Genomic DNA, 72089 nt, shown 5'->3' with positions numbered 1-72089 from the left:
GAAATTTTGTTAGTTTTTGTTTTGTTTTTTTGTTTGTTTTTTTTTTTTTTTTTTTTAAATTATTATTATTATTATTATAACAATTCAAAATAAAATACCAAAGCTATAGAAAATGGTAAATGGTCACATCAAGGAACCACTCACCCATTCACACACATTCATACACCAATGTACACAGATACTGAGAGTGAGATGGGTTAAGTGTCTTGCCCAAGGACACAACAGCAGCATTCTGTGGGCATCATCTGTGGGCTTGTATCGTCCGCTCGACTAATGATGTTCATTTCAAGAGCGGGATTCGACCAGCTGAACCCCTGCCCCCCGCCTTATGACTTTATAATAAATATTCCTGCAGATATTGTACTGATTCTCACGGTTCCATTGGCTGCAGTTCAACAAACGAATGGTCATAACTTTCACTTTTAGATAAAGATTAAAAGCTAACGATAGACACTGGTGTAGAATATAAAGCTGGTTCAGGTAAAGCGACTGTAGCTAGCAACTAATATGTCATTGAGCGAATATAGGACTTGGAAGAGTGCTATCGCTAGTGCTATCTTCTGCTTATCTGTGTCTATAAAGCGTAGGTCTTGCTCTTGGCAGATCTGCGCGGGTCTGTAAAACACGGATTTATTGATGTTTTCGATAAGTCATAAGCCAATATACATCTACTACCCCCATATAAACTGAAGTGCTACTTATATTACAGCTACGGAAAAATGGTGTAACACAAAAATGAGGAAAAATAACTATTAATATACTTTTTATTAACTCCATGGACATGTCATGCAAATATTCTACAGTATGGCATTAAACTGTATTAATTATGTGTTTTTATTGAGAGAAAAAAAACAAAAACTTGAAAAAAATATGTATTCGTGTGGTGACCTGGCATAACTTGCTTCTTTCCATGGGTATAGATGTTTAATGGCATACTGTGGAACATTCCAGGAAAAGCCATAACACCCCCACAGAGACAACCAGGTGGTGCATTCTCCACTAGAAATGTTACACAATATAGCTTTAACATAGGTCTATTATTTACAGCGTTGGGTAGTTCTCAGTTACATTTAATTGAGTAACAAGTACCTCTTGCTTGAGTAAAAGTTGTGGTTACTCTTCCCTCTGTGAGTAAGTCTACAAGTTCGATATGATTTTGTTTTTCAAACTTAAAAAATTCAGATGTGGTGCATTATTATTATTATTATTATTTTTTTATTTTATTTTTTTTATTTTATTTTATTTTTTTTGTCCTTCAAATTAAATTAACTTTATATTATAAATCAAATATTACGTCAGTTACAGTTACTCTTTAAGTTACTCTTACTTGTGTAGTAGTGTTCCCAAATAATTTCTTGGACCACTACTTTGAGTAATATTAATTTGAAGTAACTTTACTCTTACTTGAGTACAATTTTTGGCCTCTCTACCCACCTCACCACACCGGAACACATCAGATCATATTAACTGTAAACCTATTATTTGTTAGTTAGTGGTTAGTAGTATACTCACCAACCCAATTTAACTAATATCTACTTCTACTTGAATAATATTACTATGACTGAACAATACTTACTCCTACTAGGGCTGAACGATTCGGGAAAAATGTCTAATAGCAATTTTTGGAGACAAACATAGTTGGATTGTGTTCAAAGTTCACATTTTAAACACACACAGAAGAATTGACAAAAAACTGACATATGAACTAATACTATTAAAAAAAAAAAAATCACATTTCAGAACATGTTTGTGCAGAGCTAAACTACAGGGTTAACAGTTTTCATACAGAAAAACAGGATATTTTGTTGTTTGTGAAGGAAATTATGTCACTTAAAAAATGGCCCAAAAACTTGCCCATTCAAATGCGATTCGACTTGGAGCCCTGGACACTACTACTGTTTGTGAGTACTCTACTGTCCTCTGGCTGCTGCTTTCATTTGAGACTCTTTAGTCCAGTTCTCAGTCCAAGGTCGTTCTCCTCTTCGGTGAATCCTCTGAGCCCTTCTCATTGATGCCTGTGGGTCTACAGCTCTTGGCCGCTAAGCACAAATCAATATCCCTGTGCGTCCGCTGTTTGTGTTCTAATATCCCCCAAACACCACCTGCCAAAATATTTATACTACATTTCCAGCCAAAGAGAGATGATTGAATGAGAGGAGTGGTTTATCTGAGTGATTTCGACCAGTTTCAGATTCATTTAATGCCAGTTGGCTCAGGAAAATGCTTGAAATTGCACAAACCTTCTTGCAACATTACTATATATAAGCATAAATAATTGAAATCTGTAGAAAATATCGAAACCTGTCATTGTGTCTTTGGGCAAAACACCTTCTTATTATGCATGAATGTGGTGAGTGAGTGGTGTAGTTTCGAGAAAGTTTAGCTGCAGCCAATTTATGGAGGTTGGGAGCCACTGGCTGTTCATCACATTCGCTGCCAAAAACATGTTTTTATAAAAGTATTTATATTTTACAAGAATTACAAGGTTAATTTGGTTGAGGGAGACATATTGTGCTGTAATATGGTTATAATCTATGACACTCTTGGGTCATTATGTTATAATTTGGACATTTATATTTATCTAAAAGGACTTAATAAAAGAAACAAGTCCGCTAACTTACACGTTGGAAAACTGCACTGCCCAATGGGAGCTGACTTCAACATAAACGTCGTCACATCAGAGAGGCTTGCAGCAGTTGGTACCTCTGGATATCTGCAGATCACATTAGGGAGTACCAGATTTTTAAAAATTTGGATCAAAATAAATACAGGACGCTGACGAATTTTATGTGTATCATCGAATAAGAAAGTAAAATTGTCTCAAACATGCCAGGAATCTCTTCAAAAACAACTTCGAGAGAGTAACTGAGAAGAGGAAACAACCACAACATGGTTAAAAGTTCTGAAAAGTCCATTTTGCGTAAGTGATCTGCTCTAAGGTTAGGGTTTGGGGAAGAGGTTGATAATTGAGTATTAAACCTAACTGAATGTGAAGGTCCACTCATCATGGCGCTGCCCGTTGGTGCAGACAGACAGCACAGTTTGGTATCCTTGAAGTAGCTTATAATCACTCAATATGGTTACAACATTATAACGCACTGAACCTCTAAAAAAGTGCTTTATGCTTTACGTTACTTTTTTCTAAGAAGTAGAGGTAACAATTTGATTTAACTAACTTGGACACAGAGAGATAATCACGCCATCTCTTAGTTGGTCTAACCCATTTTTTCCCATGTATTTAAACTGTTTATATCTGTTTTCTTTTGATATCTTGTAAAATCAGATCAAAATAAGATCACTACGTGCTATAAAACGATTTTACTGGTCATGAACCGTGTAGTAATGCTGGTATGTTAGCATGCTAGTTGTTGTGAAATGCACTTATAAAAAAATCACTAGAATAGCAATGCATTTATAAAGTTTGGAGCATTGTAAATCATTTAAAATAAATTAGTTTTCATCTTTTTAGACAGCAAAAATCATGTTGAGCGCCTTTAAGTGACACATTTAATCACTAACAAGACTTAAGTATTCATCCTATAGCATCTTCCAGCTGTATTCACACATCAACACCTCCTCTGCATTTGTATTTCTCTTATATTGATGCGTTGAGCTGCCTCGATGAACTGACTACATCATCTCTGGAGACAAACAAAGGCCAGAGTAAAGAATGGATGAAAACTGTGTTTTTTATGTTATTGTAATAGTGGGAAGCAGGGGCCAGCATGTGGGTGGGGGGCAGGTCATCATGTCCCCTGGTTAACATGCTAATGACCAGTTTAGTGGCTGTGGGGAGGGCACCTGGGTCAAACGCGGTGATAAGTCAGTGTCATAGTAATGAGAAGGTGTGGGTGGTGGTGGTAGTGGTCAGGCTGTGCAGCTGGGCTATTTCCTTGTTGTTAAGAAAAATCGCTGCAAAACACAAGTTGTTAATTACTTTAAAAGACCTAACATACATAACATGTTCTGATTTTTTGGGGGGTTTTTTGTCACAAATTTTCATTCTATGCCCTAGTATCGGTTGATGTTGGGAACTGACAGATACTTAATGCTTATTAATTGGTATTGAAAAGCTGGAAATGTGCATCCCTGAGCCATAGTTACCATAGTTAACATTCTTCTTTGAAATAAACCTGAAATAAACCATTTTAAATTTGTAAATCTCCAATTTTACATCTTTGCAGATCAGTCCCTTCCAAACATATCATTGTCACTGTATTTATACTTCTAAAACAGGGGTGTCCACACTATGGCCCAGGGACCAAATGCGGCCCTCAGACAAATTTTTATTGGCCCTCAATCCTTCAGTTGAACTGGTCCAATTGACTAAAAACAGTACTTTTTATGGCAAATTTGAGTAATCCTGGCAATATAACCTAAATAACATCACGTTGCATTGTCATACAGACCAAATATTAATATTTCAAGCCTTATTTAAAATATTAAGTCTAAACTATGTTAAATGCACCCGTCTGAATTATCCACTGTATTGACCACTGGTCCTCCATGTCGAGTATGTTTCAAGATATGGCCCTCGGTGAAAAGGGTTTTGGCACCCCTGTTCTAAGTGTTTCTAATGCCAAGGCTGTGTTGTCATAAATAACCACCAGAGGGCACTGAAAGTCACTTAGAGGATTAACCAAAAAAGTAAGAAAAAAACACAACTATAAATCAAACAAACTGCAAATAGTAGGTCATTAAAGGTACAGTATGAAACTTTCTGGGAGTGGCACATCACCTGCATGGAAATAGAAAGTTAAAAACTAAGGAACATTCTCCATGGAGGTAGATAAGTTTAATGCCATTCTGTGGAAGATTATGGCCAAAGGAACAGGCCAAATGACAGTTATGCTTTGTGGAGATGCAAGTCAGCTCACTGTTAGAACGCATGTTATCTGCTCTTCTGTGCAGTAAAAACATACAGAGGTAAAAAGTTATTCAAGTAAAAGTAGAAGTATCATATGAAAAAAATCTACGTGAGTAAAAGTATTTAGGTGCCAGTTTAAAAATGTACTTTAAGAGTAAGAAGTAAAAGTATTTCACACAGATTTTCTTCATTTGTTAAAGTGTAAATGTAGCGATATTGATTTTTTTAAATGATACATTTTTGGCCAATGGTACCAATATGAATCGATTTCTTAATTTTTCTTGTGAATTTTGTGTATTTATTTTTGTTTGCTCAAAGCCAAATTTGAACAAACGAACAAAGTAAAAATAACCCATCAAATCATATGAAAAGTACTTTTTACTTCTCAGTCCAGTTCAGAAATATAGTGGAGTAGAAAGTACAAATACTGCTCTGAAATGTAGTGAAGTAAAAGTAAAAAGCATCCACTGTAAAATGTACTTAAGTAAAGTACAGTACTTAAAAATACTTTACTTTACTTTCCCACTTTACTTTTTATATATTGTATAAGCAGCTCTTGAGGTCACAATGTCGGCTATGAGCGATCTGTATCTAATTAGAAACCATCTTATTGTCTGATAATAAAGAAGTGTGTGTTGGCATGCTAGTCGTTATTAGCTTTACTCTCAAAGCAAAACTGCACTCTGGTCTCGGAGAGTTGCGAAAAACACACAAATTAGGATCCTCTGAATGCATAAGGTACATGAGGAATAACTTTGGACCACTGCAAACAAAGGAGGGATGGCACCTTTAATATAACAACTCACAAAATCAGCCCCGCGATTTGTTCCGGTGTCTGCGTTCTCATATGACCTAACATCTGTTGCAGGGCTTGTTCAGGACACCATCAATTTTGTATGGTATCTTTCTTATTCTATCAATATGCTACCCGTCGAGCTAAATGCCATGACAGCCCGGGCCATAGACGGCTGTTTGGTGCACGATTGATTGGTCTGGCATTTGATCCTCGGGCTCTCCGGCTCACTGAAAAATGGAACACACGCCCCTTTAACTCCCCCCAACTGCCTGTCCCTTTAACATTAATCTGCCCACACCGCTGCTGCTGCTGATCCCTCACTGTCTATTGAAATTGCTATGTGTTTTGAGAAACATGGACTAAACGGTGTAGCGCTATCAGCTGACCATTTAAAGGCACTGTACCAAAAACAAAACTGGTTCATTTTAACCCTGGAGAACCTACGGGGTCAAATTTGGTTATTTCCTGCTACCAAAATAAATTTAAAAAAATTCAAGTCAAATTTAACTTCAAAAGCCCAGAGTGCCACTTCTGGCCCATGTATAGAGACACCTAGTGGATGAATATTGAACTAAAATGAGCCAGAGTGACAGTGACAAGATGGGTGACCACATGCTGGTTTATTGAGCTGGAAAACTACCCAAACAAAACTGTCTTCTCAGCAAATCAGCGGTTGGTAAAATTGTGGGGGGGTTTTTTGTTAATGTTTTTTTTGTTAATTGTTAATTTTTAGCAATAGCTTGCAGAATGTCTAGAAGTACGTTTTATATTCTTTTTGGATAAATTACTGACAAATTTGGCCCTGATCCTAATTGAAGTAATTAGGTAATTGAAGTAATTTAATTGTTAATAATTTTCCAAAGAAGAAAAGAGTCTCCAATTTACACCAAATAAATTGATTTTTTATAACTTTCTTTATCAAAAATGATTTCTCTGTATGTTACTGGAGTTTTGGGGCAGTGTACTTCATGGTTGCTAGGTAAAATTTAAAGAGCTCCCTAGTGTGATGTCATGATCTCCAATCAGGAAGTACAACTATAAACCAAATAAATGTCCAAACTGCGGGTTAAAAATCTTAAAATCTTAACTATAATGATCTTGTGTTTTAGTAGAATGAGCTGTCCAACCTGTCATATGTGGTTAAACGTTCTTTCACGTTTTTCTGTCCAGCTGAAGCTCTGCACCACTGTACGACCAACATTAGAGGCGAATCAATAACATCTCCTTGGAGACCAGCCCATGTTAGACCCTCTACAAGAAAAGTTACATAGTGCACCTTTAAACTGTGCACTTTTATCAGATCATAAAATAAAAAGAGCAGAGCAGAGGAGTTGCAGACAGCAGACACGTGCATGTAGAAGTATTGGGAAGATATTAAGTGGTCTCCTTTGACATCTAGTGGAAACACAGGGTAAGACGCCAACACAAAGATTTGAGTGAGATGTGGGCCAAATTTAGACTCTACGAACAACATAAGACTTTTAAATTCAACTTACGAAACCTAAGTTGAAAGAGATGATGAAAATAAATCAATAGCTTACTTAGATTAATACAGTAACTTGGCACGCTCCATAGATCCCTGTGAGAAGTAAGTCTAAGTGTAATGGAAAAAAGTAAAAGTAAAAGTACTACAGGCGCATACATATATAAAACAGCTTTACTGATTTGGGCATGGGACAAAAGACACATGGATAATTGACTTTTTCTTTTATATTATGAAGACAAGTGACTTCACCAGGACAAGTTACAGGTCAGATCTGTGAAAAAGTGACCACACTCACAGTAAGAATACTTATGTTTCAAGGTGTGTTTATAGCAATAAAACATAAATGTAAAATGTATTTATTTTTATTTAACCAAGATAGTCCAATTGAAAGAGAAAATAGATAGTATGTTTAAAGCTGCAGTATGTAACTTTATGGAAACAAGCAAAAAAAGAGTCAGTTTTTTTTGTTTTTTTTTCAGTGTGATAATAAACAATTAAAAAAAACATGCTTATTTTAGTATATTTTTTAGCAAGAAAAGTTACATATCTTAGCTTTAATGGCATATTGTGAAACATTCCAGGCAAAGCTATAACATCTCTATAGATACGAGCAGGTGCCCCCTTCCCTCACAAACACACACAAACCTGAAAAATTCCATAGTTCATCTTTACTTCAACTCCATATGATGTCAAAGGATCGAATCTCTACTGAACTTTGCCATTACTATTTCTATTATTGTCATGACAACAAGAAGAGCTTTTCTGCATCCATAAGCTCCAAAAACACAGACTATTGATAATTTCTACTTTAAAACAGCCTCTTCTTCTTTTCTCCCTCATCATCATCACCTCCTTTCCCCAAATTTATGAAGACATTTCTTTGGCTCGCTCCTTGTGAACTTCACTGTCATAATCTTTAATAATCTGGTGAGGTGTCCGAGGATGGATGGTGCATTTCCAACCTTACCTTTCCATGCACTTGTTGACATTTTCCCATCATGCACTGCAAATAGGCCTGCGAGAATGTTTATGTATGCTTAACCGGGCCCATGCATCACACCGAGGAATGCAGATGGATCTAAAACAGAATTCTCGACAGTAAATTTAGCTGTAATGGGCTCGGAGACAGGCCAGGAGGGATGGATCTGACCTTGTTCTACCCTGTACCTTTGAAGTTATATGAAAACACATGTTAAGAGTATGGATCAAGAACATGATTTGAAGTTGTGAAAGAGTTAATGACATAATGCAGGAAAAAAGCTGCACTATGTAACTTTTTCTCCATGGAGATGTTATTACTTTGCCCATAATGTTCTACACAGCGGTGGATAAAGTATTCAGTTTTGTTACTTAGGTAAAAGTACAGATACAGAGGTAAAAAATTACTCAGGTAAAAGTAAAAGTATCACGTGAAAATCTACTTAAGTAAAAATATTTAAGTACCTGTTTAAACATTTTCTTCAAGAGTAAAAAGTACAAGTATTTAATGAAGGTGTAAATGTAGTAATATTGATACATATTTTGGTCAACAGTAAAAATATGAGTCAATCTCTTATTTTTTCTTATAAATTTTGTGTATTTATTCTTGTTTGCTCAAAGTGGAAGTTGAACTCGAAAACTTTAATCAGGATGTTTCCACAAACATGGTAAAAATAACCCCTTAAATCATATGAAAAGTACTTTCTACTTTTCAATCCAGTTTAAAAATGTAGTGGAGTAGAAAGTGCAGATACCTGCTCTCAAATGTAGTGAAGTAAAAGTAAAAAGTATGTACTGTAAAATGTACTTAAGTAAAGTACAGATACCTAAAAATTCTACTTAAAAGTGTTCAGTAACAGTCTATTTTATGGAACTAATGAATAACTTACTTTCCTCCCCTGCCATTAAATACAGTTTCTATTAAAAGTCACTCAAGTGGGCCATATGTATCTGAGCACTACTGTGTGAATAATGTATTGAAATGTGCTTTTCTCTGGTCTCACTCCTCCTCAGTCTTGTTCATTACGTCCACAGTGAGTTAAGGCTGAGCGGGCTCTTGGCTATTTTAAACTGCTGTTCACGGCGCTCTGTAACGGCTCTCTTTCATTTTTTATGCATCACTTAATTTAACACCACTCACCAATAGTCTACACTTGCCCCATTACACATATACTGTTGATCTTTGAATCTTCCCTCATTAAAACATACCTGGAGTTGCATTTTGTATCACGCTGGTTTCAGTAATCCTCTGTAAAAATCCTTTGCCTCTGAGCTTCATCAAACACTCTGTTTGATATTTCCCAGGATTGTGACGTCACACATAGGGATCCTTTGCAGTTTTTAAGTTCATAAATCAGGGGTGTCCAAACTTTTCTCATTAAGGGCCGCATATAAAAAGGGGGCCATAGACTGGTCGCGAATAGAGTGAATACTTGAAATCTGCGTTATTATTACAAGTTAGACTGAACCACTAGACCTTTATTCATACTTACATCCTCAATGGGACACATCAAATATTTGATACGGGCTTGTTAAAGTAGATTTTCAGAAATGTACAGTAAAAAGTACTGTTTAAGGTAATATGGGCCAATTCACCTGGAAGCTTGAGGGCCAAGAAAAATTGGCCTGAGGGCGGCATTTGGCCCCCGGGCCACAGTTTGGCCCCCGGGCCACAGTTTGCCTGCCATAAATCATCACCACACTTGTTTTGAGCATTTCTTCTGTCAAATTACATTCATTACTACTATGTCTGTTTTGTGTTGTTTTTTTTAATTAGCCAGTGTGTGACACTTCTTATGTATTAATTGTGTCTATATTACACAATTTTCTATGTTATTACGTTGTTTCTTCATCAAAAGCATATCTGGAGTTGTGCTTAGTTTCATTCACACGTTTAACACACAAACCCTGTATATTTAGGCTGAGTTCTTCACTCAAACAGAAAACACTCTGTTCCACCTTGTGATGTCATGTGGTAATACGGGAAGTGCTCCATTGTGTTTTTAAACTCCATACATCTTCACTAGAATCATCTGGATAATTTCAGCCCTGCCAATCTCTATTGAACAAAAGGTAAAAGGTTGCTGTTAACTTAAAAATTATCTTATGGAGTGGCTGTTTAGTTTATCCAATATAACACTCACTGCAGTCTTGTATATCCACAAATAGAGAGAGAGCTTTCTGCATGTGTTGTTCCTCCTTCACTTTTCCCTCTGTGCTTGTAGGAACCACTTGAGCCCTGTGCTGTACTGTTCAAGTAACTTTGAGTTTTGCTGCAGTGGATGGTGTGAATCAAACTGCAGGTATTGTTCAGTGTGGGTGTGTGTGGGTGTGTGTGGGTGTGTGTGTGTGTGTGTGGGTGGGTGGGTGGTTGTGTGTGTGCTCCTGAAGACTAATATCTGCAGTAAAGAGTTCCAGATCTTGAATTTTGATTTTTGTCCAGTTGTCATCCACACAGGCCAGTGCATTCTGCTTCATATATAAGTTAGCAAAAATAGGAGAGACCGGTGAGCCCATGGCACAGCTGCAGATTTGCCTGAAGAAGTTTCCTCTGAACTGAAAGTATGTGGTATTTATACAAATTTCCAGCAGTTTGCAGATTTGGTCAGGTGACAGTTTGGTTTTCTCTTTTAGCTTAGTATCCTTCAGTCGTCTCCTCCTTGCTGGCACCTCAGTAGCAGTTTTGAAGCCAAACACTACCATCTGCTGCTCACAATGATGCATTGCAAATATGATGGAACGTCAGGATGCTGGCTTTAATTTAGAGTAGAGGAAAGATTTCAAATGAAGCCCCTTTGTCACTACCAAAGGATATATTTTAGACTTTATAATGGTCAATTTTCCATCGCCTACACCACCATAAATTCACTGACACCTCCAGCTCAGGTCTACTTAAAGGCACTGTACCTGATGTTTACTATCTTGAAATGTCAGAGACAAAACTAGTTCATTTAAAACAGTTTTGCAGTGGTCCAATATTATTCCTCTTATTTTATGCATTGTGAGCATCATCTTATGTGTTCTAATCATATATGCATATATGTGTGTGTGTGTGTGTGTGTGTGTGTGTGTGTGTGTGTGTGTGTGTAGAGAGAGAGAGGGAGAGAGAGAGAGAAGATATATATATATATATATATATATATATATATATATATATATATATATATATATATATATATATATATATATTTTTTTTTTTTTTTTTTTTTTTTTTTTTTTTAAATAATAATAAGGATAAATGTAATTTCTTTCTTGCAAAATATAGATCTTTAAGACCAACAGAAAATCCTTGTTCTGCACAAGAGAAACATTGGACTTTTTTTAACAATTATTTTTCATAGGGTTTTAAAGTAAAATATAAAATTGCAACCAAATAAAATAAAATAAAGGTAAGCTATATAAATTCAGGATAGACACAGACACAAAAGAGCCCTAAAAGACCGCGGCGATTGTTAAGCGGAACTGTATATGTCCTTGTTATATGGTCGGACATATTTGAGCGCTGCACCAAGCATTGCACCAAGCATGGAGGACAGCTGTAAACTTTAGAATCATATCCTCAAGTAAACCCCCCCTTTCAAGCGAAACTAAGAGACATGTTTTGCTTATTTTCACCTGAAATAAATGCTCTTTAGGTGAGCCATAAATAGAATGATTATTATGCATCGTTTGCCCGAAATAATACTTTTATTGTCGCTAATGCTAATATTTTGCTAGCATTTTAGCAATTACCCTGACGTGACTGGTGGTATGATGCTATACTGAGCAGGTTTTGTTACAAATATTCTTAGATAATCGTGGAAGTGGTGGTCTATAAATACTTAATCTCAGAATTAGTCACATGAATGTAAAATATTGTCTTAAAGTAGAAAGAGCAAACGAATGAGTAGTATTAAAGTAACTATTATAATACAGTTAAATTGCCAATGGTCATGGGCAGATAATACCACTTGATACATGTTAGCATTATTTTATTATTATAAACAGTACAGATTAGATGTAATTGTCCTAAAGACCTATACTTTTGCTTGAAAATTGTATTATGTTATTTTTCCCTGTTATGTTTTTAATGTTTAAATCAATTATAGCGGGCCTGATAGTTAATAAGAAGAGCACTATTCAAACTGTCTATTTTTTGTTGTTGAAGTTAATGTAAAAACCTGTTACTATGTGCCAAGGAAACTTAAGCATAATTCGTACCCTCGGCAACTACTGTTATCACAATACTAAAATTTCAATACCAAAGAATACAAAGAAATAAAGAATACACTATACCAATTTTCATACACATGAGCATTTTAAAACTAAAATGTCTTTATTAGATAATATTGTAAATTTCAGCACAAAATAATAGTATTTGTTTATTATACCTTGTGCCCTTATACTAGTTCCAATAAAACTCAAGATGAAAGGTCACATTTTATCCAGTTATTTGATTTTTTTTTTTTTTTATTTTTTTTTTACAATTTTTTAGATACTAGTTTTAGTATCGATTAGTATCTATTTTTGATGCTTTTGACCACCCTATACATAACTGCAATTAATTTAACATAATAGTTACTCTGTACAGTTAATATAATGCCTCGCTGTCTTTTGTTTTCTAGGCTTTTCAAGTGGAGTGAGATTTGAATGGATTGCAAGTTGTAGAAATTAAACATGTTTAGTCATCATTTACGCCTAAGGGCTCTCCCTGAAGTTTGGACTTTTGCCTGTATGAATGTCCACAAACTCGCTTCGCTCCAAAATGTGACATCACTACCTCAAAAGAAGGCTCAGAGCTTCTTATACCCCTTCAGCAACATGGAACCTTACCTTGACCGGTGAGTAATGGCTCACTGGTTGACTGCAAAAGAAAATAATTAAATAAAATCTGATTGCATTTTTTCTGTCAAATGTTGAGATTGCAATTGGATTTGTGATAAATGTTTAAAAAGTAACACCACCAGAAGCATTTGAGAGAATACTGATATATGAACTGCTGAACTATTACAAAAATCCCATGCTTTTCAGAACTTGTTTGTAGAGGTCTAAACTGTAGGTACTATCTGATAATTGTGTCCATTAAAATTTCTAGTTGCTGTTAGTCTGGCAGACATAAAAATGACAGGATATTTTGTTCTTTGCAGAGAACATTCTAATATTTAAATTTATTTATTTGGTTTATTTGAATAGGGACCGATAGAAAAGCAGTTACAGACACAAAAACGTGTAGGAATAGGGCTGGGGAATTATGCCTAAAAATTTAATTGTCAATTTTTCTCAAATTCAATTTTCAAATTTTTCCCCCTGTCCACTAAAAATGTTGTACAAGCTACAGAAAATTGTCAAAACTAAAAGGTTTGTATATGATATCTGTCAGATTCAGATATTTAACTCATTGACTATTGGGGGAAATCTTTTATGAATGAGATGAAACATTAAACATGCAGCCATTTGATGTCACTGATTTTAAAGCAGTCAATGCTACTTAGACCTGTGTTAAACTTTGCCCTGTGACTGAAACACAGTGACTGTGACTGTGACACAATGAAAATGCAAGAAGGGCTGCTCATTGGAGCAGCCCTTCTTGCATTTTCATTGTGATTTCCAGTGCAATAAAGAAATTGATTTTCTTCTAAATAAATTGATTTGAAATTCTAGTTTAATTCATTCATTTAAGTCCAGCCCTAGTTAGCAACAGTGTTAGGATATAAATTCAGTCTTTGCAATTTAATAATTGTGCTGATGCAGATTGTGATTTAGAATTGATTGTGATATATTGTGCAATACTAGCATTAGTATAATTGTAAATTTGTTATGAAAACATCTAGATGAGCCATTTTATTGTTTTGTTTTGCAGGTCAGTGGACAGGTCAGATTTTTGTCTTTTTCACCCTAGTGTGGAGGACATGCTCCGAGCAGAGAAGCTCTTCTGTTCTACTCCGTCTCATCGCATCGATTACTACACTTCTGCTGAGAGGATGGACCACGCTCCCGACATCAAACAGCCTGAGGTCTGTTTATCCTTCATATCCAAATGTGACCTGGATCTGATTTTTTCATGTTAGTGTGAACAAATTTGATTTTTTTTTAATCCGTTCTACTGTCTGAACATGCAAGTCACATTTATGTGACTTTTACAGCCCTGAAATGCTACAGGTGCCACATATTTCACTTAAAGTGCAGAAATGAAATGCAAATAACCATCTGCCAGACAACAACAGCAGCAAAGCTAGAAGTAAAATGAGACTTTGAAGTGTGTTGAACGTAAAATATCCACTTTAGCCTTTTAAGGGGAAAGATAAAGATGACTATATTTAGGTTATTATATACAGATAAATTGTTATCACTAATATATATTTAAAAGATACAGACTGTGTCATAATGTGACACAGCATGACGATCTGGCCATTTCAGGGCTGTTGGGTTCACACACAAAACCTGATATGAGTCACATTTTATTTGCAATGTGGACATTGGACATTTTATTTGCAATGTGGACAGCCACTCTGATTTGAAAAAAATCGGAAGTGAGCCTCAAGACCTACAGTGTGAACGTAGCCTTATAAATAGGAGTTCCTATTGGTGGTTTTAAGACTCTAAAATGTGATGATGTCATACTCTGGTATGAGGGAGGGAGCCAGTTTTTGCTATTGATTATATTATTGATTACATTATTGATTACTTTGCCATGAAATATCAAAAAGGTAACCTGATTATTTCTATTAGTGAGTACACTGTAGAACTCAGTCTACTACAAAACTCTGCATTTGAATAATATTTATATTAGTTGACTCCATCTGCATTAAAGGTTATTGCCCTGGAGAATGTTGTGATGTTATTTGATAACCAGCAATATTTAAATCTACCTACAATCTACATATTGGGGAAGGGACAAGATCTTGTGCCAGTGGCAAACAATCTCTTAATGTATTTTATTTATTTATTTTCCCACCAATCTGTTAACAATATGGGTTACATTACATTAGACTGCTGAAGAGTGAAATTATGATTATATTTTGGGTCAACCAATACTCTTACAGAAAATAATTTATGAGAAAATAAGAAGAAAAGGAAATAAATGAATAAAGTATTTATTATGAACTATGTGAGAATTGTGTCTTGTCTTGTTCTAATCTTATTTTGAGAGGTATTTAAATTATTTATATTTAAATTCTGAATTGTAAATACTGTATGATGTTATGGGCTTTTGAATGAAAATATTAAATTGCAAAGTCACTAAATATGTTAGGAATAATAAGTGTATTTCTGCTATTATTTAGTTGTACAAAAATGTAATTGTTGCTCTGTCTTGCAGGTGTGTTTCATTGGCAGAAGTAACGTGGGAAAGTCGTCCCTCATCAAAGCTCTGTTCTCTCTGACTCCTGAGGTCGAGGTCCGGGTCTCCAAAACCCCTGTAAGAACACCTTTGGTATAAACCCGTTCACATAATAATACAATATATGGAAAAGTTAATTTAGGTTAATAATGATTTTTACCAGCAGGGGGTGCAAAACCAACCTGCTAACATGAGTTGAGTGAGCACAGAAATGATCAGAACATGTCCAGAGAAGGTATTCACAATGAACTATGAGCTATTCTGGATTAGCACCTGATGACGTCATTTAGTTGGGAAAAGAAAGACACAATTTCACATATGTTTAGTGAGGAAACAATATTATATTATAGTTAAGTACTCTCAAAAATCAGATCCTGGTGCCTTCTAAATATGCAGATGGGTACCTTTGAAATAATGATGTCTAATGCAGAGTACTGAGAGCTTTACATTCAGCTGTTTTTAGTCAAGATAATTGTCTCTAGAAAGACTAATGGCATACACAGAGTGGGTCATCTAAAAAATCTAAACCCAGATATAACTGTTTTTTGGAGTTGTCCCTCTGTGGCTCCATTGAGGAAGAAATTTCACAGGATCCTGGAGGCGAGTTCAATTCACTTTCTATTGAAAAACTGTCTCACCTCTCTCTGTAACTGCTGCTGTCAGGCTCATCATTTTGCTCTTAAAATGTTCATATTAACCCACTTTACATGATCCTGTTTTTTTTACTTCTCTACTGTGTCTCTATTAAATCAAGATATAAACATTAATAACAGACTAATCAGATGCTTTCTTTCTCTGAGGTCGCTCCTGCTAGCATTAGTAACAGGTTTGATCGACAGCTTTGCTAAGTGCCTGCTCCCTGCTAAAAAAGCGGTGTAGGCAGGAAGGGCCGACACTTTCAACAGCCTCACTCCGGATTGGCTGTTTGGTTGCTATGATACTCGCAGTTGGAATTCCAAACACAGAACTCTGCTCCAAATTTGCCCGAACACTATGGATGATGTCACACTCCCTTAATCCACTTCTTTATACAGTCTATGCACTGTAGACAACAAAAACTAAATGAAAAGTAAATGTCAAAAACTAAAATTTAGATGGTTTAGGGTCACACAAAGAAGATGAACTTCTTCAGAGTGGGCCGATCCTTCACCATCGTGGACATGCCTGGTTATGGACACCGGGCGCCCAAGGACTTTGTGGACATCGTGGAGCCATACCTCTTCACAAGAACCAAGTAAGCCACCCAGTATAAATCTGCAAATGTTTTGAACTAATGCTGCAATGCCCAACAAGTCATGTTATTATTATACATTTGATAGAATTGTACTGATAATGTGTATATACTATGGTGGAAAATTTATACTCATATAAAAGTACAATTACATGGCTAAAAACGTACAGCTGCCAAAATTGTACTTAAGTAAAAAGTACACATGAAATATGCTACTCAGAGTACTACTTACATTTTAACACAATTTTAGAAGAATTTTGAATTACGTTTTTGCATATTCTCTGAGTTCCAGTCAGTCAGAGCAGGTGATGCAGTGCTGTTATATGTGTGTTGGTTTGGGCGCGTGGATTGCGCAATTTGGACCTGTGAAGTAATTAGTAACTTCTATGATTTAAAATGTAACCAATTACAATTACATGGCTAGAATTACACTAAATAAGTACAAGAGCAGGTTTAAAAATCTACTATAAAAGAAAAATTCATGTCACTCAGATAAAGCAACATTAGTATTTGGTATTTGTTACTTTCCACCCATGTGTCTAATAATAATTTATTTTTTCTTTTCTTTTACAGTCTGGTGAGGACGTTTCTGTTGGTGGACGGTAGTGTGGGTCTACAGCCTGCAGACCATATCGCCCTGGAGATGTGTGAAGAAACGGGACGACCTTATGTGGTACGATAAACAAATGCACATTTCATGGTAGTAGTAATAAAATACACTGATGCTGCACTACACAAGCTTCTTAAAGGTGCAATGTGCAACTTTTCTGGTTGTGGGTCTGCCACTTGCTTTCTTAATGGGAATATTATTGCTTTTGCTAGAATGTTGCACAGTAAGATTTTAAACTTATCTTACTCCATGGAGAGAAGTCGGCAAAGGTACGGTAGGGTATTATTATGTCACCTATAATTGAAAAAACGCAAGATAGAAAAGTTTTAACGCCATACATCGGAATTTCCCAAGCAAAGAAGTAACATCTCCATGGAGACAACCAATTGGCAGACCCTCCACCAGAAAAAATTACAAAGTACAACCTTTAAGTATGTAAATTTATTATCATTGCTTGTGCTTTTACAGTTTTAAAAAGGTACCACAATCACCACTGAGCCTGTGTTGCCATTGCCTTAACCTGCAGATAAAGGACACATACATGTTTTTCTCATTCTCAGGATATCAGCAGCATATACTGCAGCAGCTGAGGCACTGATTAATGACTGGCTGCAGATACTGGGCTTTAGGTAGTGAGGGTTCAGATCAGAGAGAGTCATTTTGGGTTTTAACCAACAGGATTTCAGCATTGAAACTGGCAGCCCAAACGAGAGGCTCATGTGAGGTTCATTCTGCTTTCTGTCTGGATTATGATATTGAGAACTAAAACACCAAATTAGCATGAACATGAGGTGTTTTTTATACTCCAGACTAAGGCCAACTCAAGATCTGAAGATGTGTCTCATGTGTTTCTTTGCACTGTGAATATCAGATTTTAATTTTCCAACTTGAATGTTTTTTCAGTTAACACAGCAGTTTATGTGTTGATATTGATGTTGGTGCAGAGAGAAAAACTGATCACCACTTGCTGTCTTACATCTGTTCAGAGTCCCTCGCACTCCTCAGTCTTATTCATTATGTCCACAGTGAGTTAAGGCTGAGCGGGCACTTGGCTATTTTAAACTGCTGTCCACACTGCTCTGTAACGGCTCTCCATTATTTATGTGTCATATAATTAAACACTGGCACCATTATTCAGTATGAGTAAGGGCAGCTTATAAATAGCAGCTTGAGGGAATACTTTTAATTGTTTATGTCAGTGTTTCTCAAACTGTGATACGTGTGTCATGTTTATTTAGAGACAAATCTTTTAATGTTTTTGTCCTCCTTTTGGGCTAATTATTATTCAGAAATAGGTTTAGTCTCATGTAGACCCTGTTTAGATTCATTTTAGACCAGGTTTAGCTGTAATTTAAACTTGATAAAGTCCGGTTTTAGAGCGGATGGAAGTGTGAAAACAAATTTTCATCTTACGTGGTACATCACGTGAACAGTTTGAGATGGTACGTGGTGGGGTTTTCAAAAGTACCAAAAATCAAAATATCGAAACTAGATACTCATTTGAGCAGGTAAAGTCACTAAAGTCACATTGACAGAAATGAACCTTTCTTGAATAGCTTTAGAATAATGTTGAGCTGCATCAGAACACACCACATAGACTAGTATACGCCCATGGACCACTATGGAACCTACCTGGACGACTGAGGGATTACACAGATGTAACTTCACACAGTAATATAAAAGAAAGTACTATTATTTAATGTTGAAAATCACATAGTTTTACATAGTCTATTCGTTAGTATCTAAATCGTTTGACATGTTCGTATCGTGACAGCACTAGTACATGTTATATTTGAACACCATATAAAGTTTGAGTGATTGTTTTTTTGTGCTTAATTACAGCTGAACTCTTAATGCATCTATTGTCTTTGCATTTAGATTGTGTTGACAAAAATGGACAAAGGTGGCACTCGCACTCTGCTGCAGAACCTCCTCAGTGTGCACAATGTCATCAAGAGTGAGACCACGAGCTGCTTCCCTCAGCCCTTCCTGGTCAGGTGAGCATTGCTTCAAAAGCCACATACCTCACAGACTAAACTGTGTTTGTCACGTTTACAAAAATCTCATTAAAGTGGGTTTACTGTTTACTGTAATGATCTACTGTATGTAGCTATGTATGTACTGTTGTAAAACAGCGCATGCAAGTACAGAAGAATTTATGCTTCGGCTCAGGGAGGGAGGGAGAGAGAAGGGCAAAATAGTGCAGGATGTGAAATTTACTGGGCGGTAATCATAGACTGTTTATATAAATGGACATAGCTAACCTGCTAGCCACTGCCTTCCAAATAAGAAGTAATCATGAGAGCGCTTTTGGCTCCATCGGCTCCAATTCACTTTACACTGAAACATGTAAAGTGTTTCACCCGTCTCTATAACTGCTGCAGCTAGCCTCATTAGTTTGGTCTTAAAATGTTTGTATTATCCCGCTCTGCATGATCCTGGTGTTTCCATTTCGCTATTTTTTTCCGTAATTCAAGTTATTAACATTAATAACAGACAAATCCAGTGCCTTCTTTCCCCAAAGTCGCTCTCGGTAACGTTAGCCACAGGTCTGATTGACAGCATTTCTAAACTGCAGTGTGAGCAGGAAGGGGCATTAGATTAGTATTTACAGTATTTACTATAAGCCACACTGCAAAGAATTTATTGTCAAAGTAAGTGATTATCCATACAGTTATGTGATGGAGTTGTGTGGGGGTGCAGGCTAGAGCTATAAGGGAAGTTTGCTTCAATAGGATTTATAAGAAATGTATAATTTTACACATATTCTATTTAAAATATTTGTCTTGAAATGCAGGCCTACATCTTATAAAGATTAATACAAACTGTAGTTCTTTCTTGTTTTGATTACATATATATCTGGCTCAAATATTTTGACCCAGATATATATGTATTCTTACAATAAGTGGGCCCACCTTTCCACAGATCTGACCTATAACTTGACCCCTATAATGCCACCTGCTTGTGTCCATAGAGATGGCAAGGTTTGATACCATATTGTGTAATATTTTGATAGGGATAAGCTGGTGGACCCTCCAACAAAATGGTGGCACCTTTCATTTCTGCACTGTCACTGTTAAGATGTGAAAAACTCATAAAAAGTCAAATCAAATATATTCATCAGTATTCATTGGGTAATTGTGTTACCTATCATGGTATCATACATTGTCATGCATAAATTCAAGTAAGATAATGCATAAGTTCATGTCCCCTTATTATAAAATGTTACCAAATATACTTTTTAATGGTTTTCATTTAAATGTATAACTATGGGTCGGCATGTTTCTAAGGTGAGCTCAGTCATTTCAGGTGACTTTCAGTAGAAACACTACAGCAGTTTACAGATGCCCGAATGAGAGAAAAGCAAAAGAAAAATTATTTATACTTTAATCAGACAGACATCAGAGCCCTGGGTTACATTTTAATAGCCCACAGAAGTGCACCTTATGAACTACGTTTATGACAAAGACTCCATGTATAGTCATTTTAAGAGGGATCAAAGATTACATGCAGTAAAACACGTATGTTACGATGCACAGTGGTATGTTTATTTAAAAGATAAGAACAAGAACTAAACGAAAAGTACTGCCACTTTTTATCTTTTGTGTGTGTTTTGAAACAGCTCATTGAACTTCTGGGGGATCTACCTGCTCCGGTGCTTTGTGGCCCACATCACAGGGAAAGTCCAGCTGACCAACACGGCTCAGAGCTGACAAACTGAGGAGGACATGGGACACTGGATGGAATTTCAGGGTCATCTCAACTGGACTCATACAGAGGAATCAGAGGAAGAGGAAGACCTTAAGACATCGTGCCTGATTTTACGGTCTTAAAAATGTGGAAAAACAAATTCCTATTAAACAGTTTGCAGTGGTCCAACTCTCAGTGACCAGTGCAAAGTTTTGCCTTGATGGTAAAGCTAACGTTAACGTTAACACGTACTTGATTATCACACAATAAAATGCTTTATAATTACATGCAGACAGAACTCAGAAGACTTATTCTGGCTTCAACAATATATCTGTGCTGGAGCAAGAGACATTTTGCTCAAACATGAGAGATACTTTATTCATCCTGAGGGAAGTTCAAGTTTAGCTGCAGAAACATACTGCGCTTCTCAGACACCTTTTTGTCTGTTTGGTTTGGTCCAAAGTCCACGAGTGAATGCTCCTGCCGACCGTGGTCTGGACTAAATAGCTGGTCCTTCGGTCTGGGAAAAAGTGGCTTTCTTGGACGGCACTAAAGTCTGGCCCTATGTAGTGTGAACGCAAAGGACCGGCCTTTTGGACCAAATCCAGGAAGTGACACACGTTTGATCATGCACAAACGAGGGAAGGAGAAGAGGAAGAGACCAGCTTAAAGTGGTTAAAAACTACAGTAAATTGGTGTATTGTCGTGTACCTTTTAGCTATCTTTTAGTTAATCACCGCCAAGCCCAAGCCTCATCTTGCTTCTGTTTACTTCTCAAAACAAAGAAAAAACTTTGCAGCTCATCTGTGCTCTGTATTCACGAGGTGGGCTTAAGATAAAAATTTACAAAAAGTTTAAAAGCTGCTCAATGTGCCAGTCAGCCACAAGAGCAACCAAACACGTCCATGGCAACTAAGGAAATAAATACATTTAATACATGGGTATGGGGCGTTCAAGTAAAGCTAAAAATGCCATGATCATTCACTCAGCCACAACATCCAAGGAATCTATGGTAATACTTGAGATATTGACTACAGTATTGAAATATATACACAAGTATTTTTTATGATTGTTTATCTGTAACCTGTCCAACAAAAGCTGGCACTGGAATGATAAAAAAACAACCATAATGGCAGAATTTTATAGCCTCGTGTCAAACCAATCAAGTATGGTGTAAGTCGTTCCATAAAAGGTATCATTATGGCATTTTTATTCTGTTCTATAATTGGAAAATAGGATATTCTTTGTAATTCTATTATGACATGATTTCTTTATGGTCATTTTATTGTCCCCAACGAGATAATAACCCTATAAAATAGATAAAACACCACTTGCCTTCAAGTCTTCTGCAAAATTTTGGACATGAATAATAATGAACAATGTTAGACAAAATAAACATTTATTTAGCTAGAATGTGAGTATAATGTATATTAATATGTTGACAACTAATCTCTTGCATGGTTTGCAAAATGTGCAATAGAATTACATGTAGGAAACACAAATGAGTAAGTGGAGCCACCACCATCTCATAAAAGGTTTTATGACAATGAGTGTCAAGGTCAAGGTCTCTGCGACAAGCTTTTTGTCACTTTATATCCCTTCTTCTTGCTCGTACATAAAAGACAAAGGAAAACACTGATGCAGGTGCTGCGTAGTACTGACGAGCGTGTCTGCACTAATGTTGCAGAAACGCTCGTCAATACTACGACAAGGGAAGAAGCACAGGTTTAGCCATAAGAACTGGCTTGTGGGTCTAAGACTGATTAAATGTTCAGACATAAACTCAGTCACATCAGGAGCTTAGGCACAGAGTTTACAGCAGCCTGAATGACACAGAAAGCAGACAAAAGGTGACAACTGATAAAACTGGAGAAACAGAGACAGCTCCCCTGTCCTGTACATTGAACCGCACAGTGAGACATTCACATAACTCGTACTGGAATGTTGGGATGATTAGTTATGGGTAACTGCTCCATTCCAATAAAATGAAAGATAGTGGACTGAACTGCTGTAATATCTGCTTCTACTTTTCTCCAATATTTTGCTAAATTATGCAATTATAAAATAATATCATATTATAATGTTTTGCATGTAAATGTTCAAATAAAATGTAATTTCATGCCAAGTAGGTCATGTTGCAAAAAGTTTCTTCTTTTTTTTTTCTTTTTTATATACTTCTCAAAATTTCATGTGTGAAAATTGGACTGTGTTTTACAAGGCAACCTAATTTTAAAAGTGATCATGAGCTGCAGCCACGTGCCCTGTGCACATCCTGCCACATGTATCATACTGTTTAGAGGACTGGGCCTAGGGAACACTGCATATACAACAGAAACAAGAGAATTATGCCAGTTCTTATGTACAAACTCCTCTATTATTATTCCATTCAAACATTCTCAAACTAGATGAGCTTATGGCATTTAAAACTGCACAGATAATGTTTAAAGCCAGGAGTAAATTATTACCAAGACAAATATAATGTGGGACAGTCAAAGTTTAAGATGAGACAAGGATGCACAGTGAGAAAGAGAAATGTGGAATAACATGGAGCTAAAACTAAATCCAGACATAATCCATTTTAAAAGAAAGTTTGAGGAAGATACTTGGGGGTTGAAAGTCAAACTGTTATATGCGTATACATTCTATTGCTGGGTATTTGCACTTTTGTACATTTTTTAACCCTTGTATGACTCAGTATTGAACACATACTGCACATATGCTGTTGTAGGATTTAAAACTGACCTAAACCCATTCCTTTAAGAAACATGACCTCCACAGTGTGTTATAAATTATGTATCCCATTTACTCCTTTTTACCATCAGTATATGATTTTTTCTTAACTAAAAATAAATAAATAACTGGCAGTTAAAAATTACTTAAAAAGCTGACATGCAGCAGTAACGACAGCATTCCTGAAGCAGGACAACTGAAAGTTTAGAAAAATCCCATGTGCAATCGTGAGTAATTTTAAAAATTGTGTTTATGGATATCAAGTTGTACGATTTACTTTTTGTGTACATTTTTTCTAGATACTAACTAAAGCATTACTAACTTTGTCCTGTGATTTTAACATGATCATAAATGAATAACGATAATGAATAATGATTTGCTTGAATGGTTATAATCGTACATACATTAAAAAAAACATTCAGTTTAGTTCTATCCCTCTATTTCTTATTATATGGCTCTGTCTTATATCAATCTTTGTAACTTATTTATTGTTTTTGTCTCAATTCCTTCAACTAAATGTAACATGTAGATTGTGAAATATTAATGATAAGCCTATTTTTTATTGTCTTATAGCTGTCCACTATATTTTAAATCAGGAATTTTCTTTGCCCCATGTCCCATTATACTGTGTATTTGCATATTTATTTAAAACTGTAACAGTAACTTTTCTGATGGCAGGTCCTCTATCTTCTTGGCTCCATGGAAGGGTCTGGAATGTTCCACAATATGCCATTAAACTTGATCAATCTTTCATTATTTCAATTGCACGTGTCTAAACAAATACCTTTACACATTCTTACTTTGAGTGGGCTTTTCTCCACATATCTGACCTGTAACTTGTGCTGCCACTTGCGAGTTTTCATGGAGATAGATGTTTTATTCCTTATTGTTGTGGAACATTACACCATCTCCATGGAGACGAACAGGAGGTCCTCAACCAGAAAAGTTACATAGTGCACCTTGATCAGCCAAACACTTCAAGCTAAAAAATCCAGAAACGTTTAGTTGCTTGAACATGTTTCATATGTTTGAAATTATAATTCATGGTCACAAATATTTTAACAGTGAAAAGTTCAATTTGACTTTTTAAGTAAAATGTCAAGTTTTTTTATGGATGAGTTTTAAATGTTAAATCACTGCTCAAAAACATACGCCACGTGTTTTATTTGGTGCTTTTATGATCATTTAAGTCACTGAAAGTTTATGATCATTCATACATGGTCTTTTTGATCACAAGGAAATAAACCCTTATCGCATTCTCCTTAGTGATTTAATGCTCAAAATGCTGTAAAAGGCCGGTGTAAGAGTAAACTGCACTCTGCACAAGGGGTGGGCCATTTCGTGCAAGCATCTTCTCTCACTGCGACTGATGCTGCTGCAAAAAAATGTGTCCCAATAAACTTTAAAGACTCTCCAAGTCGTAAAAGCCCGAACGTGGGGCAATCACATTTAGTCAAGTTTACAATACTCATAAAGAATTGGTTAATTTTTGATTGTTCTTTTCTGGACTATTTCCCTCCCATAGTTTTCTTTCAACATCCACTACATAAGGATCGAGTGAGCGTCAGGTGTCTCCACACTCCACAAGCCTTCCCTGGAGCACAAAGAGGACCTTTTGGAATTAATCCGGAACCATGGCCTTGTTCGGGGAGACTGTAGCACAGCGCATGCAGTGTGATGCAAATGCTGCAGTGTGTTCAGGAAGCAACTGTCTGGTTCCTCCCAGTAACTTTAACAATATTCTGAGCTTGGTCCTTAGCACAGTGCTTACTGTCATGTTGGCCTTTGTCATGTTTGCCATGGGCTGCACTGTGGAGTGGGACAAACTCCTGGGTCACCTGCGCCGGCCCTGGGGCATTGTCATTGGTTTTCTGTGTCAGTTCGGGATCATGCCGTTCACAGGCTTTGCCCTGTCACTGGCCTTCGACGTGCTGCCTGTGCAGGCTGTGGTCATCATCATCATGGGCTGCTGTCCTGGAGGATCAGGGTCCAACATTATTTGCTACTACCTAGAAGGAGACATGGACCTCAGGTCAGTTAGCAAGTTTCAACCATAAGTTTGAACCTTAACTTGAGTTTTCATTTTATGACCATTTAATCCAGTATATTTGAAAGTTATTCTATGTGTTTATCTGAAAGTTATTCTATGTGTTTATCTGAAAGTTATTCTATGTGTTTATCTGAAAGTTATTCTATGTGTTTTCTCTGTTGTAGTATCAGTATGACAGCCTGTTCCTCCATCTTGGCACTGGGCATGATGCCTCTCTGTCTTCTGATCTACACTTCACTCTGGGTGTCACCGGACACAATCCAGATTCCATACGACAGTATTGGTTAGTGCAGAATTGGCCCTAAGTTCTTGACATTTCCATTGTGCAGCATCATTTTTCAAACATTTTAATTTAGGGATCACTCTTGTGGCTCTCCTTGTCCCCATTGGCTTTGGTATGTATACCAAACGCAGATGGCCACAGCAAGCCAAAAAAATTCTCAAGGTAAGAATTGTGTGTATGTGTGTGTGTGTGTATATATATATATATATATATATATATATATATATATATATATATATAAACACACACTGCATGGCCAAAAGAAAGGTCACCACTAAAAAAAAAGAAGTCACTAATATTTCGTTGGATGCCTTTAGCTTTGATTACAGCACACATTCACTGTGTCATTGTTTCGATAAACTTCTGCAATGTCACAAGATTTATTTCCATCCAGTGTTGCATTAATTTTTCGCCAAGATGTTGCATTGATGATAGTCGAGTCTGACCGCTGCACAAAGCCTTCTCCAGCACATCCCAAAGATTCTCAATGGGGTTAAGGTCAGGACTCTGTGGTGGACAATCCATGTGTGAAAATGACGTCTCATGGTCCTGAACCACTCTTTCATAATCTGAGCCCGATGAATCCTGGGATTGTCACCTTGGAATATGCCCGTGCCATCAGGGAAGAACAAATCCATTGATGGAATAACCTGGACATTCAGTATATTCAGGTGTCAGCTGACCTCATTCTTTGAGCACAGACTTTTGCTGAAACTAGACCTGATCAACTGGAGGAGCCTCGTACCTTTTTGCTTAATTAAATCAAGATGGTGACTTTTTTTTTGGCCAGGCAGTGTACATATGTATATGTGTGTATATATGATATATGTATGATATATATATATATATATATATATATATATATATATATATATATATATATAGAGAGAGAGAGAGAGAGAGAGAGAGAGAGAGAGAGAGAGAGAGAGAGAGAGAGAGAGAGAGAGTTTGCCTCCAAATACATGTTTTTTATGTTCAGATTGGCTCCATAACTGGATTTGGTCTGATTGTTGTCATTGCTGTGGTGGGAGGGATCCTCTATCAGTCCTCATGGGACATTGACCCAGCACTCTGGATCATTGGGACCATCTACCCTTTCATTGGCTCTGGGTTGGGCTTCTTCCTCGCTCGCTTCACTGGACAGCCTTGGTACAGGTGAGACCTAGAATTGACATTACATTAACTATGTTAGACAAAAATCATGATTCTGTTCTTGCTTCCCCTGTCTCATCTTTCTAGGTGTCGTACCATTGCATTGGAGACAGGTTTCCAGAATGCCCAACTGTGCAGCACCATAGTCCAGCTGTCCTTCTCTGCTGCTGAGCTGGAAATCATGTTCTCCTTCCCTCTCATTTACAGCATCTTCCAGATTGTAGCAGCCGTCTTAATTGTAGGATGTACGTAGGCCTGCCACTTGCCACACAAAAATATGGATAAAATCTATCAAGAAATTTTATATATATATATATATATATATATATATATATATATATATATATATATATATATATATATATATATATATATATATATATATATATATATATATATATATATATATATATATATATATATATATATATATATATATAAAATACTGGTCAAGGTAAAGATAAAGCTTCTTCAAACCTCTTGACTTGACATTAAGTATTGGCTGGTTTTGAAATCACATGTTTATTGTGTTGGAGCTTTGTATTGATACTGTAATAACTGTTCTTTTGCAGGTTACCAGTTATACAAAAGGAAATGCAAAGGCGATGCGTCTGAGGACAGTGAGACTCCTTATTTGGAAGAAGGAGAGACGGGCACTGGAAAAATAAAGGCTTTGGAGAACGGTGGATTTGAGCTCCATGAAAACAGTTCAGAGATGAGTAAGGACAATGATAAGAACACACGATTTTGAGAGATTACGTCCAACATTGAACTCACAGTAGTGAGCCACACACTGCCCTCTGCTGCTGATCACAGTGGTGTACAGCTCATCTGTTGGAAATTCAGGAACGACATGTATTATTAATATATTATTGTAAATTCCCCATTATCCATCATTATTCTGTTTCTAAATATCTGCATCAATAGTGTGAACTTGGATGCTTGATATAATAATTCAGACTAACTCCTTTTTATTAACTAAGAAAAGAGATTAGAAGATGTGGTCATATTTATCTTTATTGTATGGTTTTGTTCTGCATGTGGCTATGTATTTATTTTCATCTGGAATCTTAGCAGTTTTGTATCAGTTTTCAGACCTTCAGAATGCAATGATGAGTGACAGATATGTGTGAGAGAGAGAGAGAGAGAGAGAGAGAGAGAGAGATAGTACTGAAGCTCATTTTTTTGTGGGAGCCTTTGCTGTATAATGCTGTTTTTGTAAATTATTGTGACTATTTTTTATATATTATGTCATGTAGGATGGTTGGTATTTGTCACATTCATCAAACACCAAAATAATTAGAAGTCTAAAAATCTGTAGGCATAAATAACTCTACAAGACATTTGACTAAGAGGAGGAGTTATGTTTATAAATTCTATATCCATATACATTCTCTGATTTAAATTGGTGACTCAGTGTTTAGCCTGAAATTTGTTTTTAAAGGTTTGACTGCCATCTTTACTACTACAAACTACAAACTGTATCCTCCCTCACCACTTCAGCTACTTTGAATGTAATGCCCCTGTTCATGTCTCATTGTTTCAATTTATTTTGAATTTAATATCAATTCAATTGACAATAGTGCAATAACAGTAACTGCAATGATGTAAATTAGCCTACACTGGCCTACACTGTGAAGTGTTTACATGCTTTGTCTTAAATATCTCATAGTAATATTTTTAAAAGGATAGTTTGAAGTAAATACTCACAATTTTGTTGCTCTGATAAAATGAGGAATAAAACCAACATTTGTCCCTTTGCTCACTTGGATGTGCCATTTTTTTTCTTAAAGGTTCTACATTACACAAAATTGGCTCATCAAAAATCCTTTATTATTAGTCTGTCTACATCTACAAAGCTCAAAATGCTCTGTTCCACCTTGTGATATCATGAAACGGTAGTTATCACATTGACAGTGACCTTTTACCTTTAGTTCAATAGAGATTGTAAATTCAGGGCTGAAATTATTCAAATGATTCCAGTAAAGGAATATGAAGTTTAAAAACACAGTGGAGCACTTCCTGTATTACCATATGACATCACAAGGTGGAATCGTTGAGTGAAAAATCTTGTGTGTTAAACATGTGTGAATGGAACAAAACACAACTCCAGGGATGTTTTGATGAGGAACCATCATAATAACAGATTGCAAAATAGCATAATATGGCCCATTAAGACCCAATGCCACATCAGAAAGGTCCTATTTGCATGAATCACTGAATACAGGGGCCAAACACAAATAAAACAGACAAGGACTTGGACAAGGACTCTTATGTAATTTCATATAATGGTATGACTGTGTATAGACTACGTTTTTATTTTTTCATGTGCCACACATAATTCATGGTCTAGTTTGAAGAATGAGAAGTAGAGAAAGTGTTTGCAAACCATGTTTCACTCACATGGTGATGAGGTTGAGCTTCATGGGTTTGTACAGCTTCATTACAACAACGGCCCCTCCTCCTTTCACTGAATGATGCTTTCAGCGCCTGTAGGAAAAATCATAATCCATTGCAAAAAGGGTTGAACATGCTCACAACTATATCAGCAAGAGTGAATTACAGGAAATTTGTCTCTGGAGATTATCTACCCTGAATCCCTGTTCATGAGAAAACAGTTTAAAGACAATAAAACTGAACAAATAGAACAATAAACTGTGAATAAACTAAAATGTCTACTTTTTTGAATGAAAGTAAATTAACCTACAGTGAAAAAAAAAGAAGGAAAAAAAAAACCTAGCCTGAAAAACAAATATTAGTCTACAAAGAAATTAAACGTCTTGTAAAAGCTGTCTAACTAATAACCTATTACAAAAACGGAGTCATATAGGGCAAACTAACATCAAATATAACTTATAACTTTAAACAAACCAAAGTAAAAGTAGTCAGCATAAAAACAACAATATTGATAGTCTGAAACTTTACCATGTTACGTGTAAATAGGGCTATTTTTTTTTTCCTGCTAGCTTTTTTTGTTTGTTTGTTTGCTTGTTTGTTTGTTTGTTTGTTTTTGCTAATTTTGGGCTAACACCGTTCAAAAGAATAGCCTGCTACCGCCCTCGATGCTAACTCAACCTGGAGTACTTGAACGCCTCACAAACCGTTTTGGGTTTTTTTTTCCTCATAGAGTCAAGACAACAAGCCGAGCCGAGGAGTAGCGGCCATCAGCTGCCCGTAAGTTACTGTTATTACGATATTATAACGAAACAAAAAGTGATTTAACACGTTAGTTATTCGGTAAACTACACGACGAAGCGCGCGGGTTTGGTCACGTCTCGAGAGGATGTGCACGAGACCGCGCTTACGTCGACAAAAAGTTTATACGTTACTTGACGTTTCTTTTTCTTCCAAAGTACACCGTTAGATTATTGAATTTAGCGTCTTTGTGACATGGTTTGTCGTTCTTAAGTGTCGTGCCTTTAACCGTGGTAAAAGGAATGGATTTGGACATATATTTAAAGATTGAGAGCTTTTGTGAAAAAGTTACATCCCGTGTTTGGGTTTTTTTTTGGGGCGTTTGCTGTAACTGCAGATTGTCTTCTTGGAGTTTTTTTTTTTTTTTTTTTATTAATTTATTTATTTTTTATATTTACAATTTGTACTTAGTAACAGGAATAATTGTAACACTTTTTATTAAATTATAAAAAATATAAAAATTATATGAAGTTAATAGTAGGCTCAACAAGTGAATCAATTAATGCTATGGTATGGTATGCTTTTTATTTATTCCAGGGACTGTGCAAGACAAAACATTAACCAAGACAAGTCATAGGAGAGATGCTGGTGCCAGTTTATAGCATGAACGCTGATTTACACCTGTAGTCCCTGAGCAGGTTGGTGGAAATACTGCAATAGCAACTAATCGTTTATTGAAATAGTTCAGTAATCGGTAGTAATGGTTAACTGGTTTAAACATAGGCTCCAAAACATGTCATGAACTGAGAGAAGAGGTTTTATGACAGGTCAGGAATTACATACAAATAACAGGAAATGTGTAAATTTAGTGTTTCCGATGAAAGCACTTCTTTGTAAGTATGTTGCACCAGTATGTCCTCAAGAGGCTTTACTTCAGCATTATTTGAGTACAATTCAGGAAATTCTCATATTCATGGGTCTTTTATAAACTAAACTGCCAATTGATTTATCAAAGGAATACACTAGCTTAATCCATTAGCAAAAGTTGCAGCCCCAAATAGCAATGTCATAAGCGTGGCTCTTGTAGGCAATGCAAGCTCGGGATCGAACGTCAAAAACTTAACGCTACTGGCAGATGTCCCAAAGGTCAATTCATTTTCCAAATTAATAATAAAAACGTTAACTAAAGTATGTGGAAGAATGCGATAAGCTGCTAGGTCACCACTATTTTACATAGACTCATTCATGAATCAGTTGATATTGCAATGATCCAAAGCCATTGACCCAAAGTAGCCTTTTCATCACCCAAGTCATATGCTATTACTTAATCAATAATCATAATAGTCAATATGAACACTAAAGGAAGCCAGTTTATTAAACACTGATTGCATCTCTGGCTCAGCCTAATTAGATGTCCCCACCCCCATTAGGCATTACATTCCTTCATAGACTCATAAGTTGTTGTCCTGAATACTATAGGGCGAATAGCTGATAAACTAAAAAGAGTTGTCATGTTGGCCATTTTCCGTTCCTTAAAAAGAAATGTTCTTTTTTTTAACATTTGAATCGTGCAGTGCTAGAATAACTTCATACTATGTAGTATATTTACCTTGTTGTCATTGTGAGTGACTGATAATGACAGAGAGCTGATAAGACCAGAGGGGGCACAGCTTTGAGTTCATGTGATTGTGATAGGCCTTAGATACAAGACCCCATACACTGTTGTAATCATGTAACCATAGCATAATGATTTCTACCACTAGCCAGTGTCTGCAGTTGTAAAGTCAAAATTTTAAATTGTTTCTTTAATTACACGGTAAGGTTTTGTTTATTCCACTGATGAAATTAGAAAAAAAAACGTGTCCTTACTCTGAGCCAGATTGCATCTTCACAAACCTCATTTATTTGACCTGAAGGAGGGCATGAAAATGAAATGTTGTGAGAGAAAAAGAGAGACACACAGAAACTGTACCTTAAAATAATGATCAATAAATATTAAATGACCTTACTTATAATGAAATATATTATGTATATTTCTAGCTTATTCATAAAGTTACTAACTTTACTTACTTTGCTTAGTTTAATGCATTTGAGAATTTAAGTACAATTCTCATTCATCATATTTCCTATTTACATGATACCAGTTAAACAAACAATAAAACAATAATCCTCTCTTAGGTTATGCCAAAGTCAACACACTTGAGTTCTCCATTCTTCTCTCTATATGTTTTCCTTTAGATCAGGATTTCCTTCTATAGACACACATCGCACTATCAGCCAGTCACACCTGACGTAAACCTTAACAACTGAAGTACCATGAGTCACCCGCTCATGTGCTGTAGTGTCACTATTCCCATCACAGCAGGTGAGAAGGAGCACAGGATATCAGGTGGTGTCAGCTGATGAAAGATAACCCACCATCCTTAGAGCACTTCAGTAGTGTAGTGGAAAATGTTTGTCATTATATATAAAGTTTGAGTCAGCCTTACTGAGTATACATGCGCCCGAGTAACCAAAATATGATTGGATTTTTTAAGTATTCTGGTTTTCATATGTAAACATGTAAATAAAGTATCCAATGATAGACCTTATATGTAAAAATGGACATAGCTAACCTGGCAGCCGCCGTGTTCCAAATGGGAAGTGAACATGTGTGTGCTTACGCCTCCATCGACTCTGGCTCCAATGAACTTTACATCGAAAAACTGTCGCATCTCTCTCCGTAACTGCTGCTGTCAGGCTCGTTATTTTGGCCTGAAAATATCCGTATTAACTTGTTATACATGATCTAGATATTTTTATTTAGTTATTCTTGCAGTATTGCTAAGCGCCCACTCCGTGCTAAACCAGCGGTGTGACTGCGAAGGGGCATTTTTTTCAACAGCCGTGCTCTGGACTGGCTCTTTGTTTGCTAGGATACTGATGGTTGGAATTCCAAATATGGAACTTTGCTTTAAATTTACCCCATAACTGTTAGCCTCGATGAGGTTCGTTTAGCTGGAGCCAAACCCTATGGGTGATGTCACACTCCCTTCTTCCCACTTCTTTATACAGTCTATGATCCTGATTTCAGTATCCTGGATAAGCCAGTATTCCAGTTATGAGAAACCAGGATACTCTCACTGGGATATTCTGAAACTGGCCCCAAAGAAATGTTGGCTGCTCAGGAGATTTGTCATCATAGGCACTGCAGATCTTATGGAGCCAGATAGTGAAACTCCATCGCAGTCCTGGGTCCAGTCGTTTCTCAGTGTGGTCATTTACTACCAGTACTTCATCACAAATTATTCCTCTCCATGGCCAGGTCACTCTTTGACCTCCTCGTTGATGGAAAGAAAATCGAAGATGCACACCAAGTTGAGTTCCATAAACTATCAGCTGCTGACCGGACAGAAGAACACCAATGTGCATTTGAGGCCCAACAACCTTAAAACAGCCGTGGTCAATCCAATGGTTCTGGCACACACAGACCTCAGCTGCCCATGTCCTGTCAACTGTCGCTTTGCTGGAGGAATTAGGCACAGTCCTCACACAAGTTCAGGAGGGTGAGAGCGTGGCTCAACCAGTATCTTTAGTTTAGTTATTTTTCAACTTCAGTGCAGTAAAGACTGAGGCAGTTCCAGTACCAGCTAACTTTTAGACACGACAAAAATCAATCGCACACAATCATGTCCATGTGGGTGGAAAAAAATATAGACCTATATATTAAAAAGTGTATTATTTTAATTCATTTTTCTTACTGAGATATTTAAACTTTATGTATTTAATATTGTTTAAAACATTTAGCTGTAAAACACCAACAGGTGGGCATTTAAATTAAATTATATTATAGTTTTGTGGGGGGGGTTTCATATACTGAGGCCTTATTTTTTTGAAGTTTTGACCTAATACAGTTATTTATTGTGTACTTCTGAATAAAAGCAGTAGCAGCCAAAATCAGCACAACAGCCACAAGAGCAAACCTCACTTTTCATCCTTTCAACGCTGTATAACCCATGTACTGTGAAACTTATGATGCTAACACACCTATTTACACTAGTAGGTTTGTCTTGCATTATGTTTACTGACAAAGTGCTACTAAATATTAATATGAATTTTATTATGGTGTACAAACTCCAGTCTTACTCCTTAGCTGGGACTGTTACCACACAGTCTGTGTGGTGTTTGGCAGCCCTGTTGTCTGTGAGCAGAGCCTGACCAGTAGCTTTAGTTTTGTGTCCAGCAAACCTGGACACAAAACCTGGACCGGATCATTTAAAATGAAGGACCGGATAAGACAGGCAAAGTATGAGGAAAAATATGGACTAGATTTCTATGAATACAGTAGTTACTTATGGAGCAGCAGAATGGATTTGGTAAAGAAGCACATTTTGACGATAGGTGCCACTTAACAACCTGATGACAGGGGCACTGTTGGCGGGCCGTGGTGCCCTGCCTATATAATGGTAAGGAAAACACTGACCACTATATAATCATAGGTAATTAGCAGACCTCTCTGGAAGTTGGTGGAAACATCAGTTGCTATACATTAATGGAACATTGTCTTTTGTCCACTTAAATCAGTGTGCAGAGCAGTCCTGTGCCTGTGTCTCACCCTGGCTGGGAGTGATCCTGGTTGTTGGTCACTCCCAGCAGGTGACATGACGGGTTACACAAGCAAACCAATCTCTGAAAAGTTACATAGCACATCTTTAATAGCTAAGGAGGAAAAACTAAAGCATGAGATAAATTAATATCACCGTTTTTGACACCTGTCCAAACAGTCTTGGTTGTGTGTGGGCAGGTGCAGGACCCATGAGTCAGAATGGCCCCTGTCTGTGGACTGGGCTCCCTCAGAGCAGCCCGGCCCCCTGTGAGCGCTTCAAACTGGCCTGCTGCAGCCACCAGCACTATGTGTATGTGCTGGGGGGGCGCCATTCCACCTGCCAGCGTGACTTCTGGAGGTACAATGTCGGTAAGGGCCTTTGATTCTGTTTTGTTAATTTTTCTTAATTGCAGTAAATTTGAAATATAATCAATCTCTTGTTCCTTATCTCTGTTTCCTCTGTCCAAAAATACATTAACATTGTTCAGTCAGGATACGGTTATGGTTAGTGGACAAACTCTTAACCTGCCGCATATTTTTGTGTAAATGTTCTATCTGGTCCAGGGTCAGCTGTTTGATTCAGACATTTCTAAGGAGTTAAGTTGTCCATGTCAGTTGTTCTCCAACCTAGAGCTGTGTTTTTGTATCTGGTAAGCTGCCAAATAAGTGACAAGGTAAAAGATTTGGATCTCTCCACAGTAGAGAAACAGCATTTGACCCATCCTACAAAGGTACTGGGACATCCTGTCAGGAGCTCATGAGATCCCTGTGTTTATTTTCAGTGTGCAACGAATGGACCGAGCTGAACTGCACCAGTGAAGCTGCACCAGAAGCACTTGAGGAACATTCTATGGTGGCCCATGAGGTACAAACCGCAGAGAATTAATTTCTCTGTATGTCTGATAATTCAATACATAACCATATACACTGTAATATATAATAATATAACAAAAATTGCAACTTATTTTTTAATTTTTTTTTTCTGTACCGGAATTGAACTTATAAGTGTAACTGAATTATAATTTGAGTGCACTGTTTCACCCCTAATGAGCTGTGTTGATTTCAGGGCTTTCTCTTCGTGTTTGGAGGCATGCTGGACAGTGCGTACACCAGCCTCAGATGTCCCCTCTGGGTCTTTGACATTAGTAAGTGAACATGGAGAACATTTCTAACACACTTGACGCGGCTTGTTCACACATGTCTGTCCTGCTTTACTGCTTCTGGGAAAGAATCCTGCTTAAAACCTTTAGTATGGCTGGAGTAAACACAATTACTGTACACACCTCCCAGTATTTTAGAAAGTTTTCATTTAAATGTTTCTAATTTTAACAAAAAGAATAAGCTGCTCAAGCCTAATCAATGTCAATAAGACAAAAAGACATATTCTATGTCAGCACATTAAGATAATTGCCGTATTTAAACTGTACTTAGATATGTCAGAAGTGGCTCCAGCTAGCTTCAAGTACAGTACTAGTATGTTAAATGTGTGTGGTAAATGTGATCTGTTGACAGACTAAGCGTCAGGCCTGAGTGTGTCAGGAATCTCTTCCATACAAGCTCCCATTAAAAGTAGCTCCAGGTTTGAGCAACAGATGGGTACTTGAACAAACAAATCTTAGTAGTGATGCAATGGGCTTGGTCACACATGCACACACAACACATCAAACTTCAGACTAAACCTGGACAAGACCATGACTAAACAAAGTCTACCTCAGCATGGGCTCAAACCAGGGCAAGTGTGAATACAGCCAATTATGGCTGAGCAAAAAAAATCTATTAAATCGATTAGTCACATTTTTAAAGTTCAAACTGATTTGTTTGGAAGAATCAATTTTATTTCCTCCACAAAAAGAGTGCTCTCTCCAGTCACAGGAAGCATAGTTTTAAAATGATGTGCTCTTCATTTGTGTGTATGGCTCAAGAGGAAGAGAAAAGGTTTATCACAGGACCAGAATTGTCTGCTTTGAAATCACTGACGTCAAATTAAATGTTGTGAAAGTGTAAATTACGTTTTTTGCTCCACATCAGCTACATTTACTACGTTTACTGCAGCCCAAACACTTATGATTAGTTTGTTTTATCTCATTCATAAAATGGAGATAGCTTTCTCCCAAATGGTAATGGGTTAAATATGATCACTTCTCAATAATACAGGTACTTTAGCTGCTTTTAGCTTTTATACAGCTGCTTGGCTAATGTCATCCTTTGTGTTTGGTTTTTAGTGAGACAGAAGTGGGTACAGTGGCGTGGAAAGTCCCCACAGGTACAATGAATCCTTTACTCAGCAGTGCTCGTAAATGCACTTTACTAAACATATATACAATATATAATGCTATTTTACATGTTTATTATTCTTGATTAGAAATTAATTAGTTAATGATTTTAATTTTTGATCTTTGAATCTTTAGGAAGTTTGTGTTTTTCTTAAGTTGAAAATGTAAGTTTCCTGGGGGATTTGGTGTCTCTGTATTCTCTTTTATGTTAGTGTCAAAGCGGAACTTAGATCAGAACTTACAGAAACTCATAATAAAAAAAAAATTCTAATAATAAAGTGATTTTTGTGTGTGAATGTAGGCAGAGAGCCCGTCCAACAGAAAGGCCCACAGCGCAGTGGTGATTGAGTCGGCCATGCTGGTCTATGGAGGTTACATAGACCTGAAAGGATCCTCTCAGGAGTTCTGGAGTTTGGACTTAGGTAAGCACAATATGTCCTTTTATTGTCACGTAAAATGTATGACTTTTATGGGTTAGTTAGATAGTAACTTTGCCCCTTTGATGCTTGACAACTGTGTCCACAGCAAATAGCATTGTGGGCATAAACATGCTGTTTTTAATCTTTCAATAAAGAATGAACAATTTTATCTGCATGGTCGCTTCTCAGGTGCCAAATAAAAAACCTTGCAACTAAGAAGATATTTTCTAAGAAGATATTTTTGGGATGATATATTTACTTCACATTTTTTATATATTTTTTTTCTTTTTTTTTTCTTTTTTTTTCTTTTTTTTTCTTTTTTTTTTTGCAATTTTAAAATTTCATGTCTGTATTTTTTATTCATTTATTTTCTTTACTAGAAGCAGATAGATAAAAGACATATAGTGTAGAGATCACTTTATTCTGCTCCTTTCTCCTGATTTCATTTTATTCACATTGTTTTTACATTCATTAATTAGCGCTCTAGTCCTTTAGTCTACTAATCAGTCGATTTGAACATTTGAATTAGTTGACTAGTTATTTTATTTAGAAGGATTTATATGGGGACAGCAGCAGAAATGAGAAGCAAGTTAGTGAGTGAGTTAGCTGAATATTTGGTATTTTTGGTATATGTAAAAACTTGAATCTATTCTGAATAAATAGTTATTTTTGTATGAACTAACATGCAGTTGTAGTGTTTTGAGAGCAGTTTGGGTCAGATACATAGAGATACATAATCGTTTTGAGAGCTTTGTCACTCCCCCATTTTAATTGACAAATTGATCGTCAGGACACGTCTTTAGTCGACGAAGATTTTTTTTTTAGTCGACTACAGCCCTATGATGTAAAGTTACATTGTGAACAGATCTGTGTAGTAAAACCTGTTGTTGTCACACATGCTGCAGACTCCATGGTGTGGTCCCCTGTGGCCTGCTCTCCACAGACCTCATTAGGCCCAGGGCCCCGGCACAGTCACTCCTCCACAGCTTTCGGCACCTGCATGTACCTGTACGGAGGGCTTAAAGGACTGCGTGAGCAGAGAGACTTCTGGATGTGGAACTCCACCAGCAGCACATGGAGCTCCCTCAGAACCAAGTGAGTGCACTCCTGTAGTTTATTTTGTATTTAGACAGGGAAAGTGTACAGTAAAGAGGGGTATTACGCAAAATATCTTTTTTTTTTTTAGCTTTTTACCATGTTATAGCACTCTCCCTCATCAAAAACATGCCTGAAGAGGTTTTAGGGCCATGCATGTTTCAGTAATTTAGCAATTTCTCCCAGGCCCTATTCGAACTGTCCTTATGTTAGCTGTAAGATTCTGTCCAAGACTCAGTGACTTGGTGCAGACTCGGCGTCAAAAACAAAAGTGAAACTTTTGTGTGAAACATGTTAATGCATTGTTTTCGGCAAATGTAGCATTTTCAAAACCGTAAAAGGCAATATGGTTATCTAAATATCTTATGTGTTAGCAGTTAATTTAGTTAGTTAGAATATTTATTTCAAACCTGCACATAATTCACATAACCGCAAAACACTACAGACACAAATACAGACATGCATCGTTTGAAAAGGACATGGATGAAGCAAAGCTTATACATTTCCATTCCCCTCAATCATGGCCCCAAGCAAGCCATAAAATCATCACAGAACAACACTTCAACAATCCAATAGACATGTTATACATGACAGACAGACGAAACAGAACATTCACACTCTCATCCAACACTCCATGCCCCTACACCTCCCTCCCCCCTGACATCACACTCTGTGCTGAAGGCATCATTCTTTCTACCACAGATATTTTGTCATTATGTCTCTGGTAATTACATTTTTAAACTGAACCAGGTTCCTACAAACTTTTCATTCTTCTGTTAAACTGTTCCACTGACTAACCCCACACCCTGAGATGCACATTGAATTTAAACTAGTTCTTTATGTCTCTTCTTTAAGTCTGTAGTTATGATGAGCATCTCACACATTTAGCAGCTTTTATCTGCAAGTAACTTATATGAGGTTTCTATTCTATTATAACTCCCAAACAAAAAAAGTTTTGTTCAGCTCTTTCAATACATGTGTTAGCAATGGTTATTTGAATTGGTATGTGACTTTTAAAATTTCCAAATAAAATGAGTTTTGTTTTTTAAAATTCAAATATAATTGATTTTATTTCATTTAACATATTTCATTAATGTACATCATGAATTATTTTGGGCCCAATATGGAGCCTTGAGGTACCCCATAGGTTATGTCCCTAAACCATGATTTATGTTGATCAATGTACAATTTGTCATCATCAACCCCAAATAGTTTTTGTCAATCCTTTAATTCCATAGTTTTCCAATTTATTTCTTAAAATATGATGATCAGTGGTGTCAAAAGCCTTTTGAAGATCAATAAAAATTGCAGTCACAAATGTATTTTTAATGATTGATATGGATCTGTTTTGTCAAAGTCTGTATTGGCTATCAGATAAGAACTCATGCTTTTCAATAAAGCCACGAAATCTTATGTCAAATAATTTTTATAGTATTTTGGAAAACTGGGAGGAGGGAAACCGGCTGGTAATGAGTGAAACTGTTTATCTCCTGATTTGCATAATGGCATAACTTTGACTGTTTTCATTCTGTTAGGAAAAGTTTACATTGAAAATATAAATTGCAGATATATGTCCCAAAGAAGTAAAATACCCCATCGTTAACTAAAATTGCTGTTGAGTTTTGCTGTTCTGTCTTATGAGCATATGAACATTTTTAATACACTTTTAATACACTCAGTTTTTTCTGTCCTGCTAACCTTTTAACAACTGTATTTATGTATGTATGAGTCTTGGCATATCTATCTAACCCTCACGTGTCCTCTGTTCAGATCTGGCCCCTCTAAACTGGTAGGACACAGTGCAGTGACCTACAAAGACTGCATGCTCGTCTTCGGAGGATGCGAGTGCCAGAACTCACCTCAGAACTGCCTTTGGAGGTATAACTTCTTCTCCCAATCCTGGAACCAAATCACCACTCTACCCGGCTCTGACCCTCCTCACAAAGTTCACCACTGCTGTGTCGGATTGGGTCCTAGCTACTGCCGTCAATATGAAAAATCAACTTTAAACTCAGAAATTCAACTTAATGATAAAATTAGACGCTTCAAAAATAAGTGCTTCCCAACTCAACTTAGCTTTTTGGGCTCGGAGAACGCGATCGAACTCCAAATGTTGACACCACAAAAAAGTACTTCCCTGGACAATAAAGAAAAGGAGTGGAGAATGGACTGTTTGACTTTCGAAAACAAAGCGTTTAGGAACAGACTGAGTTTTGAAAAGGAACTGGACGAGAATATAAGCCAGAATCTGCCAGACATGTTGTTGGTGATCGGAGGAAGGCCATACACACTACACAAGCCTATATCTGTGTGGCAAATGACACTGACAGACTCATAGCGTAACAATAGTTTATAAAGGGGGCACAGGGAAAACAAAATTTATTTTGATTTAAAGAACACATATTATGCATAACTGACTTTTTTTTAGCTTTAACCATGTTATAACTATGGATTGGTTTAACGGTTATTGGTGATAACGGAGGATTTCCTGATTGGCCCGATTTAGAAAATTTTGCCGATATATGGCACTAATATTTTTTCTGCCCTAGCCTTTGTGTGCTCATATGTCATTCCCAGTTTGATTTGTCAGCCTTAGATTAGTTTTTTTGAACAGACTGAGTGGAAATGTTAATTTATATCCAATATACCGGTAAATACATTTTGTCATTATCATTTTTTTAAAAGCAATAGGTTTCTTTGTAAACTTCACTATAACTTAACATAAATTTGTTTTTTCCTACGGATTTTAAAAGTGTTATATTGGTATAGGCAAATATCACAACAAGTCACAACAAAAAACAAATAATGGATATGTGTAAAAAAAAAAAATCCAAATCTGACCATCCCTAGTTAGAACATTGTTCCCTCATTTAAAACAGGCCTGATGTATTTAGCTTCATTCACACCAGTGTCAGTAATCCTTTCCTTGACTCTGAGCCACACCATACATTGCGTTTGATATTCCCGGGATTGTAACATCATAGATAGAAGCCCTGCCAAGTCCACAAATCGTCAAACTCTGCGTTTCTTTTTTTAGCAGCTATTATCTTAAGTTCTAAAGCAAAAGTAGAGCATGTTTAAAGAGTATAAATTGTGCATAATATTTGTTCTTTAATCTCAATTGAATTTATACAACCAAAGATTTCAACCACAGTCACATGAACAAAATGCAAAGATTTATTTTGTAATTTTATAAAAAAAATAAAAAATAAATCAAATGTGCAAAATTAAGCTCTGTTTACAAAATTTGCTATTTCGACCTCAAAAACACAAATTTTATTGTTGCATATAAAAAAAATGTAAATACTATATTTTGTTTTATTTACAATTTTATTTGTTACTTTTGCCTTTTGTAAAAGAACAGTGTTATATTTTACAGTTTACTAATGTTGACTGAAATGTGACGTCATTGTCTTTTACTTGTCATGTTTACTGTGAATTCAGCACTCTGTATATGTATTACACTTATTTTAATGCACAAGTGTTACAATGTTGTTTAAAGTCTTGATAACAGAAAGTTATAATAGAGAATTATCATACTTTTGATTGTTGTATTACGTTTAACTAATTTGTTTACTTATTAAACTTGCAAAAAGTAGAGATGACACTGTTTACGATATATAAATTTGTCAATTTTGGCTATTGAGAAATGAGTTGTTTTTTGTGTTGCAATGCAATCAATACAACACTAGATGGAGCCATAAGTCTTTTTTTTTTTTTTTTTTAACGTGTGGTTTTCATTTATAGTTCATCTATGTAACACATGAGTAAAACTAAGGTAAAATGGTTTAAAAATTAAGATATATTTAACATGGTGGTCAAGTTTTTACTTTTCTACCTCTTCAGTAGTGTACTCCACATGTGCTCCTTGTTACTTTTAGTTATAGCTTCACTCATAACCTTATCCCTATTATTCATTGCTGGGGATCAGCGGTTACAGAGTTTGGATGAATATACTGTACTTGTTGTCAGATTCAGTTATGTGATTAGGTGGGGAGCACGAGATAGTTCTTCTGTTTTGAAACATCCAAATGATTAACTGTGTATGTTGGGAAGTAACTAAATGCATGTACCAAAAGTATGTTTTCACAATGCATAAGTTCAGTAACTATTCAGGTGCAGTTACTCTTTCTTAGGGTGGTATTCAGAATACAATTACTTTCCTAAAATCTAAGGAATACTATACAGAATTTAACCATGCTATTTTAAGAAAGAAAGGACACCCACCATTCTTGGGGTTTTCCTTCTCAAAATAGTGATAAATAAATGCATTACAAATCATGCAACAAAAATAAAGCTGTTCTAATCTTATATCACATTTCACACTATATTGTAATGCTTTAACTTAATGTGAAAGTTTTCAGAACACAATATTCTGAATGTACCATGCATTGAAATATGTAACAAAATACACTTTAACGGAGATATTCAGTAAGTAAATACATTTTAACACTGACGACTGTGAAGTGCATGGCCTTACTACAAAACCCCACCAAAATCTGCACAATAATATTAATTTTACTTGCCCCCAACATTTTTTCTAGTTATGTAGTTTATCCCAAATTCTTTTCTGAGACAAATACTTTCACAACTGACTTGGGTTTCATTTTAAGTGCAATGAATCGACTTGAACACTAGATGGCATAATTTGCTACAAGATTCACACGTGGTTCTCTCATATCCATTGTGCGCTCAGGACACACTTCAGATCATATTTTCTGAAGAATAACTTGTTTTATGATAGAACTCTACTTGCAAAAAACGTAACGTAATGACAAGCCGATTTTCATCTTCTAATAAAACTTTGAATAGCTGTGTGGGTGTGCCAACGTGATAAAATCCACGCAAATACAAATCTACTGCTGTATAATATGAGCGATGAAGTATAAACAAGTTGAACATTAAGTTTGGGTCTATCTGGGAGCACTTTGGTGATTCACTGCGCTTTTTGGAAATCCCATGGCGCACCAACACACAAACGCCACTTTTGTTAGCGCCAAACTTGTGGCTATGACGTTTCACCCTGTGCGTTTTGGAACAATAACTCCCTAACATTTCACACGAGGCCAGGTGTCGTGGGCTGCTACTTCGTGGTGAGCAATACGTGTAGTGTTGTTGTAGTAGTCGTGGTGTATTTCGCCGTCTAATCCCTTGCGTCCAGTTGGTGGAATTCCCCACGTGGTTTTCACTCCGGTATAAAAACTTTGGGTGCGCGAGCCCCTGTTGTCCTGATTGCATAGGGTCTCGCAGTGCGGAGAGGAGAGGCAGAGGCAGCAGCAGCAGCGCGAGTGGTCCACGTACAGCATCTTGTTAAAAGACGCACAGTGCTGGCCATTCAAACGCACCGGAGTTACACAGCGAGTGCTGGGAGTTCAGTCCGTGTGGGTTTTGAATGGGAGAGAGCGCAAGGAGTTTGGAACCGCGTTTGGGTCAGTTTTACGCGTCTTTTCCTCAACTTTTTTCCTTGTTTGACTTGGACTGAAGCTGATATGACACAAACGCGCCCACGATACAAGATGAACTTTTATTTGGAGTTTTTCTGGAGTAACTAGCGTGAGGAGTATTGGATTTCTTGACGCACTCCTGGGACAGTTTGGGACATTTAAAGACAAAAAAAAAAGTGATTCTTAGTGGATTGTTTTGGAGACGTTTGCTTACGTTGATAATACGTGCTTTTGAACTGTAAGAGACAATGAGCGTGTCCACCGTGGCGTTGTGCTGTTTGGTGGCGTTGTGCGTCGTGGTGACCGTACTCGGAGCACAGAGCCCCACAGCCTCCTCATCTTCTTCCTCCTCGTCTTCATCGCCCTCTTCACCCCAAGAATCGTGCGCGTCTTGCGGCCTGAGAGCGCCGGACCAGTCGGAGCGAGTAAACGTGGACTTTGTGGAGGCAGTGAAGAGGCACATTCTGAACCGGCTCCAGATGAGGGAGAGACCCAACATTACGCACCCCATCCCCAAGGCAGCCATGGTGACGGCGCTACGGAGGCTGCACGCGGGGAAAGTGCGCGAGGACGGACGGGTGGAGATCCCGAGTTTTGACGGACACGCTGCCTTCAACAACGAGGTGCAGGCGGAGACCTCGGAGATTATCAGTTTCGCCGAATCAGGTAATAATCTATTATTCATAGCGTGCGTTCAGCGGTGACCCCACGCTGAACCCTCTCACCTTTTGACTCGCTGTACCTCCATGCGTTGGCACAAGACAGGATTATGGGTAAATAATGCCAAATGTAGGAACAGAGAGCCGTTTTCTTTACGTTTTACGCACGGGAATTGTGCATGGGTCCCGATTACGCAGTGCCAAAAGGTCACGCCATTAATCATTGGAGTCAACGATGTAAACAAAGTCCTATGTTTTCCATAAGTATGTTTACATTAGTCGTCATTAGAGGCGTGTGCTCATTTAATGTAAGGTCTGTTTAGGAATAATATCGTTTAAGACAAGAAAGGTGTAATTCTAAAATGATAACAAATTGTGCATAGATTATGTAACTCTTAGGATATGGCAATAATTATGGCAAAATGCACTGGCTACGTCTATGAGTCAATTTGAGATGTAGCAAAGAAATTACAGTATTATTATTATTACAATAGCCTATTAGAGCTGTTGTAATTTGCCATTCTATAGGAACAAAGGCAGATTAGATCAACTGCTTTTAATACATTTTAGGTCAAACAAATCAGTACTTACAGCAGTACCTATAAAGAATTGTTTTGTTTTGTTTTGTTTTTTTGCTTTCCACTTTTTTCACTTAACACGTTTCACATCTAGATTTCCAAACCATATTTCAGTCATGTTTTTAGTCTTTTCATGCCACATTCCACTTCAATGTAGGACTAACTTGCTCGGCCAAAATTGACAATCAAGCTTTCTAAAACTACAGGTCAAGGGTCAAGGGGCTGCTTCAACAAAATGACTATAGACCAGTCTTAGCCCAGTTTTGTTTAAAATAGAATGTGATTTGTCACGTGTATTTGACATTTAGAGGAAGAGTAATGTCCTTTTAGGATAGTTCGATGGGGCACTTTGTTACCATGGCAACAGGCAATCAAACGTACACTATAAACACCAACTAATCCGCCAGATGACCCGCAATATGCTCATGTATGCCCACTTAAGTCTTTTCCATCAAAACATTGCTCAAGTGCCACAAGTGCAGATGTTAGCCTTCAAATGTACTTATTATTTTAAGTAGAGCAGTGCTGAAAATTAACCCAAAACATGTCAATTTTATAGTTTAAAACATCGAGCATAGCTGTCATGAGTTTCCGCACTTTGATTGTAAAAACTAGGTGATTTTTGGCACACCGTTCAACAACAGAACAAGTTTAAGTAAATTACACTTAATCAACTTACATAAGCTTAACTAGTTGCTGAGTTGAATAGCACAACCTGACCTAATGCCACTTAAGAGGTTTTAAGTGAGGGTAATTGATATTTTGCATATAGCCTAAGGTACCTACGTGCACTGCAAGTATTTTTAATAGCCTAGTATTAGTACAAGTACTTTCAATCATAACTTTCCAATATTTACTTTGTGTAATGTCTACCCATGGCTGTAATTGCTACTTGAGAATGCTTCTTCCACATAAAAGGTTCACTATGTAACTATTCTGGTTGGGTCCTGCTACCTACTTGCCTCTGTGGAGATGTTATAGCTTTAGATAAATGTTCCACAGTATGGTATTAAAGCAAGTGATGCCACCAGGCCAAGTAGGAGGTCAGATCTTTGAAGGGATGACCCCGCTCACAACAACAGTTCATGCATTTCAAGGTATTTTTAAGCTATAAAAACTCCTGCAGTAGTAGCAATTTTAAATGTTTTAGGGTGTTAGGGTAATGGTAGTAGTTGCAGTTGTTGGTCTAGTTAAAATGTTAAAATATGTTTACCAGTTTGCAGCAGTATTTGCAATTTGAAAACTTTAAAGCACTTTTACAATATACTTGAGTAGGCCTACAGCTACTCTACTTAGACCAGGCAAAGCAATGATCCTGGTGAATGCCCTACATATGTCTAAAACTATATCACATATGTTAAACTAACTTAGACAGATTTCACTAGAGAATATGCAGTATACCGTATTTTCGCCCAGGATCTCCTTCATTCATCATTTTCTACATTATGATGGGGCATCTGGATATACTTTCAAAAGCTGCAGGACGTTTACTGCATTGATAAATGAGTTGAATTTAAGTAGTTTCCCAATGCAATATGTCTATCTCTTTTGTGTTGAAAGTGAAGTTTGAGCATCTCAGAGCCACTATAAGCAGGTACCAACAGGGACTCCTCGTGCTGTTTATCAGGAGATGTAAGCTAACTTATCACTGTGAATCGTGTTTACATTTTAGCATGCATAACTTGTAAGTTCTCACATAGCTAGCAAGATTAGGCAACACCAACAATCTGTGGACACTTTGGAACATCTTTGCAGGGGCATAAGAAAATGGTGGGCTGAGTTGAGCACATAATGAGGTGCCTAATTTAAACAGGTTCTCCACAATGTGTTATAATTTTAACCCTTATTACCTTTTCATTAAATTTAAGCAGCAGCAATATGTCGTCCAGTCCAATGGAATGTTCAAGTGTATGGCATTTACACTTGTTTTTATTGCTCAAAAATACCTTGGAAAACATACATTCTTACTGTGAACTGGCTCGCCTCTCCACAGATCTGACCTGCAACTTGACCCTTGACAAATGCTTGTGTCTATGGAGATATATCAGTTTATTATCATACTCTGGGACATTCTGGGCAAAGCAGTAACCTGATGGAGACCAGCTGATGGCAGATACTCCATTGAAAAAGTGACATTTTGCACTTTTAAAAACTAAAAAAGTTCCCGTATCTTGAACAAAATACTAATAGACGTTTTTAGTAAATTTTTAATATTTTTTTTGCATTATTGCTGTTGACAAACGAACTCACTTTCTAATATATTAACATCTTGAGGGAGGTTGGAATCATTATTAACTGAAAAAGCCTGCCAATGAGTAATAACAATTCTCCGCTCAGATACGCAATGACACGTTGGCCTCCACTGTAATTATCCTTGAGCTAATGTTTTTATTTTTCACATCATATAATTATAGAAATAAAATGGGCTGGGTCTCTTTTTCTTGAAGTTACATGCCCAATTTGGCTTTTAAACGCCTATATGAAATGTATTGCTGTAACTGTATTGTGTAAGAACGTGACATTCTTGTCTTGGGCTCCAGCAGTCTTTTGAAACACGCCTTAGATTACAGTACCGTGTTAGGATCATTTGTACAGGAATGTATTAAAAATTCTATGAGCACAGGCGTTACCAATGGGCAGATTAATCATACCCCAAGTGGAGAGAGAGGAACACAGTCGATACTCAATACCAATTTCGATACCATGATGATAATAAAAACACTCTTTATTTAGACAGTAGAATATCATTTCAACATTTAATCGTAGTATTTTATTTTATACAAACATGTGGCCTTATATCTGTATCATCCCTCAGTCGTTCAGCGAAGTTCCACAGTGGTCCATGGGCGTATACGAGTCTATGTGTCTTGTACTTGTCCTGATACAGCTCAAGATCATTCAGGAAAAGTTCATTTCTGTCCTGTGAATGTGAGTTTTTTCATACCGATACTTGTGCAAATGAGTATCCAGTTTTAATATAAGTTTTAGCATCTGATTTTCGATACTGTTGACAACCTTATTTCCTACGCCTAATTTTTTTGGACAGAAGTGCTCTGTTTTCAGTGTTTCCTAACAGTAACTCTCTTGGTTCCATTTGAGTGTATGAAGGCCCTAATCCATCTCAGTTTCAGCCCCAGCGCTGCAGCCTTTGAGCAGCAGAGGCACAGGTGAATAGGTGGTTGAGTTGAGATTGTACTTGGGGTTTTATCCTAAAGCCAGTCACGTTAAATCCTCTAGTTTCCTTAGATGACAATCAAAAGAAACGAAAGGCAGAGTCCTTAAATTACCCCCGTTTGTTGTGTAGGAGCATAAAAGAGAACCTCTGAATCCAATTTCATCACTAAAGCTGAGCTCGCACTCAATACTCCAATGTATAAAGCCCTCTTTTAAATACGCACAAAGTCCCTCAATTGGCCATTTATCCCTGGCTCTAAGAATGTGTATCTAACTCATTCTCCGAAGTCCAAAGAGAGCACCCTTTCCTCTCCGCTCTCACACGCCCGCCCCCCACTCACCTAACACCATCTACACTCCACTAAGTCCAATATTGTCACTTGACACAAACTGTTAGTTTAACAGGATGAAAACATACAATTAAAGACACAGAAATAGGATGTCTTCAAATACACTCATGGGACAGCCCTGTGTTCTCTCCGACCCCGCTGGTACAATTAGCCTGAATGGGCCCACAAGCTTCTGCCTTCCAAATGGGAATGATCCGAGCGCGCTCATGACAGGGGAACAAAAGACAGGCAATTATTAGAAGAGCACTATGCGTTCACACTGAAGCCGACATGTCAACGTAAAGGGGGAAAAAGCTGGCAAAACAAAAGAAAATGTGCAGAATAATGCATGAGATATTTGAGTCGGGGTTGAGCAGGGGGGTGAGTCCGGGCGATGGGCATGGTGGTGCTGCTGATGGCAGGGGATGGGTGGGGTGCTTATATTGTGTGTGTTTGCCCATATTGCTGCATTGTGAAGAATGCTTTTGTGGCTCTGAAGGTTCGCTGGGCTGCTTTGCTGCTTCTTCTTCTCCTTCTGTGCGTCTATTCTTCCTCACACCTTTGAGCCTTTGTGCAGTATTGTACCAGGGAGCTGGCTTGGATCCCTGCTCCCTAGACCCCCGTCTGCCTCTTGGCCAGCTGGCTCGCCCCCCACCCTCTGCACCCCTCAGCTAGATCGGACCCTGCCAGTCGGGGCATGGCTCACAGGAGAGGACCCCAGCAAGCTCTCAAGCCAGGGCAGCTTGTAGCCCAAAGCACCATTGTCACAGCCAGGGACAAAGATGGCATGGGTCTCCACTCCACATTCTACATATAGGGACAAGCATGTGAAGTCCTTGAAATATATTACCACCATTTTGGATGGTTTTCTTGGATCAATTTCCCTTTATTCCCAGTTTAAATCCCTTGTAACATAGTGCATGTGTCTGGCTTGCAATTTGACCATTCCCTTTTTCTCAGTATTTATTGTGCATCCCACATTGGCTACAACAGCATGGAGTAAATCACATACAGTCAGACTACTAAGGGAAACCTGGCTTTTACCAACTACAAGAACTTCAGATATTTTCTTTTTACTCTGGCCAAGGACAGTGAGAGACACAGACTTTCTTCTTTTTCCAGATCTCAGATTTCTTTCTAAATGTGCTTCTTCACAAACAAAGACAGTCAAGCTTAAACAACATAGTTACATTTGACTACCAAGTTCTTGGATACGGTGGTATTTCACTTTGTCTTATTTCATTGTAATACTTTATTATTCTGAGTTTCATTTCATCAGACCCTGAATTGTACATTACTCTTATCATGTATATTTGGACAGTCGTGTACTGTTTTTACATTGGTGTCAGACAAAACAACAGGGAATGAACTCTGAATTTGAGATGGTTTGTCTTATTGTGGCAAGACGTTAAAATGGCACCAATAGAAAGTAGCTCAATCTGTGCAATTACATTATTAGTACATAATAGTATTAGTACTACATGGCTACTGTTCATGACTGTACTGCTCTTCTCACGTGCATCTTTTGTCAATAACTACCCTGAATCTTTGTTAAAGGTGTATATAAAGGTGACCAAAACCCCTCTTTTATTTTATTACAGGTGATTTTTATTGCTCACAGAACAATACAATAATGTCGTCTTTCCACAGATCTTACCTGTAACTTACCTGCTAGTCTCTATGAAGATACACATGTTTAATACCAAACTGTAGAACATGTAGTTTACGAACCCTCCACCAGAAAAGTGACTTAATGTACCTGTTAAACTCCTTAACTAACATTACAAAGAGTTTTTCTTTTTCACCATAGAAACACTTGAATGCTTCAGGTCGCTGGCTTCCTTGTCACAGTTCAAGCAATAGCAAAGGTTAGTCAAAGGTTGGAGCCAATTAAGCTCTCAAGTATAGTATTAGTAATTTACCACCACTCTCTCCCTGGCATCACTCTTGTTTGTTTAGCCAGCGCGTAAATGTATCCGGTTAAGGGGTTTACCGCGCGGTCAGCTTGCGTTCCCGAGTCCTCCGGGTTAACCGCGTGCTTGTTTCTGCGCCGGCCTCCTTATCACCGCCACGGCACAAAGCGGTAAGGTCTGCCAAACTGCCCCCAGCGCAGGTGAGGGAAGGCCAATGCCAATCTCCCTTCTCCCCTGACATGCTCCCTTGGGTGCTCTGCGGAGGTATTCGATGTCCCGTACGCACAGGAGCGGAGCCGCGCACTTGACGGGCCAGAGCGACTCAAAAGAAAGAAAGTAGGGAGGGAAAAAAAAACAGATCCAATGGAGAAGTTTAGATTTGCTCGTCTTGATTGTGGGCGTTCGCACTCGGTGAACCCCACGGAGAATGATCCAAGATGCTGGAAATAGGGCTTGATTATGGTAGGTCATTGACTGTGGTCCGTTGGTTAGGTTTACCTCGGGACACCAGTCTTTCACGGGGAGCTGTCAATCGTGGCACCGTTGGATTTGTGCCAAGCATTTTCCACATTCAAGCCACAAGTGTGCGTCCCGAGCCTCAATAGCGTTGGCTGCCTCTGTATAGCGAATGGCAGCATCAATGATTTATGCAGCTTTATTAAAATTGCCCCCCATAGTAAAAAAAAAAAAAAAAACGATGGCAAATGAGCACCTTTGATCGGGCAGGAAGAAAGCTATTGACGCTATTGAAAGGCTCTCTATCAGATTCTTTGCAGGTTGACTCACCCCATTGGTGTGCTTACGAGTGAAAACACAAAGGATCTTTAGAGAGGGTTGCTATGTTGATATCCATGCAATAGGTTAATAGAATAGCGGTGCCAGGATTTACGCAATGGCTAATAGCTTATTTGCTAATCCTATATTGGACGAGCTGCAGAGTGGACCCACTTCAAAAACTTCAAAAGTTATATCCATCAAGTAAAGGTCTTGTCTTTAGTGTTGATACCTTTACTCACTCACTGCGTTTTAGAAATAGTCATTAATACCTATATAGGCTCTTGAACCATGTCGTGATATGTATTATTTCACATTTAAACATTGTTATATGGTATTGATGGATTATTTTGTACATTTTTGCCAACTGCCATACTATTTTGGAGTCAAAATACGCAATATTCTTTCATTTAATACCTCTTGATACATATCTATTACACATCTTGCTCGTTCAATGCAATTAAGTACTTGCGCTTGAGGAGTTTGTAGTGCTTCATGTTGCTGTATATCAAGAGATTTATCAAAGACAGTGTTTAAAGACAGTCATAAACTAAAAGAACTCTTGTCGTGGAAAAAATGCAACCTTCAACCATTAATCCTGTTCTTCGAAATCGTAAGTTTTAGAGCGTAGAGTAAGTCATTTGGTGTTTTTTAAAACTGGAGCCAGACATAAGCAGAAGCATATTTGTTGTTTTGGCTGTACCACTTTCAGAGAAACGCGTGTAAAATAATTTCCCGATGCCTGTCACAAGCCAATGTAATGTTTAAGACACATATAGTTATGATGATTTCTTTCTAACGCGCTAAGAGGAGAGGTTACTTCTGTTCTTTGAAACCCTAAAATAATTGGATAAATTACCTTAACATTCTTGCATGTTGTAAATAGCTTATACGTCACATCTGGTCTCTTCCGTGCCACGCTATACCTCAGCTCATGTTAAAACCATTGATCACCAAACCACGGCGTACCGCACCCTTGCTCTGCCCGTCCTGTCCGCTCCGTGTGGTCTTGTCGACAGCACGGTTTGAGTAATGATCCTTAGAGATGCATTCTGTCTCTCCCTGACTGCTTCTTACGGCCTCATCCCTAAACTTGGTGGCGCAGGTGGGGACACGCTAAAGCTAGCCCACCCAGGTGTCCTAGCTAGCAGCTTGCTTTCCTGTCCATACGTACGCAGCACACGTTAGCAGCGCAGAGGTCAGACGAGGCGTGTCGGGGCCAGCTGAAAATAGTTTGTAACACTGTATGAAAAGAACAATTCATTCCTCAAAGGAAGGACAGTGGAAAAAGGCACGTATACATTCTTTACTGTGGGGAAGCTATATGATTGAATTTGTACGCACCATAAATAACACACTGTACACCTTAAAAACACGTCTGCGAAGAAGGACTTGAATACTTAAGCGTATGTCTTGGATACTTTTAATGTTGTTGGGTTAGTTTTGTACGTAAGAGCTAGCACATTTTGAAGTTCTGACAATGTAATCGTAATATGTCATATGTAATATAACACTTTTAAAATAAAATATGGTCAAATTAAAGGTATTTAGACAAAAAAAAGTAATTACTAAAAAGACTAAATGTTTATGAACAGGCCTACCAAACGTGTTTTTTAAAAGACAAGTTCAGGCACATCACAACAACAAAACTAAGAGTAAGATTACGGAACATTTATATGCAAATACAAATACTTATTGTATTATATTATGCGTTTATCTATTTAGCTTCACTGGATATATTTAACTTGAAAGAAATGCTTTAGAATATCACTTATCTGTCATATGATTTTTCCCTGAGTCTTTGATCTTTTCTGATAATCATCTGTAGTTGGCCTGTTGTCATGGCAACTTAGACCCGGGTTTGCGACAAAGCCTTGCAAATCAATTCAGTAGTTTGAGTGAGTTTCAAAGCCAGAGATGCATGATGCAATATTGCAATGTAATGTTAGTCACATGGTCAGCTTATGCCCTGGCAATAACCAAGATATTCAGGGACCTACAAAGTTATTCGTAATAGAGATATCATACACTGGTACTGTCTTGTTGTTTACCACTACTGCAATTCATTACATGCCTTTTAATTACATCATAAACAGCTGGAGGGAATGTGGTATCGTGTATTATTATTGTAAGTTTGAACATAGTAGTTAAGAAAAGTATTTGTTGCTTTCCCACAGCAAATTATATCTTCATTGTAACTTGTGATTCAATAAGTGGTACATTTGTTGACAAGGATAGCAACATATGACTACTGTTTGTAGGACCAGTGCTGAAATCGCGTGCATGTAGTACCTTTTGGGCAGGTAGCAGTACGTCGTATTCTTACAAACATGGCTCGATATCGTTGTATTGTGTGTCAGCTGTTTATTTCGGAAGTTGCATTGATTATTTTATTTTTTGTGTTTAAAGGGTTTTCTGTAACCTCCATACTGGTGATAATAGGAGTGGATTATTCTATGTCAAAACTGCAGGGCCCCCTTAAAGTGAATGTTGTAAATTGGTAATCATTTTCTACAGGCCCTGGTACATGTCTATCTATCACACTGTCACGGTTGACTTGCCGCTGTGAGATCCCTCTTTTTCAGAGCTCGGAGCTGTCGAGGCAAGTAAGAATATACTGCGCTGAATGAGGTGAGGTTAGTTTGTTGTAGCCCCGAGGGCCCTTTACAGCAGCTCAGGCGAAAGCTGTTGCTCCCGTGTTGTTCGCTCCAGATTCATTTCAGTTTGTACTCTATGTGCACTTGATACTTACCCACGGGCTTTGGTCATGAGAGGGCTGATATTTGACATGGAGCGCAGTGTACAGTGAGGTATGTGCCTGTGCACTGTGCACAGCTGACAGATAGCAGAGCCGAGCTGGTCTCAACATGCAGCGCTGTGGTTTACAGGAGGAAGAGGCGTGAGGCGCCCTAAAGAGGGGCCCGTCTTTGGTGGCCACCTGTTGACACTGAGACACACTAATCAGTGGGCAAACAAAGTCATTTAGCTGCTTTCAAAGGCGCTGCTCTGCTTGAGCACATTGTACCCAATCTCCTGAAATAGAAACCTTTCAAGTTACCTCAGGCTAATTTGGAAGACATCATTAGGCTGGTGCTAGGGAGAGCCCATGGCCACCTTTAGACTCCCTGGATCTCTTCATTGTGCTTGTTTAGAAAGTGCCCAGTGTCATGTAAATAGCTTTTATTTTTGCCTCATCATGCTTTTTGCTGGAAAGCCACGCGATTCAATGGTGAGCTGCAGCGCGGCTGTCTCCCAGTGCCTCACAGGGGGCTTTGTGCTGTCACTCTCAGGGTGCTCTTGGTGGGACCGGGAGCGGGTGGGGGTGGGGTCCGTGCTGGGATGGGGCACCCATGGCGAACTCGGTGAACCCCCGGGGCTTGGCTGTGTCCGCCGCCCTCCCACCTCTCCACTTGCATCCTTCCTGCTTTCCTTCATCTTCTGCTGTTGTCCTCCCCCTTCACTCTGCCTCTTTCTTTTTGGCCCTGTCATTTAGCAAACTGGACCTGAGGCCAATTGGGCCTGATCCCAGGACTGGTCACAGCTGGCCTATCAGAAGCAGCCTTAGGATCACCTGACACACTGATTGAGGGAATAGAGAAAACAACAAGAAAAGACCTCTTAAAAGTGCAAATTTAACATTGTATTCATTCCATATAAAACATTACAAAGAAACAATAACTTAAATGAGGTCTTATAAAACAGAGTTGCCATTACCACTATACTGACCATATATTCACTTTTTATTCAAATTTAAAAATATACTTCAATTTTAGACATAAATTCAAGAGCAGATGATGGCATTCTGACAATCTGCCATTTTTAGTATGGCAAATGTATTTCACGAGTCATTATTGGAATAGGATTTGAAGGACATTTGAATTACCAGTATCAACATGAAATAGATTTTAAGTAACAGTCACTGATCACCTGGGTGTTACCTGTTGCATTTAATATATATAAATTTATCCTCGCAATAAATTACTTGAAAAAAACCTAATGTTTCTTTTTCATTTTTGTCTTTGACAGATGAACATACATCATCTAAGTCTGGCCTTTACTTCCTCATCTCTAACGAGGGGAACCAGAACCTGTTTGTGGCCCAGGCCAACCTGTGGTTGTACTTCCGGGTGCTGCCCGGTGGACCAGAGAAGGGCCTGCGCCGGAAGGTGACAGTGAAGATCCACTACCAGGAGGCGGGGCCAGTGAGCGGTGGAGCAGAGGGGGGTCCAGGAGAAGGTGGAGGAGGGGGCTCTGGGCGCTGGTCTCTGGTGGAGAAGCGTGTGGACTTGAAGCGCAGCGGCTGGCACACCTTCCCTCTGTCCGATGCGGTGAGAGCTGTGTTTGGCAAAGGCAGTCGGAGGCAGGACCTGGAGGTGCACTGTGACGGCTGTGATACGGCTGGAGTGGTTCCCATCCTGGTGGACCCCAGTGACCCCTCTCATCGACCCTTCCTGGTGGTGCGGGCCAAGCAGGTGGACGGGAAGCACCGCATCCGAAAAAGAGGACTGGAGTGTGATGGGACGAGCGGGGGGCTGTGCTGTCGGCAGCAGTTTTACATAGACTTCCGCCTCATTGGGTGGAACGACTGGATCATTGCACCTGCTGGCTACTATGGCAACTACTGCGAGGGGAACTGCCCGGCGTACATGGCCGGAGTGCCGGGCTCTGTCTCGTCCTTCCACACTGCTGTAGTAAACCAGTATCGAATGAGAGGCATGAGCCCCGGCTCTTTTAGCTCCTGCTGCATCCCCACCAAACTCAGTACTATGTCCATGCTCTACTTTGACGATGAGCTCAACATCGTCAAGAGGGATGTGCCCAACATGATTGTAGAGGAATGTGGCTGTGCCTGAGCCACAGGCCTTGGGTCATTGGTGAACTTGGAAACAGTCAGAAAGGCCTTTTGTACAAACAAGACGTTATTGTACGGTACACATATCTATATATCTATACCTGTATGTGCAGGCCACACTGGTACAGCCTCAAAGGTATCAGTGCTGCTGTGCCTCTGCACACACAGCGAGTGTGCTTATTTATCAGACTGTCACATGCTCGCTGTCAGCTTCGTCTGTCGGGCTACAACTGGTCAGTGATTGGACGAGAAGGGAATGACTATCACCAAATGATGCTTTGCTCTAGTTTGCCATTTCTAGTCAAAAAATAATGGCCCATCATCTCCTGACTGAAGCGCTTAAAGAAAGTGACAGGATCAACCGACTATCAAAATGCTCCCACACAACTCTAGTCCTTGAACTAAGCACATGACTTTCAAATTTTTATGAAGCACTGACAATTCATCAGCTTATACAATTCAGAACACCAGCACTTCCCTACTGTACAGACAGACTGTCCTCTCTGGTAGATTTGGAGCGGCGGCGCTTAATGCCTTGCAGGATTATACCCACCGCAGTGCAAGTGGCAGAGTGTCCTCCACATTGTCGTCTTCTTTCTCACTGTTGACTATGGGCCTCAACCTTTAAGTTCCTGCCTGTTTGGAGCGCTGCAGGCCCTGTTACCATGACAAACAGGTGAAGATGGTCTCATAAGTGCACTTCACTTGTGCACTGGGAACTCCAGAGAGTGGACTGCTGCCTCCCCTGCCTGAGGGCTGCTCCCTGGTCAGGGGGAGATACGGCCCAGTGGGTCGCCATGGTGCAGTGCAGCACTTGCAGAAACTGAAATGCACACCCTGAATAGCACTTGTATAAAGAATTGCCTTCTAAGGGGTACTGAGTGTCCTGTCCTATCACTAAATAAGTGCCACATGAGCTATGCAATGTATAGTAACTATTCCATACTCCACTGCTCGTTTAGACTGAATCTCACCCCTCTTCTCTTTACTCTTCCTCTCTACAGTCCTCCACCTTTTATCAATACTTGAAATGTAATCTTTCGCTTACTTTCCAAAGCGAATGATTGTTGTGATGTTTGCACTGAAAAGTTGCGGGATTAGCGAAACAAAACTGCCATTGAAAAAAATAATATTTTTATAGAAGTAAATTGAATTTTGTTTCAAATGTATTTACCTAATTAATGGAACCAAAGAGGCCATGAATTTAGCTATTGTACCAAGATGGCAAGGCCACAGTCATTGTGTACAATACTGTTTTTGATCATTTGCAAAAGGCCTACCACTGTATCAGGGTACGAGATATGATTTCATTTCTTAGCTCTATTTTCATTCTGTTTTGTACAATACATGAACACTTCGTTTTTCATCTTAAATCTATTTTTGTTTTCTATTTAATAAGAGTTATTTTTAGTTTCTGTCTAAGAATCATTTAGTCAAATAAATGTCATTCTGTACAGTTTATGTAAAATAAAATGTTTTCTTAAATAACTTAACATTTTTTGTTGAGTCTTTGTGTTTGTGACTAATGTTTTGTGCATTTAAATTGACCGTATCATGTCAACATTCAAACCAGTGGCTCAGCAGTAGTGGTGTCCACAGACAATGAGATGCTGGTCTCTGGGGGGTACAGCATTCAGCATTAAAGGGCCTGTACCTGATTTGAATGTATTGTCATCATGCTCTGTCTGGTAAAAGGGGCTAAATAAGAAAAAAATAGACTGTAAAATAGAATCTATTCATTTTACTTACTTAGCATTTTCTCTAATACTAACCCTTACAGAATCGCCTTGTTTGGTCCAATCAGGCATACTGTTACTAAGAATCATGGGAAACCTACTTTCTGACACTCTCCCAAACAATTTTCTCTGTCATGGTGCATTCTCAAGAGCGGCACAAACACAAACAGTTGGCAGAGATCAGAGAACCATAAGAAAAGAACTACATGGCCACTATCCCAGACAGTTGTTTCTGTTATGATGCAACATCACAGTGGTAGAAAGGACTAAGTGGGCGTATTTAAACACTCCCCAATCCCACTACATTATTGGCATGGGCATACATGTATATAACCTACCATAAAAACAAGGTATTACTTTCCATCCAGTTTCCAAAGAGATCATTTACTGCATAACCCTAAAAAACCCCAAGCAACTACATGTCCCTATACAGCTCATTACACAAGTAGAAAATAATACTGCCGCATCAATCAATCATATTTAGACAGTGAACTACTAAACACCCGCCAGCTGAGGTGGCTCAGGCGTCTGTTCTGGGCATGTTCTACTGAGAGGACGCCCCAGGGAAAGCTCCAGGACACGTTGGAGGGACTATGTGACTCGACTGACCTGGGAACGCCTTAGGGTTCCATCGAAGGAGCTGGAGGAAGTGTCTGGGGTGGTAGAAGACTGGGAATTTCTGCTTAGACTACTTCCCTCACGGCCAGGCCCCAGATAAGCGGAAAATGGATGAATGGGATGAATGGACTACGAAACATTAATCATGTGCCCTGTGCTTACAGCTGATTCCTGCAATCATTTCAAAAGGTGGGGCACAAATGGAAAATAAGTTGTTTTTGTTTCTACTGGTTCACTGATAAAATATATTCCAGCTTGTAGTTCAGGATCCTGCATATCTCAAAACCTGGGCTTCACACTGCTAATTACAACTTTGATTAACAACCTCAGTGGCATTCACACACACTGCCAATATACATGACTGGATCTCTCTTAGCTCAAACAGCTGTGTGCATGTCCCTGCCAACTATTGTTTCCATGGTAGTGTTATTGATTTACCTGAAATGTTAAGCAGTATGGCATTAATCAATGCTGCGTAAGTGATATTGTTATTATTTAACTTGTGTACCTGTGATGCTCAAGAACCTCCATGAAAAATTTACACAGAGCATCCTATATTCCACAAAATGATTTCTTGAGAACTTTAAGCACTGTTATAAAGTTGTTATCTCACCAAAAACATACCTGGAGTTATGAACATGAAACTGTGACGTCATGAAGGGGTTAGTTAACAGTTACATTTACCTTTAGTTCAGTAGAGACCAAGCAATTCCTGAAATCATCCAAATGATTCTAGTGAAGTTGTATGGAGTTTAAAAACACAGTGGTGGAAGAGTATTTTCTGTTTGAGAGCCGGCCTAAATGTGCAGGATTTGCATGTTAAACGTGTGTGAATGAAACAAAACACAACTCCATCAACGATTTCGATGAGGACACAGATCTGAAAATAGTGTAACAAGACTTTTAATATCTCAATGGTCATTTAAACCAGGGATTTCCTAAGTCTTCGGCAAATAGACCAGCTTTATAGTATATTGTTGAGTACAATTTACTACAAATTAAGCACTTATTATATTGAAATAATATTAAATTTCATATTTTTCTTAAACCTGCAATGAATTACTTCTTCAGTACTTCTGGTTGGGAGACAATGATTTAGAACACCACTTTCTTATATAGAATAGTTGGAAAGTGAAAATTAGGTAAGTTTTTCATAAGGAATCCATTTTAGTCATTGTACTGGGTGGACTAGCAAAACATTTTTCCTAAGCAAGTTTTGAAACATTTGATTTGGTGTTGGCAGCAGAATGCACACAACCTGCTTTATTGCAATAGTTTGGAAATTCAAAAGGAGAATATTACATGACTGGGCTTGATGGCAGTAACATCTTGAATCGAATTAGTCATCAATCAGAAGACATGTTTACATATATTTTAACTGGTGTTACAGCAGATAAAGTATAGTGAATATATTCATTAGCAAGTCATTGTTGAAAAGGACTGCCAACTGTCAGAGCACGAGAGCATTTTAATGGCAACGTAGTTCTCTTCAGTCAAGAACCAACAGTAGGTTTTCCACTGAAGATTATCTCACAACTGTAATCATTGAGATGCGTCAGAACATCATATACGCAGTAGCTGATATGATGAAGAGTGGTTGCATTTGATCTCGTTTGAGTCATCTAGCTACCCTTTAAAGAAGGCCTGCTGTGCTTCTGTCTGCTATATGTTATAATTCATGACACCCGTGGATCATTATGTTATAATTTGGACATTTTAAATCGCAATATTCATCTAAAATGACCTAACAAAAGAAACAAGTTCACCGACTTCCATCTTGGAAAACTGCGGTGTCCAATGGGAGCTGATGTCGCTGTAAATGTCATCACAGCAAAAACCTGATTAAGAAAATAAAATTGGAGAACAAAGTAAGTACAGAGCAATGGGTGCATATCGGTGGTGCAGAAAATTAGAGTTGATCAGCATAATATCGTTTTTCAAAATAAGTTATTAAAAATTGCTCCAACAAATTGCTCCAACTACAACTTCAGGTGAGTAAATGGTGAGCGGAAACAACGATAACATGCTTAAAAGCTCAGTCCATTTTGTACAATAGGTCTGCTTTAAGATAGACTTAGACAAACTTTATTGACCCACAAAGGAAATTACTTGGACAAAGTAGCTCACACATTACAGTATAATAACAAAAAAGTCCTACACAGATGTGTCCATCGTAACATGACTTATTTTCTCTTGACGTCACATGCAGCCTTCTCAGGTAAGTGAAAGAATATTGCCTTTTTAAGAACTACAGCCACTATAACCTCAACAGAACTTTAAAATAAGAGAAAAAATCACCCCTGTGTATGACTTTTGAGCTGTGAATAAGGTTGATGTGTGAATAGATTTTCATCTTCAGTAACAGTGACATTGGATAGAGTGAGTAATTGAGTAGATTTTTAAACCTAGAATTGCACTTGGAATTGTAAAAGTATAGCCATGTAATTGTAATTGGTTACATTTAAAATAATATGAGCAATGGATACAGCACTAGAGCCTATTTTTTCCAGTCCACAGTCGTCTCATGGTTTATCTGCTCTTTTCTAAACCCACAAACACACAGCACTGCATCTGACCAGAGCTCAGAGAATATGCAGACTGGGGTTTAAAATGATAACATTCAGCTTTAAACTGTTCAATTTATGTAAAAATACTAACCTAAAATGCTGCTATCAGTCTGTTAAAAAGTAACTAGTATTCTGTATGGTATTTTTCATGTGTACTTTTTACTGTTACATGGAAGCAGTACTTGTACCTGTACTTGAGCACATTTTTAGCCATGTAACTGTGCTTTTACTTGAGTACAATGTGTAGTACTCTTTCCACAACTGCAGTTGATCAATGGATTTTTAGAGTAACCATTGTATTTGTTTTCTTTCATTCACATGTTTGATGAATCCTGCATTATGACATTGTCTATATCTCCAAAGGTCAAAATGTCCTGTTCCACTTTGTGATGTCACCAAGTGGTAGTTTTTAAGTTAACCGCTATTTTTAGACTCAGTTGAACTGCTTTTCTCTTCACTACTCTAAAGTAACCTTCAGCTCTTTTATTTTTGGACATTTTTGTTTTACCTTTTGTACAGTTGAGATTGTCAATATAAAGTATCTCATATCTGCTGGTGCCACAGAGTAATGCAAAGTGTTTTACGGAATAAGAAAAACATTAAAATTACAATACAAATAAATCAAAACATAAAAAATCGAATTAACATTAAAAGAGAAGAGCGCAGAATTAAAACCTTTCAGCACAGCTAAACAGAACCGTTTTGAGCCTGGATTTAAACATTGTCAATGTAGAGGCCTGTTTCACATCTTCAGGAAGTAGTGGTGGTCCGTCAGGGCCAGCAAGGCCTTCTCTGCTGGCCTAAACATGCTCAGAAAAGTGATTTTATTTTATTTTCATAAATATGTAAACAAAAATATTCTCTGTTCTCTTAATGTCATATTATATCCACTTAGTTGAGTGGCTTCCAATGTTGTTTATTGTGGTAGAGTTTTCATCCAATTATACAGTTATATTTCAGCTTTTCACGAAAGCTGGATATGAGAAGAGGTCAGCCATCCCCTGCGCTAGCTAACCTGCCCCAGCAAGGAAAAGGGTTTGTCTGTCATTTCCAGATGAGCAACTAAGAATGGTACTCATGGTTCACAGCTTCTGAGAAACACTGTAAATTGTGCTGTTGTTGGACGGCTGGGCACTTACAAGTGCATTTAAAAATGTTTGGTGACACTCAAGTAGACCTGGCTCAAGTTGCCCAGGCCATCATTGTAAATATGAATTTGTTCTTAATGTTTTGCCTGGTAAAATAAAGGTTAAATAAATAAAAATAAATAAATAAGACCTGCAGCTCAGCGCACAGGCACACAGGGAGACGGAGCTCCACAATGAAAAAGTGAGTTTATAATGTTAATAATAACATGGTGCATTGAAGTCACCTCAGTTAAAACTGTACTAAAGTTCGTTCAATCTCAGCTGTGCCACATTTTCAGTCATTTGCTGTTGTATAGCTTATTGTCAAAAATAGTTTTCTACTCTTAATTGTGAATGCACTGCATGCTTATTGGTTTTGAATGCTCCTGAAATTAAGTGTTGCTTGACTAACCTGTACTGAAGTGATGTTGTAATGTGGAATGTCACTGAAGGCCCAAGGGTGAAATGCATGACCCGCCACTGTCAAGAAGACTGTTACAGGTTTTAGCTGCATAAAACTGAAATGCTAATTCCTCATGTTTAGTCCTGACTCTGGAAACCAGCTGGAGGTCAGTCCCTGAAGTCCTCCTCATGTGAGATGGTTCATATGGCATTAACATGTGGGAGATGTACTTTGGTGCTAGGCCATAGAGAGACTTGTTCACAAGCAGAGCTGCTTTAAAGTCTATTCTCCACAGGAGCCAGTGCAGAGACCTGAACACAAAACTTATGTGCTTGAACTTCCTGGTTCTAGTCAGGACCCGAGCAGCAGCGTTCTGGATGTACTGCAGCTGTCTTAACGCTCGTTTGGAGAGGCCAGTGAGCAGGCCGTTACAGTAATCTAACCTACTGGAGACAAATGCATGGATAAGTCTCTCTAAGTCTGGTTTAGACAGTATATCTTTGATTTTCACAATGTTTTTTAGATGTTAAAAAGCTGCAGATGTTATTGATTTTATGCGGCTGTTAAAGTTCAAGCCTGAGCCCATTATTACCTTTAGATTTGTAGCCTGATTTAAAGGTTTTAATGAGGATAAAACAATAGCTGTAACTCCCATATGAAGCAAATCCATTGTGGAAATGATCAAAAATGATTATAGTGAAGGTGAAAACACAGTGGAGCACTTCTTGTATTACCACTTAATGACATCATAGGGTGGAATAGAGTGTTTTCTGTTTGAGAGAAGAAGTCCTCCTAAATATGCAGGGTTTGTGTGTTAAACATGTGTGAATGAAACAAAACACAACTCCATGTATGTTTTTGATGAGGAAACAACATTATATCAGATCACAACTACTACTACTACTGCAATATAGGCCCTTTAACACTTAACTTACCACATTTTTGCACCTCGTCAAAACCTGCTCAAGTTTGGAAAATTAAAAAGAACTCTGATTACTCACATCAGTTTTAACTGTTTACATGATATTTCATAATCTGATAACGATACGATTGTTGGTGTGCATGTAAACATAGCCAGGGTTAGTGTGTTTGTAGAAACAGAAAAACTCCATGTTTTGAGGTTATGAGTTGTGGTGTTCCATGAAAATGTAGCCACTGATCCCTCTATGATTACAAAAACATAATTTAACTGTCAAGTACAGTAAAAATGCTGGAAAACCTTACCTAAAATGTAAGTACCAATAAGCTAACCCAAATGGCTAACCACAGCTTGTGAAACAGGGGCTTGTATTTGGCAGAAAATGTCAATATGCCGAGGTAACGTACCGCATTCAACCCTCATAACAGTCCTGTGGTTTGGACACTTAAAGGGCCTGTACCCAATTTTCTTCCCATGTATTTGAGCAAAATCTGCCTTGCCCCAGTACAGATTTATAAGCAGCAGAGGTGGGTAAAACTGAGTTACATTTACTCCGTTACATTTTAAAGAACTTAGTACTTATTTTATAGTAATATTCTTATTGAAGTAGGCCTAATAATGTGTATTACTTGCACGCTCATTAATCATATCCTTCAGATATGATTTATTTTTCTCAGATTTTTGTGTCTATCCTTTGAAAATATTAAATTTGTGTTATTTTGAAGTAATGTTACTGTTACTTGAGTACTCTTTGGCTACCCGACCCATCTCTGACAAGCAGCTCTTGGAGTCAAAATAAGTCTGCTGTGTACTGTCTGCATCAAACTATAATATTATAATTTTATTGTCAGGACGTGCATGCTTAGCATGCTGGTTATTGTTAGCTTTCCTGCAAAGGTAATACTCTGCTTTGGAGTCTGAAGTTAAAAACTCACGGTGGTGCTGAATGATTGGGATGCTCAGAATGTGAGGACTTTGACATCTGCGAACTGTTTGAAATGACAAAATGAAGTCCTGTTTTTCGTTTATTTAAGACAGTAAAAATCAGGTACAGCACCTTTAAACACTGCCTTGACCATTCACAGTCAACCCATTACATCACAGCAGCTTAGCCGAATGTCAACACACTTTGTAACAACGCTAAGGCATGCCCGACTACACGCGCCAACACCTACCAACCACCTGCTCACATCAAAACAACTCACGTGGAGTCCATACAGTATCAGCTCAATAATTGCCCTAAATGTATCTTCTAGGATTTGCTTAGGATTGCACTGCAGCTAGCTACATTTGTTTCCCTGCGGGGCGAATAGCATGTAAGGGAGGAGATCATGCTCGAAATAGCTCAAACGTTTTTCTTTTTTTTTTTTTTTTTTTTACCTGTATGTGAGTCAGCGCTAGTAGTCTCTTTTGGAGGGAAAACAAATTAATATTATCAGGAGTGCAAATGAGTGACAGGCAGGCATTTGTGAAGAGAAACGGCCTGTCAAAAATGACGTGCGTGTTTTTAATCTGCTGCTGAAGACCTATGGAAAAAACATGACAGTCCGGTTGATAGCGCTGTCTTGTGTCATGCTTCCCGGTGCGTGCCAAAAATCTCCTCCGTTGGAATGTTAATGACACTACAGGTACCAGAGCATGTTAGCTATAGGCTATATCACCGGCAGCCATGTTGTGAAGGTAAATTTGTACTAGTCTTGCATGTGTGCTGAACGCTAATTGGGTAAAGATGGATTTGTGGTATGCTTTTCGGGATACGTCCAACTCTGACTGCTTTTGGTGAAGTGATTTGAAAATTCTCATATAAAAATGGTGTGGTATTATTTGCACAATGTTACACTGACAAAAAAGGAAAGATGGCTTGTACCACATTATAATAGAACATGCTAATTTCCACCTGTGGACCCTGGGCAGGTTAAAATCAAGGTGTATTGTTCAGCACTCCAGTTACAATAATCTGGTTTGTGGTGACAGGGAGGGCATTTTGGCAAGTCTTAAAAATCAACTATAGATTTTTTTTAAATGGTACTGAAACAAATGATTAACATGTTACTTTTTAGCAGAAAGTTCCACCACTTCTTTTTGAAAGTTCCATCACTTGCCTGTCTCCAGAGAGAGTTTTTCTTTACCTGGAATATTCCACAGTATAACATTAAGCATATCTACCGCCACAATGACAACTAGGTGAAGCCACTAAGGCCAAGTTACAGGTCAGGTCTGTGGAGAGGTGACCTCACTCACAGTAAAAATACATGTCTTCCAAGGTAATTTTGTGCAAAAAAAGAAAATATGTAATTGAATAAATGCAAGACAGATGTGTTTAATATCGTACTGTGGAACATTCTAGACCATCAACTATATTGAAATAAACAGGTGTTGGACTCTACCCCAGATAAGTTAATTTCTGCACCTTCAAAACAATAAAAATGTAGTGCGGTGAGGAAATGCATACATTTACAACACAATTTATATCTGAATCGGAACTTGATAGGTAAAAAACAGTGTCCTTCAACACAGCACAAGGCTGCCTCTCGAGAAAGCGCTTGTATACATGCGCGGACAACCTCAGGGACCCCTAGTTATCAGCTTAAACAAACATTGCCCTGCTGCCCTCTCTCTCGCCTAATGCTGCCGCAGGTTGAGGTCATGACAGCTGCCAAGTTGACGGGGTCAGCTGGTTTATCGCCGCAATAGCATTCATTCTTTGCGATCTGCCCGATCCGCCACATCCACTTAATGAATTTATGACTATTCACCGCCCCAGGCCAGGCATTCCTCCTCTCGCTCCCTGCTCCCTCTCTGCCTGGGACTGGCTGCTTTGCCTGGAGGAAGCGATCACACATGCTAGGTAGATATTAAAAGCTAACAACAACTAGCATGCTAACACGCACTTTCTATTTATTGGACAAAAACATGCTGCTACATGCAAACAGCACACAGCAGACTTATTTTGACCTCAAGAGCTGCTGATACAATATATCTGGACTGAGGCAAGACAGAGAGAGAAGTTTGCTTAAATACATCAGGCACAGGCTCTTTAAGGTTTACAGGGGTAAAAAGGATAGTGGTTTTAAAGTTGAAATTTAAGTTTTTATAGCATTTAATGTTTGGATGGGGTGTGCAAACCCATGTGTGCCAAAATGAAGTAAAAGCAAAATGTTGGATTGGTTTTTGGTCATAACACTTTTACAACTATAGGAAATCTTGAAATAAATGTATATTGAATTTAATGGGTGAAGTAAAATAGTTTGCCATGGGGTTTTGTACTGAATATATGTCAATATAGAGCTGGTACATATTAAGTTCTTTCATGCTTCTCGTACTGTGTGGCCCTTTTGAAGTTTGACTGCTCAGTTTTTTGTTATTTTTCAGGGTACTCTGGTTGCTCCTGGTAACCTAAAACAGGCTCAGTAGGATAATTTCCAAACGAGGTAGTCCTAAGTCCTCAACACGGAAGGTTCACTTGGTGGTACACAAAAAGTGGCTTTGTGTCCATACAAGATCAAATCTTACTGGAACGCACACAATAAGTGAGTATAAGCGCTCCAAAATACAACACAACTGCTCATCTTACTCAATTCTAAACCATATAAAAGGACATTTTATTTGCACAGCACATTTTCAAACATGTGTTGCACTGAGATGTTCATTCATTCCAACTCAAGTCAAGGCAGTGCCTGCTACTATAACCACACTATCCGGATGCCCTCCCTGTCACTCAGTCCCCGCACCAGAGCACAGGCCTCCCCTTCCCTCCCCTTCCCTCCCCTGTGCCCTGTATCGACTCTTACTCTGCTGCAGTTTGGAACAGGTCTGGATAGCTGCAAAAGTTGCTTGTTCACACAAGGCTGCTTACGACACTACAACGCTCAGTCTGACAGATGCCCTCCCACGCACTCTGTCCCCGACCTCACATCATAGCGCAGCCCTCCGATTCCCTTGCCTTTTGCTTGTATCGGCTCAATCTGACACTGATTAACAGTCATTGGAACAAAAAGTTGTTTAAAAGCTACCGATTCACATGAGGCTGTTCAAGCCATTAGCCTAAAGTGTGTGACTTTACCTGTATTTAGTCCTAATGCTGTGATTTCCTCACATCCTCGTCTGTCCTCTCTGTCATTTAAACGCAATTAATATTGTGAACAAATTAATCCCACTTTGCCACTTTGGCTTGTTAAAAAAGTGAGTTGCCTGTAATTTAGATTCAGAACTCCCGCTCTACATGGGAGGCTCGGGCTGAACCACTCTGACACAAGAGGGACAGTGGATCTGTAAGACAGCTCTGTGCTGTGAGAGCGGAGGAGATGAGACATAGCCTGCGGCTCACGAAAGAGTGGGCTTAATTAGTCTAAAACACAAACGTCTGTGTTTATATTATTCAAGGCCTTAAACGAAAAAGTTCAACTCCAGTTTAGTTACAGGATCAAAGAAAACAGTTGGTGGAACGCACTCTCACAGTTGCCGGATCCTGTTCCGGCTTGTTCCGGCTCAAATTAAGCCCTGGCAGATTCTATTTATTTTTTAATGTTGTAAAGTAAAATTGTATTTTTCCCCAATACAAATATATCGTATAAGCGGGTTTTAGGGTAAAAAGGTGCTGTTTCCATTTAATTATGAAGCATTTTTATCGTTTGCAAATGAGAAAGTAACGTTGATGCACTGTTACAGGGAGGGAGCAAATGTTTTTGTTTATCTATCAAGTTAAAGTTCAGTGAAGAAACAGTTAATCTGGTTTAGTTTATGGCTTTGGGACCAGGACCGCTAGTCCTGCCCTCTAACGAAATGCCAAACATTTAGGGAGTCCCATTAGCTGTTGTCAGCATTACTAAGCATAAATCCATTCGGGCCTCTGAAAGTTATGGAAAGTGCTTATAAAGTCAGCTTGGTTAATAATTAGAATACTAGGAATATATTAAGTGTGGACGGCTGCATACAGAAAATGAAGTACTTCTGTTTTTAATCCTTTCCCTTTCTACCAAAAAAAAAAAATTGTCACTAATGCTGGCAACAAGCTGAGCCCATCCCCTTAAGCACACAGATTTTACTTAACGTCAAAGTTTTCTTTTCTTCAACCTCAAGTAATTTGCTAACAGCTGACTTGGGGGGGGGGGGGGGCACAACATGCGATTATTTCTGCTCAGAACGATCTTGTAGAGACACTCAGTCTTATTCTAAGGATTTATGGTGTGGGCCCCCTAAGACAGGAGGCTTATTCCACTCTTGTTTACTTCTCCCTACAACCCCGGCTGACATTTTGACCTTTGGAGCAACTCGGACTGTGCTCCCTGTGCGCATTCTCTCACAGGCGGATTACTGGGTGAGTAAAAAGGCTTTGCGACTTGAAAGCATATTTGTGAGCACCCATGGGCAAAGAGAAGTCATTAATCCTATCATTACATGTGGTCCCATCGCATATGACGGTTTTCTGAACTTGTGAAAAGTGAATTTAGGTGAACTGAAAAGTTTGGTGTGAAATGAGGTGAAGTTGGATGTAGAGAATGTATTGCTTCGAGAACTGGGGCAGGGAAGAGGGGTCCATTAGTAAAATTAAATTATGCTAGTTGAGTTTTGTGCTGATTGTTCATTGAACCTACCCATTGTTTTTTCAGTTTAAGAAGTGAGATCCAGGACAAACTTATATAGAGCTTGGGATTTTAACTTTACGTGACAAAGACAAAATAATGAAAGAGCTGTGGAACACTCTGGTAAACTCAGAAAATTCCCTTTATGTTGTATTTAGCATCTCTGCATTAGTTTAACAAGTTCAAGATTCTATGACGACATAATCCCAAGCTCTTAATGGGATTCAATTAGTCATGGGTTTCGACGGCCCTGTTGCCATAGGTAGGAATTAAACAATTAAAATGAAAATATTAGATCTTCTAAATGAACAAAAAACGGCTCTTGCAATGAAGGATTTTTTTTGCCAGAAGTCCATGAATACTATATTATCTGTAAGTTGTAATATTCCAAAAAATCTCTTGCTCCTGAATCCAAAGTGGTTCATTTGCTAGCTGCGATTCTTGGACAAAAATAACTTTCTCATATTTTAGGATTCTCAACCTTAAAAGTTTGCTTGTGTCTGGAAAATGATTGACACCCCGTCTCATCAGGCCCTTGTTTCCCCCTTGAAAGTTCGTAGACACCAAAAAGAACCATTTTTAGCTCACGTTTGCTAACTGCGATTCTTTTCCACACTTATCCACTCTAAGAACCTTCTCAGTCTAAAAAGTCCACTTGTGTATTGAACCTGACTGACACTTCTCTCGCACCAGACCCTTGTTTCCCCCTCTCTGACTTTCTCAGTCCCAAAATGAGGCATCGTCCGGGGGTTAGGGGGTCAACGTGGCACACTGCTCTGTGTGTGTGCCTCTCCACAATGTCATAGTGTCAGGGTTGTTCCTCCACACTTTTGCCATAACAACCAGAGCCTTGTCACGGGACCTGTCCTCCACCTCCCCCCCCACCCCCCACCTCTCCACAGGCACGTCTCCTCTTTTGGGGGCCGAACCGTGTCACCTCCTCACCCCACCTTCCACCGCGCTGACCCCCTGACTCTGCAGCCACGCTCCAGAGCCACAAAGCCCTCATTTGTGTGAGCTAACTGCGGCTAACGGCAGCCAGTGGATCACCATCACTCACCTCCAGTTACGTGATGACAAGTGATGGTCTTTTCTTAGCTGAGTGCACAAGAGAAATGTTGAGGTGTTTGACGAGCTGTCTCCAAACTTTGGTCATAAATTTTAGGTAAAACTTTGGACATTATATTAAAGCTTTACCGGGTAACATTTTTGCTAATATAAAAGTACTTTTTTTTTGTTTTTGGATGTTTTTTATTGCACGGGAAAACAGAAAAACGTGTCCTTACTGTGAAAGGGCTTGCATCTGCACAAACCTTTCTCTCTTCTGCTTGTTGCCATGGAAGTGACAAACCACCTCCAGAGAATTACACACTGTCGCGTTAAGATAGTTTGGTGTCAAGTCTTGCAACATTTCAAGATCCTACAATGTTTCTTTGAATTGAGTTGGTAATTTACTTCATAATCTGATATTCTGATACGATTGCATAAATATAATGGACTTTGTCACCTCAATTAATTACGTGGTTCATCATTTTTATGTAACTATTCTTGTGAGGGGCCCATCACCTGCTTGTCTCCATGGAGTTGTTATCGCTCTGCCTCGAATGTTCCACATTATTGTATTCAAGTTATCCATTATGTATTTGTTCAATTGCAGATCTTTTATTTCTCTAAACATACCTTCCAAAACATGGAGTCGCCTCTCCACAGGTTTGAACTGTATCTTGGCCTGGTCATCTTGTCCCCATGAAGACAAGATACGTTTATAGCTAAATGTGAAACTTTTTAGGCAAACCAGTATTATATGACCCAGACTTAAAGCTACAGAGTGAACCTTTAAATAGTACTGCCCCTTCCTCCACATCTGACTACACCAAAAATCTGATGATTGCAAATTTAAAAACTGTAGCCTACCAAAGTTTGGAGCAAAAGTTTGACTACACTTTCAAAATTTTGGGCTTTTTCTTGAACATTTAGTCCTAGAAATCCCAAATAAATCTTACCCTTCAACCTTTTCCTCAGTGCCCTTCTTGAAAATGCATTGATAAGGGACAACAGTGACACTTGCGTTGAGTTATGGTGCAAAAAGGTTAGACAGGATCACGGTATGTTCTATCACTGCTAGACCTGAGGCCCATCCATCAGCTGCACCTCTCCAAGCCGAAAGGGGAGTCTTTACCGCTGTCTCCGCTGCCCCTGATAAATGTCATTCAACCTACAAAAACTTAAGTCCTGTTGTAGCCTCGAGCTCTGCATTTTTCAACTCTACAAACAAATGTAGAGCGGCAAGTTAATTCGTCATAGCTTACCTGCAAAAAGCCAGATTGTTAGAACTTAAAAAAAGGGAATACAATATTTAAATGTGGAAAAAGCTTGTATCTGCTGTGCAGGGATTTAGCTAAACAGCAGGAACCTTTCAATTTGTCTTTGTCTTTACTGATGGAAATAGGGCTTGTTAAAGAGACACAAAACAGACCTCAAATTGTACATAACCTTGGCAATGACATCCAGCTGAAACCAGTCTCTGGATTGCACTGGGCCATTCCAGTTTAAAGATGCACTCAGTAACTTTTTAGTGGATGGACTACCACCTGCTTTTCTCCCTGCAGATGCCATTGCTTTGCTTGGAATGTTCCACAGTTGGATATTAAGTGTATCTTTATGGAGATAAGCAGGTGAGCCCATTCACAGCAAAAAACGTTATTTTCAAGATATA

General features: G+C 38.2%; 4 protein-coding genes across 5 annotated transcripts; all 4 read left to right on the top strand.

Annotated features, from left to right (window-relative positions):
• Nucleotides 1–11640: 11640 nt before the first annotated feature.
• Nucleotides 11641–23107, top strand: gtpbp8 (GTP binding protein 8 (putative)). The gene is made up of 8 exons (XM_033986731.2): nt 11641–11762; nt 12732–12947; nt 13967–14120; nt 15425–15523; nt 16549–16679; nt 17250–17349; nt 19165–19283; nt 20909–23107. The coding sequence occupies exons 2-8, from the start codon at nt 12784–12786 to the stop codon at nt 20997–20999; spliced, it is 858 nt and encodes a 285-aa protein (XP_033842622.2). The 5' UTR covers nt 11641–11762; nt 12732–12783; the 3' UTR covers nt 21000–23107.
• A 2153-nt stretch (nt 23108–25260) lies between these two features.
• Nucleotides 25261–28328, top strand: slc10a2 (solute carrier family 10 member 2). The gene is made up of 6 exons (XM_033986730.2): nt 25261–25738; nt 25921–26039; nt 26113–26201; nt 27019–27194; nt 27279–27436; nt 27764–28328. Exons 1-6 carry the CDS (start codon nt 25341–25343, stop codon nt 27940–27942), a joined length of 1119 nt encoding a protein of 372 aa, XP_033842621.2. The 5' UTR covers nt 25261–25340; the 3' UTR covers nt 27943–28328.
• A 1973-nt stretch (nt 28329–30301) lies between these two features.
• Nucleotides 30302–41852, top strand: si:dkey-3d4.3 (leucine-zipper-like transcriptional regulator 1 homolog). 2 transcript variants are annotated; one of them, XM_055230479.1, is made up of 9 exons: nt 30314–30365; nt 30924–31024; nt 35110–35280; nt 35694–35776; nt 35978–36056; nt 37134–37174; nt 37486–37606; nt 38509–38698; nt 40469–41852. In XM_055230479.1, exons 3-9 carry the CDS (start codon nt 35121–35123, stop codon nt 41034–41036), a joined length of 1242 nt encoding a protein of 413 aa, XP_055086454.1. In that variant the 5' UTR covers nt 30314–30365; nt 30924–31024; nt 35110–35120; the 3' UTR covers nt 41037–41852. The 2 variants fall into 2 exon arrangements, with proteins under 2 accessions (XP_033842620.1, XP_055086454.1); XM_033986729.2 differs by lacking the exon at nt 30924–31024 and having other exon boundaries at nt 30302–30365; nt 40469–41284.
• Nucleotides 41853–43852: 2000 nt separating this feature from the next.
• Nucleotides 43853–57914, top strand: inhbb (inhibin subunit beta B). Its single transcript, XM_033986728.2, has 2 exons — nt 43853–44808; nt 55596–57914. Exons 1-2 carry the CDS (start codon nt 44391–44393, stop codon nt 56420–56422), a joined length of 1245 nt encoding a protein of 414 aa, XP_033842619.1. The 5' UTR covers nt 43853–44390; the 3' UTR covers nt 56423–57914.
• Nucleotides 57915–72089: the final 14175 nt, after the last annotated feature.

The sequence above is a fragment of the Periophthalmus magnuspinnatus genome, chromosome 21, assembly GCF_009829125.3.
Source record: "Periophthalmus magnuspinnatus isolate fPerMag1 chromosome 21, fPerMag1.2.pri, whole genome shotgun sequence".
Lineage (NCBI taxonomy): Eukaryota > Metazoa > Chordata > Actinopteri > Gobiiformes > Gobiidae > Periophthalmus > Periophthalmus magnuspinnatus.
The sequence above is the reverse complement of the archived record's forward strand: the minus strand, read 5'-3'. Positions and strand labels throughout refer to the sequence as shown.

Excerpts from the sequence above, each read along its gene's own strand:
- si:dkey-3d4.3 (XM_055230479.1), top strand. The coding sequence starts at position 35,121 with ATGAGTCAGAATGGCCCCTGTCTGTGGACTGGGCTCCCTCAGAGCAGC. Across the intron at positions 37,175-37,485 it reads GGCGTGGAAAGTCCCCACAG|GCAGAGAGCCCGTCCAACAG; the intron begins GTACAATGAATC and ends GTGTGAATGTAG. Across the intron at positions 37,607-38,508 it reads GTTCTGGAGTTTGGACTTAG|ACTCCATGGTGTGGTCCCCT; the intron begins GTAAGCACAATA and ends CACATGCTGCAG.
- slc10a2 (XM_033986730.2), top strand. The coding sequence starts at position 25,341 with ATGGCCTTGTTCGGGGAGACTGTAGCACAGCGCATGCAGTGTGATGCA. Across the intron at positions 25,739-25,920 it reads GAAGGAGACATGGACCTCAG|TATCAGTATGACAGCCTGTT; the intron begins GTCAGTTAGCAA and ends TCTCTGTTGTAG. Across the intron at positions 26,202-27,018 it reads AAGCCAAAAAAATTCTCAAG|ATTGGCTCCATAACTGGATT; the intron begins GTAAGAATTGTG and ends TTTTATGTTCAG.
- inhbb (XM_033986728.2), top strand. The coding sequence starts at position 44,391 with ATGAGCGTGTCCACCGTGGCGTTGTGCTGTTTGGTGGCGTTGTGCGTC. Across the intron at positions 44,809-55,595 it reads TATCAGTTTCGCCGAATCAG|ATGAACATACATCATCTAAG; the intron begins GTAATAATCTAT and ends TGTCTTTGACAG.
- gtpbp8 (XM_033986731.2), top strand. The coding sequence starts at position 12,784 with ATGTTTAGTCATCATTTACGCCTAAGGGCTCTCCCTGAAGTTTGGACT. Across the intron at positions 14,121-15,424 it reads CCGACATCAAACAGCCTGAG|GTGTGTTTCATTGGCAGAAG; the intron begins GTCTGTTTATCC and ends TCTGTCTTGCAG. Across the intron at positions 16,680-17,249 it reads TACCTCTTCACAAGAACCAA|TCTGGTGAGGACGTTTCTGT; the intron begins GTAAGCCACCCA and ends TTTCTTTTACAG.